This window comes from Cynara cardunculus, assembly GCF_001531365.2.
Source record: "Cynara cardunculus var. scolymus isolate 2C chromosome LG 15, CcrdV1, whole genome shotgun sequence".
Taxonomy (NCBI): Eukaryota; Viridiplantae; Streptophyta; class Magnoliopsida; order Asterales; family Asteraceae; genus Cynara; species Cynara cardunculus.
In genome coordinates this window covers 19,761,370-19,817,225 of record NC_037542.1, presented here as the reverse complement: position 1 = coordinate 19,817,225, position 55,856 = coordinate 19,761,370, and the positions used below count along the sequence as shown (strand labels likewise).

The 55,856-nt window shown below is 37.4% G+C and overlaps 3 protein-coding genes across 7 annotated transcripts; 1 reads left to right on the top strand and 2 right to left on the bottom strand.

Moving 5' to 3' along the window:
- Positions 1-2,328: 2,328 nt before the first annotated feature.
- LOC112528167 (glycine-rich domain-containing protein 2) lies at positions 2,329-6,633 on the bottom strand. The gene is made up of 8 exons (XM_025139121.1): positions 6,461-6,633; positions 6,267-6,384; positions 5,290-5,676; positions 4,530-4,799; positions 3,553-4,073; positions 3,352-3,476; positions 3,081-3,238; positions 2,329-2,902 (listed from the first exon to the last, which is right to left on the bottom strand). The coding sequence occupies exons 1-8, from the start codon at positions 6,631-6,633 to the stop codon at positions 2,447-2,449; spliced, it is 2,208 nt and encodes a 735-aa protein (XP_024994889.1). The 3' UTR covers positions 2,329-2,446.
- Positions 6,634-21,366: 14,733 nt separating this feature from the next.
- LOC112527140 (pentatricopeptide repeat-containing protein At5g14770, mitochondrial) lies at positions 21,367-26,199 on the top strand. Of its 4 annotated transcripts, none has more exons than XM_025137585.1 (3): positions 21,367-24,932; positions 25,399-25,564; positions 25,898-26,199. In XM_025137585.1, the coding sequence occupies exon 1, from the start codon at positions 21,752-21,754 to the stop codon at positions 24,785-24,787; it is 3,036 nt and encodes a 1,011-aa protein (XP_024993353.1). In that variant the 5' UTR covers positions 21,367-21,751; the 3' UTR covers positions 24,788-24,932; positions 25,399-25,564; positions 25,898-26,199. The 4 variants fall into 4 exon arrangements, with proteins under 4 accessions (XP_024993353.1, XP_024993352.1, XP_024993350.1 ...); XM_025137584.1 differs by having other exon boundaries at positions 25,946-26,131; XM_025137582.1 differs by having other exon boundaries at positions 25,399-26,131.
- A 472-nt stretch (positions 26,200-26,671) lies between these two features.
- LOC112527266 (transmembrane protein 184B-like) lies at positions 26,672-45,284 on the bottom strand. Of its 2 annotated transcripts, XM_025137795.1 has the most exons (8): positions 45,001-45,284; positions 44,530-44,708; positions 40,613-40,686; positions 32,616-32,765; positions 31,841-32,126; positions 28,144-28,377; positions 26,927-27,302; positions 26,672-26,767 (listed from the first exon to the last, which is right to left on the bottom strand). In XM_025137795.1, exons 2-7 carry the CDS (start codon positions 44,674-44,676, stop codon positions 26,937-26,939), a joined length of 1,257 nt encoding a protein of 418 aa, XP_024993563.1. In that variant the 5' UTR covers positions 44,677-44,708; positions 45,001-45,284; the 3' UTR covers positions 26,672-26,767; positions 26,927-26,936. The 2 variants fall into 2 exon arrangements, with proteins under 2 accessions (XP_024993563.1, XP_024993562.1); XM_025137794.1 differs by having other exon boundaries at positions 26,672-27,302.
- Between the last annotated feature and the right edge of the window lie 10,572 nt (positions 45,285-55,856).

Genomic DNA, 55,856 nt, shown 5'->3' with positions numbered 1-55,856 from the left:
CACCCCCCCCGGGAAGCACTCTCTGCTTTGAGATAGATATTCTATATCGCTTTAAGAAAGGAGATGCACAAGTACAAGAACACAAGGACAAGAACACAAGGCTACATTGAGAGAGTGCTCCTCACCCAAGGCTCCCATTTGCAAACATATCTGGGCGGGATTAAATATATGACAGGTTACCTGATATTGTAATTATCGTTGATCAATACGAAGAATATACGGCCCTTCAACGGAATATAAAGATATGTAACTTTGTAACAGTAATCGAGAATAAAAATCATTATATTGATTAGAAACCAAGATCAAGAAATAACTGTCAGCGAAGAAAGATGCTCATATCCCTCTCTTCTTATTGGTTCTCCTTAATTAGATTGCCAAATTGCATGGAAATGTAATCTACTTTATTCTGATTCTATTTTAGATAACAAACTTTTAAAACTTCATATTTTGGCATTTAAAAATGTGATATCTTAAACATTTAAGTATTTAGATGGCCGATTTAAACATTAACAGGTTACTTTATTAACATGATAAATGAGGTGACATATAACTCATTATTATTTGGTGTCATGGCCCAATAACATGAATATTTTAATGTAATAATTTTATAAATATATATTTACTTTTCATTTTTTAAAAAAATAGTATTTTTATCATCATCACCCCAACAGTACTTTTAGGGGGTGTTTGGTTCACATAATGGAACTTGATGGAATTGGAATCCATCAAAGGAATTTGACTTCGAATGAGTTGGAATGGAATTTGACCACGCGTTTGATTGGTAGGAATTAAAATGAAATCTCTCAATAGAATTAGAATAATCGTCTTTGTTTGGATTATCTCACCCATCGCCCCGCCCACACCCTACCAACCACCATGTCACTATTGTTGTCGTCACAGCTATCACCCCGCCCCAACCCTCCCTAAACCCTGCCCCACCACCCCAACCTCGCCCCACCCCTACTCCATAGGTGGGGCTTGTTGGGGGTAGGCAGTGTGGGGTAGGGAGTGTTGGTGATTTTAGTGTCATCTAGCCATTTGGTGTAGTCAAGATTAATGTGAGACAAAATGAGTTTAGTATCGGCTACAATTCAAGTTCGGAGGTGTGGAGCGCACACTCGGATAAGCTAATATGAACTCGGGAATACGGGGTCAAGGGAATGTTGAACCATTGCATCATTTATTTCCAAGTGAAATGAATGTCACATCTTTTCCCAACGTCTACAACTTTTCCCTCCTTAATTAACTAACACCTTTTTAGTTAATTAACCGAATTAACTACCACTTTTGGTTAGTTAACCGAATTAACTACCACCTTTTGGTTAGTTAACCGAATTAACTAAAACCTTCCTGGAAATGTGTCTTTTGATATTCTATATATACCATGTTCCATATTTGCTAAAGACATACGAAAAACATACATTGGTTTTTTTCTGTCGAATTTGTCTTTACAAACATAATCTATAACAAGATATTATGTGTTTTACTAATCTTGGATTTGCCTGAAATCCGGATTGAATTATTGAATTATCCTAAATCTAAATTTATGTAACCCCAGGTTACAGGGTTGAATTACATATTCTGGAAAATGTTCCATATATGATCCAATTAATCTGAATCCCTAGAAATCTAATAGGGAAGTGGGGGTGGAGTTAGAGTGGGGCAATGGGTGGCAGGGTGGTAGCTGTGACGAGTACAATGGTAGGATGGTGGCTAGTGGTTGGAGTAGGGTAAGGTGGAGCGGGCGAGGGCAGGGCGAGACGGTGGGGTGGGTAGGGTAGTTGTGATGATGATAGTAGTGGGATAGTGGTCGGGTGGCTGGGGCCTGGGAGTGGGTGGGTATGACGACAACAATAGTGGCATGGTGTTCAGTGGTGGGTTGGGGTAGGGTGGGGTGCGGGTGAGTGGTGGTGTGAGGGCGGGGGTTAGGTTAGGGGCGGTTTGGCCGGTGGTGCGGGGCGGTGGGGATGGGTGGCAACTGTGACGACAACAATGGTAGGATGTTGGTCACATCTTCTTCATGATTTACCCCTGCTTCTATCTGTGAATTTATGTCTTGAATTTGTTTCTGCATCTAGATTCAGGTAAAAAGAACATCAAGTGTTTACTTTATCTTTAAATGCAAATGCAAATACCAAAATCGAAAAACTAATATTGTGTATACATAAAAAAAAAACAATGTTAGCGGTCTCATTTGCTACGTCATCATAGTAACTTATTAATGTTTAAACCGGTCACCTAGTTATTCAATAATGAGTCCTTACCGGTCTCGGGTCGGGCCGGGCCGGGCCGGTTTGGCCATCACTAAAATTAACATTACCTAAAACAAGATCTAAAACAAACTTAACTGCATTTTGACATATATTTCTTTCGGAATCAAAATGAATAATTTAAAGTAATTATTACAAAATGATACACAAGAAACCATGTAACAAAATGTAATGAATCAACCAAACAACGCTTGCATATATAACTCATCACTACATTCCTCCGCCGAATAGTTCTTGGTGACATAATCCACCCCTTCTCGTGCCATCACGGCCTTAACATTCCGATACCATGGCCGAACGTGAGCCGAATTCACCGAACCATCGAGCACGATGACCGAACCCCAGTCCTGAGCTCCGTGTTTGGCTTCTTTCAACCTCCTCCGAATCAACAAACTTCCCACATCTTCCCGTCTCATTTCGGTGACGCTCCTGAGGATCGATGTGCTAAGAAGCAGCACGAATGCTGCATCTTCTTCCGGCAAGAATTCCACCGCCGATAGCTTCCAGTTCAAAAGTCCCGTAGCTCTGCCACTCGGGTTTTCCTCTGTGAAGCGTATGAGTGTCACGAACCCTTGTTCATCATCGTTTTCTTCATGTTGGTACTGCATTTTTCGCCCTCCGACCAACCTAACCTGCCACAGCCGTTTCCTTGATCGATAAGTGAATTCAAGCAACGATTTTTTGGGATCGAATTTGTTAGAATGTGTGGAACTTCATTAGATGAATTTCCAAAAGAGTCCTTGAGAATCCAACTTTCAACATATATCTTGGAGAAATGATTCAAGGGTAGCTGATAATTGGCTTTCTTACCTGTGATTCAGTGGAGGTACTGGTTTTGAGATCGAAACTCATTCCTGTTGTTGTTGATGATCCCGACCGTATAAAGAGTTCATGTCCGGTTGAAAAGCTCCACGAAGCATGCCACCCTTGGGACGGTGTCTTTGGTGTTGCGGTTGCTATCACTTTCTCTGTACTAGATCACATATTACAATTGAATTGATACCGTTAACGATTAGATCGAATGAAAAAGCAAGAAAACAGAAATTGTAACAAATATGGATTCGAGTTTCTAGCAACATACCCGGGGCTTTCCCGATGGAACCAGCAATGTAAGACCAGGATCCTTCGCGTACCTCTACACATCGATCCTCCCATTTTACGGCCGTAGGTTTGTTAGCGCCTCTTCTCCAAAACCCTCCTCCCACTCTGCCATTAGAGTCGGAAAGAACTGAGTTATGGAACCCCATTACGTTACTGTTCAAAAGAGTTTTAACAAGTGTACCTCATCCGAATAACGAAACACTCTCTTCCGGCATGATCAAGAACTGTACGAGACAACCACCGGCCTTCCTGAGGCCGATACTGGTTCATTTTCAGAACCACCTCCGACACCATGGCTCCCGAATCATCTGTCACCCGGTCCGGCACACATTTCAACAAGTACGGTGCTTGTGCAGGCGGTGTGATCGACGCTAGTATCCTCGCTCTTCCGCCAATGACTCCGTCCAAAGTGATCGATGGTGCTCGAAGCAACTCATTCCACATAAAAGTTTTGTATTCGATCCGTTTACTTCCTTTGATACAAACTCCTCCTTTTCGTCGTAATTCAACCACGATTCCTTTCGTTCCAAATTCGCAATAAAGATGCACTGTTTTTTGCCAAGAATTCGAAGGAATACTCGATACGGGGCTGTTTATTTTAAAGTCTCGATGGCATCTAAGCAACTGGAAACGCAGAAACTCTTTCGATTTGTTCGTTTGCAGGGTTTTCATCATCGGGGTTGGTTTCACCAATATGTTAACCTGTTCTCAAACCAAAAGTTAGCATCCACTACAATGAAGTCGGGTTTATAGGATACCAAAAATGTTTAGGTGTCCTAATAGACTGTTTCATAAGATTTAAGTTTATAGTACCAAACAATTATGCATCATATATAGAAATGTTTCAATAACTTTATCAGACGTTTGTAGGCGTCTTAACGTGTTTTTAGTGCGTTCTTCGAATAAAATGGCCTAATACGGCACTTTCAAAAGTGTCGTGTAGAAAGCTCATACGGCACTTCTTTTTAAGTGTCCCAAACAACTTGTTGAAATTTCCGAAAGCGGCCTATAAACTTACTGCAATGCTTTTACGCAACATACAATTGTTTTGTAATTGGTCCTACAAAACAGTCTATTAAGACACTCCAAAGATATTTTTGACGGTTTTATTGTAGTGATAAAACAAACGATACAAGATCAAGATTCCGGCTAACTGACCTCAAGCAAGAATCTTGGCAGCAACGTCCGGTACTTTATATTGGCATCAATCTCTGTGATCTCCCAGTGAATCGGTGGCGGCTTTAGACCATCATCGCCTCCGCCAATTGCTGGGCAGCCCGATTTTTCGTATGGCTGATCAAAGGCTCTCTCCCAAAGCTGCTCCATGGCCTCCAAAGCTTTCTCATTTACGGATTCTTCTGATTCAATTACCTTCTCCATGCTCCCCTCCATTTCATTCACATCCATCCTATACGTTGTCGGGTAGCTCTGGTTCATTAAACCAAGAAAACCACTATAACTGGATCGATTTTACAGTTTACGCTGAAATGCAGTACAACAATGTCTAAATGTCTTAATAAACTGTTTTATAGTACCTAAACAATTATGTAAACATATTATAATAAAACTGATAGAACGCTTCTGGGCATCCTAACAAGTTTTGTAGGGTCACTGGAAATAAAACTTCCTATTAGTTTTCTAAAATGACACTTTAAATTGTCCAACGAACACGTCGTTTTATAAGCCACCTTTCCAAATAATGCCATATAAAAAGACTGATAAGACGCTTCATTCAAATATGTCCTAAAAACTTGTTGGTATGTTGAAGAAACGTTCTATCAACTTATTGTACCACCTTTACTGAAGATGCACAACTGTTCGGTCTTGTAAATGTAAGTCCTATAAAGCAATTCATTAAGCATATTTGGCGTTCTATAAAGCCGATTTTGTTGTAGTATTGGGATAAGTTTTCCAATACCTTATGAGTAATCCACATTAGGAGAATATCCGAAGTGGGTACGAAAGCTGAGCAGCTATCGGCATGTCTTTGCAAGATAAACAGGAAGTCTTTATATCGCTTTTTGGCAGCGATTAAATACACAAGTTCTAGCATATAAGGCTTGGAAAACTTGGTCAAGAGATGTCTTTGCTTTGATACTTCTCCCAAAAGATGATCAGTCTGAAGAATCTTGGCGTTGCGAAGATCACCCGAATCAGACTCATTTTCGAACGGTTCCGATGGATATTTAGCAACCCAAATCTCTCTACACCTTTCCAGAGCATAATCTCTGTTTTCTTGGTTAAAAATTGCGGATTTTCCGATGAGTTTCAAGAATCTTGACTCACAGTATTGCCTATAAACCACCTGAAACAGAGGTTTTGATTTGAATAAAAGCTTCACAATCATAAAAGCCTACAAGAATCTTTGGTGCGTTTGGTACACAGACAGACAGTATAAAAACTAAAAACTTATGGGACAAGGTAGGGCTTGAGTTCCAAAGAATACATTTTCTTCTGCTTAGATATATGTGGTAAAATTACTAAATTACCCATGTCACAATTATTTCACCCGTCTATCAAACTCACCGTCTAGTCTTGGCCAGGTTCACTAACCAAACGGACCCTAAAAGTTCCGAAAAGAAAAGAAGAGCTACGGTTTCTAGGGATAAGATCCATTTTAGGTAGCCGTGGTTTCCGGATCCACTCATGCACACCAACTAATCCCTAGACGACCATGAATGGTCTAATGAATCTCCATGACCAAAACAGCTTTGATTCGGACCATAGAAAATGAGTTTCCACTCCAGCCCCTTAACCAGTGAATGGCAACCCAAGTGGTTTTAACCTTCTAGTTTGACTTCTGAGTCAAACCACATGTTTTCAACTTTCTAACGAAGGGAAACCATTTTGTTAAGTACCAAAAACAAAGAAGATGATGTTACAAGTCAGACATACCGGATTTAGAGTGTGGCAGAACCAAACCCACTCAATATCAAGAGGAGGAAGAATCATCGGCGGTTTGCCGGATTCCGCCGTAAGATCAGAAATCATCGGCATCCATAGTTCATCATACCTACAGTTTTAACCAAATTACAGACAAAAATAAAAATAAACCCCCCACAGATGTATGTATTTGATGAACGACCTACCTACGAACTGCTTCATTAAGAACGGGTGTATGGTGGAGCGAATGCGATTCTGCAACATCTCTCAAGAACCCAATGTTTTGACCGGCGGCCGCCACCAGATCTAAGCTCAGCCGCATCACCTCCTCCTCCGACGCCTCACTTAGGGTTCTCGTCGCCGGCGATGAAACAGACATATCGGCCAAGATTTTGTTAGACAATGGTCGTGTTCATAAGAATCAAACAAAGAGTAATCGAGTATAGTATTGAAAAAGCTGGGATGTTTGGTAAGTGGGCATGTGGGGTGTTTGTTTGATTGATGGTGAGTGGTTGATTGAAGGAGAAGAAGATGGGAGACACGTGGCATAGGTTTGATCGAGAAGCTACAATAATTCTTACATAACTTTACATACCCATTTGCGATTGCAAGGTTTCACTACAAGTCCACGACAATGGTGATGCCGATGGATAACGAAAGGCATCAAAACGACACTTCCCCGCAGCCTTCAAACTTTTACTCATGTTTTTCTTTAAAAAAGTCCTTTTCTTTTCTTTTGGTTTAAGGTATTCCATGACAAAAATAAGCTACATGTTTGGATATACATAAGCTAGTTTATTGAAACGTTATTTAAAATAACGTTTTGGCAGCTTATTATTACTTTTTTCAATTATAACCATCATTAATATTCAAATGTGGTGACTCCAGACTACCTGCAAAACAAATGATCGTCCTAAAATTAATCGGCTCACTGTAAATTTCCCCAAAAAAACAAGAGTATCTCCCCTTCAAAGAAAAGATATCATCTCCTCAATTAAACACAATCTCTTTTGTTTTTATTTTCCAACCAATATATTTTCCTTTTCTTCCTATTTTACTGTTGTAACAACTTGTTTTCGTCCAGATGCACACTGAATCCGCATAAACTCAAAATTTTAAAGTTGTAGAGTCATTTGTTGTCTTTCTAGATCATTTTGTATCACCTTAAATGGGGCTCGGACGAGTCAGATGTGCTTGAAACGTCATAGTGTCGCAAATATGTCGAAATTCACTGTTTTGTTCTTTTTCGCTCTAAATTGTTCTGAACCTATCAAAATATAAAAACACATGAATGTCGTTTGGTTTTACCATTGTAACGCATTAAAGAGGGGTGATTGACGAGAACGTAATATTAAAATTAATGTCCGATCAATACTTATTATTAAAGTTTTATCTTATCAATTAGTTTTATCGATTTCTAATATGAAATGTTAAGAAGTTCTACGTATGGGATAATACGTTGTACACTAAAAAAACTAAGAGAATGCATTAATAAGTAATCTATGATGTTTAATAAATTTTTAAGAGTTTCTACTAAATGTTTATACTGCAAATAAAGATAATTAAATATTAAATTTATCATCCACTGCAATAAAATTTCTAACTCGATTTCCTAAGTGTGACATCAGCTTTAGAAATTATGGGGCTGTTTGGCAATTTCGGAATTATTTTGTGCGGAATGATTAAGAGACTTTGGTGGCGTTTGTTTTTTAAGAGGTGCTTAAGTCTGAAGTCTGAATTCACTTYTGAATTTTAAGAGGTGGTGCTGAAGTCTGAAATCTGAATCAGTTAGACTGTTTGTTTTTACGTCTGAAATCTGAATCATTGAAATCTAGGCTTTCTTTGCAAGCATTGRAAGCTCTAAAAGCAATTAAGAGGTTTTAAGTGAAAATGTTACCTCTAAATAATTCAGACATAATCAGAGCTTTTAAGCTCTTAATTGAAAAAAAAAAACAAACACACTTAATACCCTAAGGTCTRACYGRTTCAGACATAAGAGGGTATTAAGTGCTTTTTAGGTAAAAACAAACAAGGCCTTTGTATGGTTTAATGGCGGTTAGAAAATGAGTGTTTGGAAACTGTTCTGAATCCACAGTTTGAATGACGTAAAATTACCATTTTACCCTCAATCTTGTGTTGAATGAAAATTAATGTATCACAAAAGTTCTGAATGAAAAATAGAAAATAATTAATGATCCAAGACAATACATGTTATCATATCAGCCAAATACCACACAAGTTTTGCTTGTTAACTGCATTTTCAAGTAGATATGCACATTTGAAATTGCTTATGTATAACATAACTTACACATGAGTGTTAGTTGAAGATTTTGACTCCTTTCAATGGATATTTGATCATTCTCCGATTTATTAATATGGGCATTGTGGTTCATCTCAAATTCTCAATTAGCTATTATAACAACCCACAGAAGTTCATAAATGAAGTCACAAAAGGTTTCAACTTCTTAATGAAAAGAGGAAATAAAGTTTCGCTAAGACATTCACTCAAATGAGGTTCTTAAAGTTATAACAGATCCACTAAGAGAATGATTACAATTCTTAAGCAATCAAGACACATACTTCTGAAGGAGAATCTTGAATATTCGTAACCAAGCAAGCTAACAGCTCACACTTGCATCTTACCTTACCCTTGCCGGAACCTCCTATCCAAGAAAATCCTGAAATGCATTTATATTTGAAAACGAGAATTGGACCGTAAGGCGTAGTGAATGCTTTAGTTTCAATAAAAACATTCAGACAATAACAAAAGATTCCAAATTACAAGCAAGCCACTTAAATGTAATCTTGCAAGAATACATTCCCTATGGTTAATTAGCCGACAGTCGCATAATCAAAACACCTCGTTGAATGGTCATTCCGTCAATATCGCAATCAACATCACAATGGAACTATGTGAAATAGATTTACGAAACATCCACTAACATTTATGTGAATCACTACAGTTCCCCATACATCACTCATGTCGTGTAAGTTATATATCTCACTTACAAAGAGTAATACACCAATCGATGTTGATATCCATTTAACATCAAAGGCATGTATAAAATGACAATATCAAATACATACATCACATGCGTGTAACACCCATGTTTTTATGGTTAATCGTTTTAGAGTGTAGATTTGTTTAAGCAAACCAGTCAGTGTCAAGCTATTATTGAATGTTTGTGGCTTTTGAATCAAGAGTCATGGTAGATTTTGGATGAAGAAAAGTTATGTTGGAGGTCATCCGGGGCATTAGGACCTCTGATGCAAGTTCAGTCACAAAGTCGAAAATCAGCTTAAAAACACAATAAAGTGTCAAGCAAGTTGTCAAGTGAATTAAATTCACTTCAAAACTAACATCAGGCTCTGGAAGCCTGATGGCTTGGGCTAGTTTCAGCGCTAGTTTAGACTTACGGTGAAACTAGAGCCAGACAGTGAAATTCTTGGGCTCATTTTCACGCTAGTTTAAACTAGCATGGAGGCCTGACTTGCACAAAAAGACCAAAATCGGGGTTTTCTCATTTTAGCCATAACTTCTTCATTTCTACTCTGATTTGAGTGATTCTTGATGCTATGATTTCGTATTTGGAAGAGCTTTAAGATGGTAAGAAGTATGATTAAAGTTTACTTGATGATTTTGGGGTTCATAGAGGTTGAAGGTAAGATCACATCTTTGCATTTTGAATCTAGGATCTGGTTACTTTGCACCAACAACTCTCATTTCTTATATTGGGTTTATTTGTGTAAGTTTTGGAAGTAAAGTAAGTGTTATTTAAAAGGTTTACACCATAGATCTGAATTCTAGCCGATAGATCTCAAATCTCCAACTTTGGAAGCTCAAGATTGGGGTAAAACCTAGATTTAGCCTAAATCTAGCTTTCAAGTTGCTTTGTGAAAATTATGTACATGCCAAAAATGTCTATTTTGATGTATCAAAATGTTTTTCTTGATATTTAACAAATGTGGTTATTATTTGATGAGGTTTACATTATAATATATTGAGTTCATAAATATTGAGAAATGCTCGTATTTGGGGGTTTTGGACATTTTGATAAATAAGACACATTAATGTGTCCTTTCGATTATTTATTGTACAAATAGAGTTTATTTGATATTAATGCATTTTGGTGTATTTGAATTTATAATTTGTTTGGAAAATGCATGGTATCGCGTTATGAGACATTTTGGAAATAATATGATATGTTTTCATTTGAAAATGGTTTGTCTCAACCAATGATGGATTTTTTAGTTAATCACGTTTTGGAGCATGTATTTGCATAAACGTTGGTTAAGCATGTTTCATCCCTTTTGATGACTTCTATTTTTAGTCAAGGAAATTTTTGAGCATTTGACTCGGTTTTGACTTAAATGAGTTTTGGGGACAAGTGTCCGGTTTAATTTGCTCTATGCCGAGCTTTTGGAGTTATATGCAGTTATCGCATGATTATTTGATATATTACATGTTTTGGGTGCATTAGTTATTCAACTAGTGTCGTGTAATTTTAGACTATAATGCGATGGATCTATAGGGATAGAAATCGATTTTATGGAGTACGTGAGGGATGAGATTCTCAAATTGTAACTTGGAAATAGGCATTGTGATTATTATGTATCAAAGTGAATGAGTTTAACTTAAGATTCCTTTTGTTTTATTGGAAATAAGCATTGTGATTATTATGTAATTTCCAATTCATCTCTTACTGTAGCATGGAAATAAATATTGTGATTATTATATAATTTCCAAGTGAACGAGCTTATTACCTCATTGGATTATATACTAGATTTGGTTGATGTCAATGTGTATCTATCTGACTATAGATTGGATTTGGTTGATGTCATCATTTTGCACTTATCTATATGCCTATTACCTTATTTGACTATAGACTGTATTTGGTTGATGTCATGGTACCTTATCAATGAGTAATGCTTCTATAACATTGGTTTGTGGCTTACTTATATGTTCTGTCATAACAAATAGTAAATCAGGTCTCTCCCATCATCTTCGAGTGTTTTTATGCCCTTTCAAGGGTAAACGTGAGTTGATTGTTTATGAGACCTGATTAAAGCTTTGTTTCCCATTTTAATGTTTTACAACTTTATTCTTGGTCGTGTGTATTGGGTTTTGCTTGCATATAACTAGGTATTCTGATTAACTATTTTTCAACAAGAAAATTGTGGGTTTTCGGAAAGATGTTGCTTTTATGATAAATATATTTCATTAGCAAAATTTTGATTTAAATCAACAGTCTTTCAGTTTTACTGTTTTATGATTATGATGAAAACTATTTGAACACACTACTCTTCAAGTCTAACCTTTTTATTTGTCGGCATGTGCATCACTTCCTTGTTGGATTATGGTACTAGTGACACCGTGATGAGATAAGTAATAAATAGTTGCACGAGAAGGTTTTAGCCTTTCGTTGATGTCTTTCGCATTTGGAGATAGCGACAGTTATTGGGATATAGTAGCGCCCGACCTTAACTTAGTCTTCATGTAAGGCTTTGTCTATCTTATGTTGATAATGATTTTAGACTTGATAACCCGATGTAATTCAAGTTTTGATTTATAGAAAAGAAATTTACCCCTTTATTTATTGTATTAATGAAAATTTTAAATTAGTTTCTCTCTCCATATTTGAGGGTGTTACAATGAGTCTGGTCAATGCTAAAGCAAACGCAGAGCAGTAGACAGAATAATCAACGTGGATAAATCAATAATAAAGGACACACGCTCATACTATAGCAACACGAATTCTATTCCAAATGTGGAGAAGTCAGCTTCCAAAATTAGCAGACAAGGCTATGACTTTCTGCGTAAATTCGGGTAGAGGTTTTGGCTCTTAACCTGTATCCTGCTCCTGCCATTGGGCAGCGATTTGGGGTGGTTGAACAGCTTATTCCCCTCTTCTTACACCTCGACAAATAGCAGCCATAGTCGCGTTGTCTAGCGAACAACGATCGTATTAGCCCCAAATTGGACAACCCCTGCCCCTCCATTTTGTCTACAATATGAATGAAATAGCAGCCCCGAAAAGGGGCAATAAACTGTCCTTAATGGACAACTTCTAAATCAATCCTAACGAGATTTTCGATTAAAACCAACGATTAAAAGAAAGCTTAATGGCATTTACAAATCCTCTAAAACCATATGGCTAAACTCATATCCTAAATTCCACATCTAATTACAAATCACAACCCATTTTGAACTGTGAAAGTCAGCAAAGGTGCTTCTTATGGATTTCTCATTAGACACAACCAAGCCAACCTGTTTGATTAATTGAAAAGGATAAGAGGAGTTTGAATTATTTCAAGTGGTTGAAAACAGAATGAAGACGTATTAGTGATTATAGGTTAGGTTCAACTCAACACATAGATTTAATGCAAAGAAGGTAAAAGAAACTGTAGGAATGATTAAAACAGAGGATGAAATACAAGGTGAAAACAATACATTTTGAATCGATGATGTGTTTTCAACAATTACTTCCGCAGCTGGTTCCTTAATAGGTGCGGTTGTGTGCTTCAACTAGGGTTGCAACGATAAGAATGGTAACTGGAAGGAGATAATCGAGAGGAAGGAGATAATCCAGCGGAAATAGCAAATCAAGAGGAATGAAGAGACGAGAGCAATGTGGGAAAAATAGGGATCTGGATGATATGGGGGTTAGATGGGTTAAGGAGTGTTTCAAAAATATGAAATCATTCAGAGCGTTCTTGAAAACACTGCCAAACAAGATTATGTCTAAACGAACCAGACTTTTACCTCTTAATAGTTAATTAAGAGGGAAACAAAAACACCCATTCTAGAGGTTCTTGATCAAAATAGCTATTTGAAAAAAAAAACTACAAAAATAGCCCTAAAATAGATTTTTTTACAAATATGACCATGCATTCGCCTTCCTCATCACCCGATGCGAAATGGCCCATGATCACCAAAACCGTTAAAGCGAATGTATTTCTGACTTGATTTGGCTAAAGCCTACAAGATGCGACAAGAGGGCAAAAAATCCGACAAAAGCTGACCGCATCAACCCGACGTCAGTCGCTTACGCACCGTGAAGAGAGGAGCACACGACGGCATGCGTGTTGACCCACTCAGCCTCTCTCCACGTGACCACTTTCCCCCTTTGTTCCTTCCCATCACATTGACCACTATTTTGTCTTCTTTTACATCGATTTTTTCCTTCAGATTTTGCATCTTTATATAAACTTAACAAATTTTAACCCTTCAAATATCAACCAAAAACTTCAAACATCAGCCAAAAAAATTATCTTCTCCAAACTCTCAGTAATTAATGTTAACGCCCATTGAGAAAGTTTGGATACATGTTTTTTTGTGGAGGTTCGTGGCAGTTAGTTAACGAGGTGGTAGATTATATTCAAGAAACTCAAAAGACGGTCGTGTTGTTGCCGATACACTTAGCATATTTAGGTTTGATCAGTTATTTAGCGAGAAAATTTAACCTACCAAATTTACAAAATCGTTTTAAGTTAAGATATAAATCTCCGTCATCTGGTGTGGTTGTCAAGTTATTTGACACCGAGGATGTGAGATATTTTATAGCTATTAGTGTGAAAATTTCACCACACGCCCTTAGATTGTATATTTGCGATCATGGTGATGAAAGCAATCAACCGAACCCAAGCCAAGAAATTGTTCCAGTCACTCTGGGATCTGGCCATCCCCAATATATAGTTGAACCAAAGGCAAGAGACAGTTCCAACTACTCCATATAAGTCGGATCACTGCTGATACATACTTCCACTCATTCCTTACCAGTTGTTTCCAAGTGATGAGGTAGCTCCGAGTACTCCATATCGTTCGTACTAAACTCAGTATCAATCATTTCAAAGTCCATATTGTAACACCGCCGTTACATAACAAACACTTACCAAACCATCATTAAATTAATTTAGTTTCAAAACCCTCAAAATACAGGATAATGATTTACAACCCAAAGTACATAATTTAAGGCTTAATAATTACATAACAAACCATAACATAATCATTGGAACATGTTTACCCGGAACATACAAACTATATACAACCCAAAAGTATAACATATACCTATACCAAAAAGTAGGCTTCACCCATCAATCCTTAATTGATCAATCGACCTTGTTCTTACCTTTGTCAACTTGTCCTGAAAAGTTACAATCACTAAAAGGTAATCTATAAAGCTTAGTAAATTAATGTAGAAATATGTGGTTACAATGTATTATATAAACATACATACTAGGAAATGAAGAAGGACTCGAAATAAAGTTTGCATAATGACACAACAACAACTTAGTCATACCACATGATGTCTTTTACAACAACGTACTTTCAACGTGGGAACCACAAAGGAATTTTCAACATAGAAAGACATCAATACAATCAACATCATACTCAAGATCATGCAAGGTCAAATACCAATTAACTTCACACACAAACATAAGACTTGTCACCAAATCCACCCTTCATCTCCTGGATTATTCCAAAGTCCTATACTCATCGCCTGACTCCCATTGGCCAGTGAGTACGGTAGCCCGTCCGATTTTCTCACTGGAATCCATGGGATGTCGACAATCGGCACCCAAAATGCACCACAAGAGAATACAAACAATAAGACAATTTGAGGTGATACTCAAGAACTAACATGAATCATGGATGAACAAAAAAACAAATAATCATCCATAATTATAAGGTTTACCCATATGTCCACATAAACTCACAGTGTTGCTTAATCTATTCGGTTGATCAAACCGAAAGCCTCGATGCAACTCTGAGTTTCCATAGTGCAAACACTTGTCACAAGCTTCCAATGTGATTTATATAACCCTTGGAGTACACATACGAAGTATCATAAGCAAACATTGCATTTACACCATCTAAACTCTTTTCATTTTGACAATTACACTTCAAAATCCCCTATACAGCTCTGTTTTCAATCCCTGTTTTACTCTACAAAACCTCAGAATCATAGAATAGCAAAAAGGCAATTTGTATTACTCTTTCCTAACTTTCCAATGCCTCTGATCTCATATTTTTGTGATTTTTATATTATTTTATACGATTTTTCTAAAACAGAGCTGTATCATGACTTTTAAACTTGAAAATTGCTATTTTCACAATTTCATGTTAAATCACAAACCATTTTGTACCATATTCATATATTAGTCTTATATTACCATAACTTATATGAAATCATCATGAATCCACCATTATTTTACCAARCATCCACCTATTTCATCATCATACAATATTGACTATCAAAAGTCAAACTTTTTCAAACTATATCATGTATAAATAACTATTTCTTGGAATTAAATCATTATTTCAACAAGATAATAAGTTATCTATTATCTATCCTACATAATATGAAGATTTAAACTTAATATCCTTAATAGGGGTGCTCATGGGTTGAGTTGATCGGGTTAAAGACATTTGAACAACCCAACCCAATGCTTATGGTTTGAAAAATCTTAACCCAATCCAACTCAAACAAAAGTGCAACCCAACCCAACCCAAACCGTACGGGTTTGTCGGGTTGATACTTTGGTACATCAAAATATTCTTCTAACCTTGAATATGTTATTTCTCTACTCATAATTTCTTTTTATCATCAACCATTTGATACAACTTACCCATACTTTCTACATATATCGCATTCAGTTAATTTTCTCAATTTACATATGTATGTTTACAGTTACTGAACATATATACGAATGAGTTATATTAATAGCGTACGTGATAGTGTAATTATCTAGTGTATATATTAATAGAAATTCAACAATCATATTAAATCCAAGAAATAAATGTATATCGGGTTCATCGGGTTGGGTTGGGGGGTTCAAATAATAGCAACTCAATATCAACTCAATACCTACGGTTTGAAAATTTTGCAACTCGATTAGACATTGGGTTGCTTCAGGTTGAGTTATTTCGCGTTGGGTTGGGTTGGGTTGGGTTGATCGGGTTGGTCGGGTTTTTGAGCACCCCTTAATCCTCAACATGTAACCCTAATTTCATGGTTTCTTGAACTCAAATTGAACACATCAAGAATGGAATTATACCTTTGAAATCTTCAATAATCTTGCAAAATTTTACTAATTTCTTGTCAAAACACCCAAGTTTGGTGCCCTTGAAGTCTCCAGAAGTTTAGAGACGAAATGGGGAAGAAAATAGGGCCAAATTCGATTTTTTTACTTAGGGTCGCTAAAACCCAAGTTGGGTCAGGTTTGACCCGGTTGGGTACCCACGTTGACCACCAAAGAATTAAACATTAATAACTTTTCGATCGGGCCTCCGTTTTCGATGAAGTTTTCGTCTACGCATTCCTTATTGAGTCTAATTTCACCTCAAACTCTAAAATTTCCAAAATTCATTCCACAAAAACATTTGTGCAAATTATTTCCTATATAGCCACTATATTTTGCACATCTATGCCCATAAAGTACTACACTTTGTTTTCTTGACATCTACCAACTCTAACACCTTACGTTAAATTATTCTAAGGTGTTCCAACCTTTACTTCACTATTCCGACCATTTAAACAACACTAAGCATGTAACATATCATCTGTATGTTATTTAAGTTGATATATAAAGGTGTATATGTTTGTAACATCCCCATTCCGAAGGAAGGGAGGTCGCTTCAAAACGTAACGGAGCCAATTTATAAAACCTCCAAAATATAGTCCCCAATACAAAAATAAAAGGATAAAGTGTTTTTATCTTTGAATAAAATATAATTTTGAAGATAGCTTAAAAATTTGACAAAAATATATTAATATTAATATCAAATTAACTATTTAAAATTCATATTTTTTATGTAATTTTTTAATTCAATTTTTTTTTTATAATTAATTTAGGTTCAATAACGAAGTAATTTATATTTAGTTTAATAATATAATTTTCTTATAAAGATAATATTTTGTTAAAATTCGATAATTATCTTAATTATGTTTTAAATTTTCTATATTTTAAAAAGAGATGTTTATCCCCTATTTGATTATGTTTATCCGCARTTAGTTATACGAATTCAAACATGAAGGTGTAATAAGTTGTACTTATGCATAATTTATTTGTAATCTTGAATTTTAAGTAATATGCATCAATATACAGTACTTCATGCATAAAAAAGGTTTTTAAGAGTTTTTATCAAATGTTTTATAATGTAGTATAGATACACACACACAATATTATAAATTTTGTATTTGTATAACAAAATACGAACTTTATAAGATATCTACATTAAATAATGAATCACACTGCCACGGTTAGTGTCACGCCATCGGTGCCACAATGATGTGCCTATGGTACCCCCATAGGTGGTTAGTAGCTCGAGTTACCCAGTGTAGAGTTGTCACAACGAATGTGACGTTATACGTCTTACATATGGTCAATAAATAACGAAATCAAACGAAAAGTCAAACATAAGTCAAGTAAGAAATTATGTTGAATAAACAAGTAGTCGTAATAATAAAAAGGCTCAATTCAAAGAATACATAATCGATCAAAAGTACCAACATATATACTTTTAGAGGTAAAAATCATACCAAAATGTTACCGAACAAATAAACGTATTATTTTGGAGAAAACACATACTTGTACCAACATTGACCCACTTAAATAATATGATCAGAAAGTGGCTTTTTTTACGATATGTACGACATAGAACAATTGCAAGTGAATGAAAATGCGATACAAAAAGAATATCAATAATCGTGAGTCAATTAATCCGAGTTGAAAGAAAGCTTAAGGGCTCGTAAACATATGTAAACGAATCAAATGAACGAATAGAATTAAGAATTCGTACCTTAAACTTCACAAAACTTATCGATTCCCCAAGTTTATTCCTTTATATCTGCCCTAAACAAACACTCAAACTTACTATTAATTCTAATTGATAACTTGATGGCATAACGAAACTAAATCACTTTAACGACTAATAATGTAACTAAACTCAACTAAATCCTATCAATTAATATACTACTATGGGAACATAAACAAATATCAAGGAAGGAAAGTTGTCTAAAACTCCATCTATGGAGTGAACCATGGCAACAACTTACCAAACAATGGAAAAAAAGAAACACATAAACTAGCTTTATATATCTATCAATATATATATATATATATATATATATATATATATATAGACTTGGGATCACGTGAGACCAACATGTTTTCGTGAGACCCGTAAGACCAGCTTTTTACACTTGAAACTTCACAGCAAATAACCTTCACAGTGTTTTTGCTGTGAAGTTTCAAGTGTAAAAATGTGGTCTCACGGGTCTCAAGAAAACAGTCTGGTCTCACGTGAACCCAACCCTATATATATATATATATATATATATATACACTATGCAAACCACATAAGAAGTTTACGCAACCGAGACTCGACTCCCTTTCGGACAGCCCCCTCTCAAGTAGATAAGCAGTCTAAACGAAAAGGTCACGTCTTTCGGACGGCTAAAAAAAACAGCAACAAACTCGACTGAAAATTGAGTGTTTTGACCCGGGTTTTTTTTTGGCAATTCACATAATTCTTTTGGCGATAAAATAACGACAATTATATGCACCAACATTAAGCATATACAAGATTAAATTCGAGAGGAAAACGAGAAGAATTTTGGGTTCTAAAGACGATTTTGACAAACCCCTAGTTGCTGCCATTATTGTTTAACCGAATCAGTGACCTTCGAGTCACCGGAACAACTCAAATCTTCCTTAAACAATTCCGAAATTTATAACCCAACTACTAAATGTACAGATTCGAGACTGGGATAGAAACTTACCTTGAACCGTCAAGAAATTGATGGAACCTTGCTTGCTTTTGGCCGTCGAGTTCCCTCCTAGGTTCTCGATGGACTCTTCCAAGCTCTTACCATTTCTCTCTAGCGATTATCACAATTAGGGGAGTTAGGGTTGAGTTAAACAAAATAAAAACCTAATCTATGTATATAGCCCAAACCCATCATTCAAATTGCAAAGTTAAAGTGGGTTATGCAAAACTAACCCCTCAAGATTGGTCAACTTCCTAAACTAACCCAAACTTCAAATATTTTTTTATAGACTCAGTATCATCTGTTTCAAAGTCAAGAGATATACGAATCTCTATATTAGTCGTACCAAACTCCATATAAGTCATATGAAAATCGTCCGATGACCAACGTACCAATACCATGATCAACCATCTGATTATGGTATTTGTATTTTTGAAATTCCTGCCAAAGAATATGAGGGATGAGGCCAATTTAGATCACAATGAAAATGCATCTGAGAAATATAAGATTGATCTAGATCCTTATTATGGGACTGTTTCTGGAGATTGTTTATATAATCCCAATAAAGATGAATATATGAGGATACAATCAGATGAATATATGTATGGCTTGATAGAATAATATATTTTTATAGAATATGCATTTTACAAGTTCTGTTATCATCTTTCTGGTTCATCATTTATGTTCTGTGAAATCAATCTGTATTTCTGTTTTGGTGCATCGGTTATGTGGTCTGTGATATGTGTAAGAGAACAAACGATTGGTGTTAAAGAGTGTTGTGTTGTGTGAACTGTGCATTTGGGCTCTGTGTCAAGTGATATGTGTTGTGGGTCTTTTGCTATATGTGATATGTGCTTTTGGTACCTATAATGAAATACAGACTGGTGTGGCATTGATCAACATGCCATTGAACTAATGATCCACTGTCAATTGCATTGTCTATTTATGGAATTTCTCTGTGAACTACTTATCCACTGTGAACTAGACTATCTCTTTATAAAAATGATCTATTGTGAACTACAAAGTGATCCATTGTGAACTACATTTTGATCCATTGTGAACTAATTAGCCATGTTAGTCTGTTTATAATAGAACAGTCTTCCACTGTGAACTACAAAGGGATTTAATGTGAACTAACAAATGATCCACTATGAACTAATGCATCATCGTAGTATTTTGCAACAAAACGAATAATCCACTATGAACTACAAAATGAACCATTGTGAACTACCATTTGAGGGTGTCGTCTAATGCTTACAGTTAAGCGCTTATCAGTCATATTCACGACTCTTACGTACCTTACTGTGTAAGATTTTTGGTAAGCATCTCTAACAAAATGTCATAGTAAGATTCCTAGTAAGCGTCTCTAACCTAGTAAGCATTAACCGGTAAGAGTCACCACCCTCATTTACTGGATAAGATTGCTGGTCTTTGTCTAGCCACTTATCGTATAAGACCGTTGTACTTGCCACACTACCCGGTAAGGTAATTAAGTGACCGAATAAGACTTACATGAGTAAGTGTTTGGTAAACGACCCCTTGATGGCACTTATGCTTTCTGTTGATCATCAAGGGTTTGCTTACTTCACTAAATGAGGTAGGATTATGCAACACGATGCATTAATGAAACTACTACACTTTGTATTTCGAAGTTTCTCTTGAATCATCAACAAATTCTCAACAAGATCCACAAGTATGGTGGTGATTGTTGATAGGATTTGTTTGTAATATGGATTTGTAATAGATTTTGTATAATATTTTGGTATTTAGTTCAGAGTTGGTGGTCACATGGGCGGACCTAGTTAAGTGCCATGGGTGGCACGTGCCATCGTATCGTTTCTCCGCCGAAGGGTAAAAAATTTAGGTTTCATGAACGGTGCAACCATATTAATTTGTTGTGTGCCACCGTATGTATTTTGAAACTACAATGAGAACAAGTTTTATTTGGTAAAGTTGGTTTGCAAGACTTTTATTCCACCCCACACCCAAGTCTGAATCATGTTAATGTCATTTTCTTAGTCAAATGGTATCAATGTTTGAAAAAATTCCGTATATTTGTTTTTTATAATCAAACGATGTCACCGTTTGAAAAAAAATTTCTATATTTTTTTTCTTATGGTTAACTGATGCCACCGTTTAAAAAAAATTCTAGGCCGGTACCTGGTGGTCATTTATGTCTATGATTTCATGTTATTATTTGAAGGTATTTGAAGTTGGGGGAGTCGTATATTGTACTTGAAGGATAAAAAGTGTAATTTATATAATCCCTCCACAAAAGCCAGGGGTTTTTCGACGAACCCAGCTGCTCCGGTGACTAATACGGAAAACCCAGCTGGTCTTGCCGTCTTCGCTCTCGTTTCGGGGATGGTGAGTTTGCTGGGCGTCGATGGGATATTATCTGTATGAGGTGATCACATTTGCTTCATAATCTTCAAGAAAATCTTGAAAAAGAAGACACCTGACTCTTATTTCCCCTGATTTTCAAAGCTTATTTTCTTCGATTACATACTTTTCGTTCCTAAGTCGATTTCAAACATTTATTAGTTGTTTCTCAGCTCTTTGAGCCATTTAAGTTGCACTAATTCGAGCTAGAAGTGGGGTTGACACATCAAAACCTCCATGTGATCGAATCCATGAGGGGTCAAATTGTTGTGGGTTCAATTTTATGATGCTTTCAAATGTACACTCCTGACCGCAAGTAATCGTGTTGAAGCAGAAAAAGATATGATGGGGTCTTCGTTGCGGCATTTCATCAAACAACGGCAGTGCGACAAGACCCTCCTTCATTCGCTTCTCATTTCTCCCTTGTCCATTAGACCTCTCTCATCGTCGTCAGAAACAGCGAAACCTGATGGATTATATGCTTCGTTTTTCTGCACATTAATCCACCTTTTCCTCTCCCATAACCGGCTCTCTAAAGCTGCAAACGCCTTCAGTGCCATGCGAAATTACAATTTTGTTCCTGAAAGTGTACCTTCTTGGAACCGCCTGCTTCGAGAATTCAACAACTCCGGGATGGTTTCTGAGGTATGGTTTGTTTATACGGAGATGATCTCTTGTGGTGTTAGTCCCAATGTTACAACTCGTAATATAGTACTTCATTCTTTATGTAAAGTGGGTAGAGTCGGATTAGCCTTAGATTTACTACGGGATACAAGTTTTGGTGAAAGTGATGTTGTTAGTTATAATACTGTGATATGGGGATTTTGTAAATATGGGTTTGTTGAACAGGGATTTGGAGTATGTTCTGAGATGATAAAAAAGGGGTTTACTTTTGATGATTATACTTGTAATATCTTGGTTAAGGGTTTTATCGATACAGGTTTGTTAGGATATCTGGAGTCGATTCTTGATCAGTTTGGTTATAAAGGAGTGGGTTATGTGGATGTAGTTGGTTTTAATACTTTGATTCATGGGTATTTTGAAGCTGGCAATGCTAATGCTGCACTTGAGTTGTTCAATAGGATGAGGAAAGAAGAATCCTTTCCAGATATTATTACTTATAATACTTTGATCAACATGTTCTGCAAGATGATGAACTTTGCTCAGGCAAAGAGTATTTTTGACGAGCTTATGCTGCCACAAAAAAATGGTGGGTCTGATCTTGAAGTTTCCATTGATTCTAATGATGATATTGGAAAAGATGATTATGTTGATATGAAGCCAAATGTTATCACATATACTGCACTTATTAGTGGGTGCTGTAAGCAGCAAGGACTTGAGGAAGCACTTACTATGTATGAGAAAATGCTGATGGATGGGATCGCACCTGATGTAGTCACTTACAATTCCCTTATATATGGCCTTTGCAAGCATGGCAGAATTGATGATGCTCAAGCACTTTTCAAGGAAATGAAGAGGGTTGGTGTAGACCCTAATCATATAACATACTCATTGTTTCTAGATTTGTTCTTTAAAACAAAGAATGCAGAAGTTGCCCATGGTCTCCAGAGTCAAATGGTAGTACGTGGAATTTCATTTGATGTGGTTGTATTCACCACTTTGATGGATGGGTTATTTAAGAGTGGAAGGTCTAGTGAAGCTGAGATGATGTTTAGGAGTCTACTAGCTTCTGGTCAGGTTCCAAACTGTATCACTTATTCTGCATTGATTGATGGACGTTGCAAGTCAGGATATTTGGATGACGTGGAATCTGCACTTCAAGAAATGGAGTGTAAAAATGTCTCTCCAAATGTCATTACGTACACTTCTCTGATCAACGGTTTTCTTAAATTTGGAATGCTTGATGCAGCTCTTGGTATCTTCAAAAAGATGGTGGGTCAGAGAGTCATGCCAAATATTTTCACTTACAGTAGCTTAATTGATGGCTATTTTAAGGCTAGGAAACACGAAGTGGCTATTAGCTTTTATGAGGAAATGAAGTTGAGTGGGTTGGAGGAAAACAAATTTGTACTTGATGCTTTTCTCAATGATTATAAAAGGAAAGGGAGGATGGACGAGGCTGGTTCCTTTTTCGAAAAGATGATATCCCAGGGAGTGTTGCCTGACTCTGCTAATTATACATCGCTAATGGATGGGTATTTTAAAGCAGGCGAGGAATCAGCTGCTCTTAGAATGGCCCAAGAGATGACTCAGAAAAATTTGCAGTTCGATGCTGTTGCTTATAATGTCCTAGTAAATGGACTTTTGGGGCTGGGGAAATATGAAGTGCAGTCTGTTTATACCGGAATAAAAGAACTTGGTTTGGCACCAAACCTTGAGACATATAACACAATCATTGCTGCTTATTGCAGAGAGGGTAAACTGGAAAATGCTCTAAACTTATGGAAAGAGATTAAGAGCCTTGGGTTAGTGCCTAATGAAATCACCTCCAATGCCATTGTTGGTGGACTCTGTACAAAAGGGAATATTGATGAAGCCATGGATCTGTTGAATGAAATGGCAAGTTTAGGGTTTCACCCCAGCTCCACTATGCACAAACTAGTGGTTGATGCAGCTTCAAAAAGTAAAAGGGGGGAGAACATTTTGTTAGTGCACGAGCGTCTTGTAGCTATGGGTCTTAAATTGACCCAGAAAGTCTATAATACTCTTATCGCCACCTTATGCAGGCTTGGTATGACTAGGAAAGCAACATCAGCATTACAGGATATGAAAAATAGCGGCCTTTCTGCTGATACTGTTACTTACAATGCCTTAATTCATGGATATTGCACGAGCTCCCATTTAAAAAGGGCTCTTCATACATTTTCACAGATGTTGGTTGAAGGAGTTTCTCCTACTATTTCAACTTATCATACTCTTCTTAGGGGTCTTTCCAAGGCTGGTCTGATGCATGAGGCAGTAAAATTATTAAATGATATGTTGGAAAGAGGTTTTGACATTGATTCCGATGTATATAACATTTTTGTTTCTGGGCATGGCAGGATTGGGAATAAGAAGGAAGCAATCAGGCTTTATTGTGAAATGATATCCAAAGGCTTTGTTCCTCAAACTAGTACTTATAATGTGCTTATTAGTGAGTTTGCCAAGGTAGGAATGATGAGTCAAGCAAGAGAACTTATGAATGAGATGCAAGTCAGAGGGGTTCCTCCTACTTCTTCGACCTATGATATACTGATAACTGGGTGGTGCAAACTATCGATGCGAGCAGAGCTGGAGAGGGCATTGAGAACATCGTATGAGTCAAAAGCAAAAATATTGCTCAATGAGATGAACGAAAAAGGTTTTGAGCCATGTGAAACTACCATTAGATATGTTACCCTGGTTCTTAGGCGACAAAGAAAGAAGAAAAAGAGTTGACAGTTGTGAGAACCAGATGTGAAGGATGAGTATCATTTCAGTTGAAGAGAAGCTCCTCAAGTTGCATGGAAACGTTGTCAAGGACACGGGGTCTTATTTGTTGATCAAATTGTGGGACCAAAGCTCCAAAACATCAAAATATCAGGTTAGTGGCGGCACAAGTCTTGAGTATTTCTCTCTTGTTCTTTTGGGTCTGATATATCAGAGAATTCTTAAAAACAGCTACTCAATTAATGTTTTCTCTCTTAAAATTGACATTGAAATTGGAAAAATGCTATTTTACCCGTATCAAGTATCAACGTATTTGCCTTTGTTCTCAAGAAGTTAAATATATAGTCTGCCATCTATTTCTATGCTCTTTATATGTAGTGATGGTTTGATATTTGTACTGTCACAAGAAGATCCATCTTAGGTGCTATCTGTTAAGTCAGCTACTGCTTTAGACACTTGAAACTTTTGCACACCTATATTGCATTTAACCAATTTTGGCTTCATTCATTTAATTCTTAAGTAAATCTTCTGATCAATGCTATTTTATGCTCAATATGCTAAGGTTTAATTTGTCCCATGGACATCATATAATAACGACTTCACTTGCCACATGATGTCAGGGGCGCAGATGCTAATGGACTGCATACAATGCGGTATCTCTTCATCCAATTGTAATATGCTGTAAAGAAAGGTAATCTCCTTGATCGTGATGGGGAAGATGAACCAAATGGCAAAGGAGCTCCTGAACTGATGTTATCAGCTTCTATGCGGTCTGCCATTGAGCAGGTAGGTACTTTCCAGAATAGACAGGTTGAGTGTATATGCGAGATCATTGGTGCATATATTTTTGAAAAACGTCAAAGTCAGAGTCTCCCATGGTGAAAGAAAGTAACAAAGATGCTGCTTGGGAATCTCATATCCTGATGTTTTTCTGAGCAATGGATAAATAGTATGTTTGTGATGCACATTGCCTTATGAAATCTTATTTGTATAAAGTGCTCAATCATTCATCAATCAAGTATTCATATCAGTTGCCTTGTTTCTGTTGATTTTGGTGTCTGCTGCTGAAGCTGAAAGCCCACATATGATTTCTTAAATCTTGTGTCCTCATCTCACCAGGTGCATCAATCAATATGTTATCTTCTTGTTACTAAAACAAAGTGGCAGTTTTTTCAAATACTAGATTGATGATGTCTGCTGTGGATATTGAAGTTGTATAAAGAAAGACAATGACAGCGATGATGACGATTTCTTAGGTATTGAAGAAGTAGCACGAAGCAATCAGCTAGATGTTAGAAGGCAATTGGGAGATGATTCAAATGGATGATGAAGTTATGTTCAGGATTGGATTCTTATTGAAAATCGGCTTTTGCTGATGTTCTCTTGTTGCTTGAAATTTATCTTCATGAGAACCAAGGCTTTTTTTTACTACCATCTGTATTTCTCAAATGATATACAATTGTTATAACGATACAAGATCACATTGTGTGGGTTTCGAAAGAAGAGAATTAATGTTTAAATTCATATGGTTGCTTAAACCATCACATTTACATTGTTGAAATTCGTTGCCATTCCAGTCAATGATGCATCTTCCTTCATTAAATTACTGTCACGATTATATTTAAATGACACGAGTACAATCATGCCATACTTTATCCAGCATCAATGCTTGGAGCCAGAGTTTGTGTAGCAGTTGGTGGCCCTAATAAGTTTTTGTTCAGTCATGTCTCGCGTACGAAACAGGAACTACCAGACTCTGCAACTGATCTACGCCCTCCAGGCAGTCTTCAACAATTGTTGAAGCTTTATTAAGATGAAGACATCCCATAAGCTCTTGAACATTCTCTTTGTTGGCATCTTCGCAAGTATGCACATAATTATAATACAGATGACAGAATCAAAGAAACCTTATTTCATAGGTATATGTAATCATTCGAGCAAGCACCGTCGTGTAAGGTCGCTGCATATACAACTTGCCACAGATCACATCTACAAACAAAAAAATTGACAAAAAAGGTTTTCTTTTTGATTAAATGTACAAAGCCTAACATTTAGGAAGACAGAGATGACCAGAAGCCTCATTCACATGGTATCTCTAACAAATCAAGATTCGCAAATCACTAAACAAAAACTATGAGTTAATAATACCTTTGCCAGATCATCTGGTCTCTGATTCTTGCACTGCGGGTACCTCTTCTGGGTAACTAGACATGTTGATATCTACTAGTGTAAGCTCATAGGGTTCTATCTCTGCTGAATCTGAGACGTCCACTAGCAGTGATGATTCAATTGCCTCTGTTTTTGTTGTTGGGTTAACGTTTTCAGGTGTGCTGTCCCCAGATGATGACATACTAGATAGTTGTATGTCATCTAACTTGTTTCCGGAAAATTGCTTGCTTTTCCTAACAGTGTCCATTTCCGAACCAGTTGGGACAAACGTGCGTGCCCTGTATTTCCTACCACTTTCTTCACCTGAATCACTGCTATGGTTGTAAAGTACGTAATCATGATATGTTGGTGCAAACTGCAAGGATAGTGAAATAACCAAAATACCCATTAACAACAACCACAACATGAAAGGATGGTGTAAATACAAAACGATTATCCATTCTATGCACTTCATTACAAACATTTGCAAAAATGCAGGAAAAAACGTTATTGCAGTTCTCGTAGAATTGCAAACAACTTCTAAAAGAAGTGTCCCCCCCCCCCCGGGTCATTTTCTAAAATCTTGGTTAGGACCAAGACTTGATATAGTAGTTATCACATTGGTAAAATGGTAACTATAATGAGGTTCATATAAAATTTACAAATATTTATATATAAAGAAGTAAAGAACTTAATATCTTGTATATGTAAATATGTCTTGTACATATAAAGTAAAGTAAAACATATCAAGTCCTGCAAATGCAACATGGTAATGGAGTTTCTAGAGGTCATTAAAGAGCTAACTACACTAGCTGTACACAGTAAATCATGATCAAAGAGTGATAAACAATAGCGCTAGTCATGGGACCCCTATTATAGACGCTATTTCCTCGACCACCGGTATAGCGCCACGATTGACCGCCTAGCCGGGGGTCTTCATGGTAACAGCCTCTCTACCCTTTGGGGTAGAGAAACTGTGTTCTCACATCCTAACCCCCCAAGAGACCAGACCCTACCTCTGCGAGAGTTTATTTGGTTTGGTTTATTCTAGATGACGTGTTCTTTTTTTTTCGGGCCAACTATAATGCTTCTTTTGCCATATTCTACCCAACTTGGGTGTAATTTCTACATCGTTAGAACTATCTGTGGGTGTTTAAAACTGAAATATAAACTACAATGGCTCAATATCATCAATTTATAAAAGAAGGCAGAACAACCTGGTGAACAGTGTCATGATAGAAGTCATTCAATTTCAAGGCATGTGCAAGACTTGCTGTAAACCCACGGGTTGCACCAACATTTGCACCAGCATACTCTCTGTATGGAAAAGCATAAAGATGACCCGCAGCAGCAATAAGCATCTCAACACAAATTATGAAGTTTTGGAACTCCGCAGCTTGCTCTGCGTTTTCTATGAAGTCATACTTTGCAGCAAGAAAAACCAAAACACCCTGAAAGCAAAAGAAGAACAATGAATAACATGCATTACATATTCGATAGTTGCGAGAAGAAAAATACAAACAATATCATGGAATGTAATACTGTTCTCATCAACGTTTATATCTACATAGATCATAGAAAATAAAGCATGATTCTGTGAAGCAGCCTCTTAAGAAGAGCAATGACAGAAAAGCTTCAAAAAGCAAGAAGTGCCTTTGTTGACAATAACTACAAAACAAAAAATGCACTTGTTCTTGAATTGCTAAATTAGAATGTATGTAAGATGGCAATGTTTTTATATGCTGATAACCAAGCAAACACAATTTTCACGAGGGTTTTGCTCTTACTATAACTAAAAGACTCTTGTAACTAAATCAGACTCTTACACATTAATAATCTCCACGAAGTCCTGGTCATCCAAAACCTCCAGATCCTGCATCCATGGGTTGCCGAAAGTATGACTGACCATTAATCAATGTTTATTGTAGGAACGACTCCATTTTTTTCTATAAACGGCAGAAGTCAGGACTGTATCAGATATAACCTGACAACAGATCTTGATACCCAAGTCTGACTGTTTATACTACGCTGGACCATAATATCCCAAAATCAAAAAGTCAATCAATTAGCTCCTCCATATGCATTAAAACAGCATAACCAAAATCTTGGAAAATCAGTCACAATCAAGATCACAAAAGCCATCAATGCCATGCATGAAATCATGGCTTGAAGGGTCACAATGTGGGAAACATCATAATTAGATGTAAGCTATACATCTGTTTTAAGCAGCCACAACCAAATGAAACATGATTTCAATTAATCAAACCTCCATCCCTCATGTAGCATATACCCCAAAGAATACTACAATGCAGGACCACCATCTCGAGTTAGCCCCATCATGCATTAGTAGATCAATGTGAAATCCCATATAAAAACAAAAAGAAAAAGCTTGTGATTCTGATATATAGTATATGGCTGTTTCTACAGAGGGGGTTTCCTTGGCTTGTATGCGCTAAATATGTTCATTATGTTCCTTAATGCATTCAACAACTAAATCCTCCAAAACAATGCTGAATGAATCTCTTTGACATCAACAACCCTTGCTCCCTATTCTGCATCACCACCTTCAACTCTTAAAACACACAAAGCCATACCGTGCTGCCAGCCAATGATCGAGCTAAAACGCATAAATTAAATTTCTGGATACATTGTTACTTTTGTTGATTACCACTCAAGAAAAACCTGAAACTCTCGACTTTTGTGTTTATGTGTGTAAGTTGAAAACCAGTTTGCGAATAATCAGTTTCAACTGCCATTTTAAGCACAATTTCTTCATTTTTTAACTTTGACCCCAAATTTCTTCTAATGATTGCTATGTGCATGATTTTCATCCTGGTTTGTAGACAAGATCACTGAATCTCTCTTGGTGGATACTCTGCAATTAAATTGTAGTCCTAATGTAATTTCTCTCTATTCATGCAACTAGACTAGAGTTGATGATTCCATTCTTGAGTATTCCAAGGTCATGGTTGTGATTTCTGCTGTGCTACTCCTGACCCTGAAAACATTGCAACCCAACCTAGTTCTCCACTAAAGTTTGAATCTAAAATAAATGTGAACTAATGTCCAACTCTTAAGACTATTGTTCCAGTGAGCCACTCTTTAACTCTCATATATTACAATCTACGGCTAGTACCATCTAATAATGATACTAGCTCTGATACATCCAATATTCTTATTATCTAATGCAAGGAAAAATTTGGTAGCATACGTAAGTCTATTGCATGACATGCCAATCTCATTACACCAGGTCCTATGACGTGTATCATCACATGTGATAAGGGCGTTCTCACATTTTCGTAAAATGAATGTGTTCTCGTTTGATAAGGGTGTCACATGTGATAAGGGTTCCCTTACTAGAAGATAGACCGACAAAAGAATCATCTTTGGAAATGAGATTGGCAAGTCATGCAATAGACTTACTTATGCTACCAAGTTTTTCCTTGCATTAGATAATAAGAATAATGGAGGTATCAAAGCTAGTATCATAATTAGATGGTAAAACGGAGTTATACCATAGATTGTAATATATGAGGGTTTAAGAGAGGCTCATTGGGACGATGGTGTTAGAGTTGGATAGTAGTTCACATTTGTTTTAGATTCAACCTTTAGTGGAGGACTAGGTTGGGTTGCAACGTCTTTAGGGCTAGGAGTAGCAGTAGAAATCACAACCATGATCTTGGTGTACTACTTGTATTTGGTTCCAATATTTCCATTTTCTATGTGTGGCATCCCCTTGATCATTATGACTTCATACACTAAAGCTAGGGAAGCTTTTGTTTTGAGTTTCGATGGCAAGTCTTGCAGGGGTTCATGCAAAACAGGTTCGAGACTTACCAGGAACGAGCATTGCTATTGTTGCATGCTTGGTAATATGAAGATGAGTAGATGATATGAATTAAATTATAACGTCCTTATTTGGATTCAACTAACAGACTGTAGACTACTTCCATTCCATATCTTCCACTTGGTAAAAGCTCAACTTGATTTAAACATTCGACACTTCCCTGTACCCCTTTGATCATGTGTCTCAGTTTACCTTCTTCCACTTGGATTATAGATTATCACATAACAGGAAAATTCCTATTGTGGTTTTCACCCTAGACCCATACTCTTGTTAGAATAGCCCAATGGTCAAAGAAGTATTATAGGAAGGTTTGGTTCCGTGAAGGTGAACTCTCGATTCAATTTCTCTAGTGTTCTTTACATGCCTGCATTTGCTATTACCAGGTCCTTGATGAGTAAAACTATCACATGTATGAATTGCTCCTGTCATTATTCCTATATCACGTTAAGAACTTGAAACTTCTCGAACGAGTCAAATGGCCCCAAGCGAGGAAGCATGGGTGCTTCTAAACCTTAAGTGCACTTTTTGGGGGGTGCCACGTTGATTGTATCCCCAGATTCTTGAACATGAATAAGGAGATGCAGAATTACAAAAATGCAAGGCACAACTTTGGTTGTCGGTTTCTATAAAATGACTTGAAGGCTAAAAACCCAAGCAAAACTTCATTCTCATGGCTACAAGAGAAAGAGGGCAAGAAACAAAACAAACTGTTCCTCAACAGTTTTGACTAATATAGGCATGCAAAGCAGAAGTAGTTTAAACAATAAGGCATGCACTTGTTTATTTTATATGATCAATGTAAAAATTATGGAAAAATCTCTTTCTTTTATTGGTTCAGTTATAGACTCGTATACCCAGACACACACACACACACAAATATATCCACCATCATATCATAAATGTATTAGAATTTCGAAATAGTGAAATCTTTGTATTACACACTTGTACCCTCCCAAAGTATGTATATATTTGTTTGTGTCTATTGCTGCATTAGGTGAAAAAATCACTTCTAGAGAGCCACTGTTTACCAAATACGTACAAGATAACAAACTGGTAAGAAGTGCTACCTGCCAATAGGTCAGAAAAACAACACTCTTGATAATGATGAATTTTGGAACTGGATTAAATGGCTGGAGCAAATCCCTGCATGCCACGTAAAACAAGGCCAAAGCATACAACGCCATAGTGTAAGAAATCGTGTATATAATGGTGAGATATAAGTATGATTGATCCACGCTGAAATTGCCATCATGATATTTCCCCCTTGCATAAAGTATGAAAGTAACTGCCACCAATATAGGTTTAAGAATGACAAATTGCAAACAGCCTTGTTTACATCTCCTTATAAATCGCCTGCACAAGAACTTTCAGAAATGTTACTAAAACAAAGGCATATGAAGGTAAGACAGCAACACACATCTTATGTCTCCAATACTGATAATTTCACCCAAAGAAGGTAGCCAGTCACTTCCCAGATGTATTTACAGTCAATAAGTCACCCTACATCAGAACACTAATATTATAGTTACATTGCCCTTATCTACATCAAACAGTAAAATAGGATGAGATAAAAAAAGGGTGGAGGCTTTATTTCAAACAATAATAATGAAGATAGGTTAGGATCCTAATACTGGTAGACTTGGCAAAAGAGAAGTCTCTTATGCTTGTTCAGTTACTTAATTGTCATTTAAATGGAATGAATTTAAGACAGAAAGTAGCAGTACACAAAATCCAACATGTCAAAATGAAATGTTCACAGAAAGAATTGGTTCCCTAGTGTCACAAACTTGTCAACATGCATGAACCACCAGAACATAAACAGGATAGTCTCATAGAGCTCACCCATCTAGCGGAATGGGAGGGAAGCAACATGTCATCAAACACCAATTTGGCTGAAGGACGCGTCCAGTGAGATTTATAACAACAGCACCCGGACCACCTACCCATGCCAGGCACAGTGATAGGAAATTGTATATAACCCAAGCTTCATAGCTGAAATAAGATATACAAAGATAAACATGAATAGAGTAGTATCATATCAACGCATCTCATATCACTTGTTCTAAAGTCAACAGACAAAAGTATTTACTAAAAAAGGTCCAACATTTACACGTTCACTCATATCAAGCAAAACCTAGCCTTGCTAGCAAAGTTCATATATGATAAAATGAGAATTTAGGCAATCATATTCAAAGAATCCATTTTAGAAAAAATAAAAAGAATGTAATCAGTAATAATGACAAATGCAGGTCTTTGCTTTACTGCTTCTGATACTGCTTTCCCACCAATCCTGGGGCCTGCAGGGAGGGGAAGGATGGTTGTATGCTGCAGTATCCATGGTTTATCAAGGTGGTTTAAAAGAGACTAGAACGGTACTCGTACAATGCAGCGAGATATATCTCGATTTAATGTTTCATTTTATTTATTTTTGTCTCAGTCGGTGTTATAATACGGTTTTATGTGGTTTTGAGAAAGCGATAATGTTTTTATTTTTGAATAAATATAAATATGAAGATATCATAAAAGTTTAAAAAAATTGATATTAGTATCAAACTAACTATTTAAAATTTCTCTTTTTTCGTATATTTCTTTAATTCATTTTTTTATTTTTGGTTTAATAATATAAATTTTTATAAATATAATAATTAAGTATTCTGTTAGAACTTAATGATTATCTTAATTATATTTTAGATTTTTTTATATTTAAAATGAGATGTTTATCCTTTATTTGATTATGTTTATCTGCAGTTAGTTAGACGAATTCAAACATGAAGCTTTAGTAAGTTGTACTTAGGCATAATTTACTTGTAATATTGAATTTTAAGTAATATGCATTAATAAACAGTACTTCATGCATAATAAACGGTTTTTAAGAGTTTTTGTCAAATGTTTTATATCAAGGTGGTTTAAAAGACATAAGTACGTGAAGGTGTCCTCTCCAGTTAAGAAAGTAAAATCACTTAATAGTTAAGCTCCAATCTCATTTCTTTGTGCATTAATAGATAAATAATTAACTATTCTACAATCTCAAATTTGCCATAATCCATCAGCTACTATTTATCTTATTATCCATGGTGAGACGAACCCAATTTTAATGAAAGGCCACCAGCAATTAATAGGCCTGGCAGCAAAAGTGTAGTGCAGAAAGATATGTTTGCAATTGAAAGCAAGCAAAAATAAAGTTCTCCGTAGGAAAAACTGATTCCACTCTTGATCATCTCTCCCACCTATCTGATAGACCCAAACGATTGCAATCGTATTAATGGCAAAACCGGACTGATTACAATGAAGACTCGAAGAAAAACTAGATGGAAATTCGAGAGCCCATTTCTCTCCTACACGATCAAAAGATCACACAAAAACTGAATGAAATCCCCTGCCAAAACCACGCACCTGCCATATACCATTCTCCTTGCCTTCTTTATTATATTTCCAAAATTACCCCCTCGACTTTACTCTTTATTTATCTTTGGACCCCTCCTTGAATATACTTTCGTAGTTGGAGGCTTATCAATACTATCCCCCCCCTCAATTACTCACCTTGTCCTCGAGGTGGAATGTTGGAAACTGCTTACACATATCCGTGTACGACTCCCACATGTCTTCAAACTTTGCCAATCCCCGCCAACCAAGGACTTCAATGTCATTATTGTTAAGAAATCATTTACCTCTCAGAGTTTCTGGTTCCATTGGCAGCTCCCAATTATCTTGAAGTGCGGCGAGGAGATGTGTATGTGTTCCATGATTGCCAACAGCTTCTTTCAGTCGAGACACATGAAAAACAGGGTGGATGCTACTCCCCTCGGGCAACTGTAAACGGTAAGCCACCTTACCAATACGTTCAGTGACAAGAAAAGGCCCATAAAAACGAAGGGATAACTTAACATTTCGGTGAGTGGCCAAAGGCGTTTGTCAATATGGTCGTGTCTTTAAAAATACCCATTTTCCAACCGACAGCTCCACATTCCTTCGATGTTTATCCGTCGATGCTCGCATTCTTTGTTGAGCACGGAGTAAATGGGTACGTAGCTCCGACAACATTCTATCTCTTTCTAACAGCATATGATCCACATTAGAATTAGAGACCTTCATATCCGCATACTAGGTTATTTTGGGAGGATCTCAACCATACAATATCTTGAACAGGGTGGTGTGGGATGACGTATGGGACGAGGTATTGTAAGAGTATTCAGCCCATGGTAGCCAAGTAACCCACTTTTGTGGTTGTGCTCTGGCGAAACAACGTAACTAAGCCTCAATTCCACAGTTTACTACTTCAGTTTGCCCATCACTTTGAGGGTGGTAAACCATCCTAAACCTGAGTTTAGTTCCCTATAATTGCCAAAGTTCCTGCAAAAAATGGCTAAGGAAGACTTTATCTCAGTCCTAGACTATAAACCTTGGCACCCCATGAAGACGCATGATCTCCTTCACAAAAATGTTGTTACATATATAGATAGTAGGGATAATAGGGGGCTGGTGAATTAGTCAATTGAGGGGGCTGGTCAATTAGTCAAGTAAGTTGGGTTATTAGAAGTATAAATAGAAGGGGGTAGAAGTGATTAGGCATCAGTTTGTATTGTGTAATTGGAGGAAAAAACCTTTGTGGAGAGATTCGGCTCTCTCGAAAAGCTGGAAATCAATTTGTAAACATTTGATCGTTGAATAAAAATGAACAGTTTGCATCACCATTCCTCCATAACCCTTCACAAATCGTCGGTAGTATCCCGTAAATCCTAAAAACCGACGTTCTTTAATGGTTCATGGAGAGGGCCACTCCTTAATTGCTTGCACCTTACCGAATTCTGCCTCCACTCCTCTATGAGAGATCACGTGCACCAAGTATTCGACCCGATGTTGCCCAAAAACGCACTTCTTACAATTTGCCACCAAGTGATTGTCGCGAAGAATTTGAAGTGCTAATGACAAGTGATAGGCATGGTCTTCCGCACTATGGCTGTAAATGAGTATATCATAAAAAAAGATGAGAATTAATTTACGAAGATGAACTCGAACAACTCGTTCATAAGAGCTTGAAACGTGGCCGGCGCATTGGTGAGGCCAAAGGGCATTACAACGAACTCATAATGTCCTTCATGTGTTCAGAATGCCGTCTTCTCAATGTCTCCCTCCTTCATTCTAATCTAATCTGGTGATAACCAAATTTGAGATCAAGCTTTGAAAAAATTTGTGCACGGTTTAATTCATCAATCAATTCCTCTACAAGTGGGATAGGGAATTTATTAGCAACCGTAGCGTGATTTAGTGCGCAATAATCCACACAGAATCTCCAACTCCCATCCTTCTTCTTAAACAACAGCACCGGACTCGCGTATGGACTCTCACTAGGCCAAATGATTTGAGCAGCAAGCATTTCTTGTACTAACTTTTCGATCTCATTTTTTTGTTCATGGGAATAACAATAGGGTCTGGTACTTATAGGAACGGTATTTGGAACGAGGGGAGTGGAGTGATCATGGCGTCGTGGTAGGGGTAACCTCTTGAGTGACTTGAACACGTCGTAGTATTGCTCAATAACCTCCTGGAACATCGAGTTTGATTCTGATTCTTGAAGGACAACCTCTTCTTGTAATGAACAAAGATCCACCAGCAGGGCCTCTTCTGTGGAATGCCACATTGTATAGAGATTTTAAAGAAATTGCAGCCTTTTGTAAACCAGGTTCCCCTTCAATGACAATTTCAGACCCCTCAATTTTGAACTTCATTTGCAATGCCTTCCAGTTGACTTTCATTTCACCTAAAGTTTCAAGCCACTGCATTTCAAGTATGACATCAGTGCTACCCAATTCTAGAGGCAAGAATCTGTATTAATTCTTAAATTTGGTAGTCTCAATTCCACCCTTTTACAACAGCCGCTGCCTTTTACGACTTGACCGGTACCCACCTTTACCCCGAAACTATGATCCTCTTCTATTGGTAATTGTAATCGAGTAACCAAATCCGTAGAGATAAAGTTATGGGATGCCCCACAATCAATAAGAGCGATCACGGCTTCTCCATTGATGTGACCCTGAAATTTCATAGTCCTCGGTGATGATAAACCCACCACACAGTTTAGTAAAGACTCGATTGGTGGAATCTTGACAGCCCTCAATTTCATTTAGATTAAGTTCGCAATCCTGTTCACTAGTTCCTGTAGGATCATCTTGGAGCTAGAGAATCTGTAATTCCTTGTTTTTACACTTGTGACCCACTCGATATTTCTCATCGCATCGAAAGCAAAGTCCCTTCGCTCGTTTGTCTTGAAGCTCTGTCTCCGTTAACTTCCTGGTCACTCCAGATTCGGCCCGTAATACGGATGTTGTACTAGTACCCATACTCTTCCTCAACAAGGATGGAGCAGTAGTGACCGTGGTAATGTAAGTTGGAGTTGGACGGAGACTTGAACTTGTGAAATTAGGGGAGGGTTTGTACAATACATTATTCCCTTTAATGCTTCCAGTCAAACGAGAATTTTGATCCTCAACCAATTGAGCCGTTTCCATGATTTGGGCTAATCCTTGAGGCCTCAACAGTGTAACCTTAGCCTGTATGTTGGGCTTGAGTTCATTCATGAAATTACACTCTTAACACTCGATGTGGAAGATCTGATAGGAAGACGCTAAAATTTCGAAGGAATGACGAAATTTGCGAAGATTACCTGTTTGTTGAAGCGCTAAAAGTTATTCAAGGGCGAAACCACCGTCAGTGAGCCTAAACCGATTGATAATCTGCAATTTCAAATCATCCTATAGCAAAATTGGACGGCAACCATCAACCCAATGGAACTATGCGAGAGCCTCACCCTCCATACGTATACCCGTCGTGGCTACCTTCTCTTTATCATCGAAACGTTGAAGTGCGAAATAGCGTTCGGCTCTGAAAATCCACCCATCCGGATCAGTCCCATTGAACATTGGTAACTGTACACGTTGTAATCTCCAATCGGATGGAATAAATCCTTGAGTTGTTGGTTTCGGGGAACTAATTGTCTCTGGAGAAGAAACGGAAGTAAAATTATCATCACCTATTGGTTTCGTAACCGGACTACCACCAGATCTAGGTGACTTAAACGAAGCACCAGATGTGCACGCTGGAGATGAGACCTTCGGCCCTTGTTGTATCAATGTATCCAATTTCCCCACAATGGCTTAAATCCCTCGATCTAAACCATCGATTCTTTTGGTGTTCCCTGTCAAATCGATGCGAATTGCCTGAACACTTTCTTCTAACTCGTCCAATTGATCGGCTTGAGATTTGGGAGGCATGGTCGATGAGAATCGGTCGCTCTGATACCAATATGATAGACCCAAATGGTTGCAATCATATTAATGGCAAAACCGGACTTATTACAATGAAAAAATCGAAGAAAAACTAGATGGGAATTCGAGAGCTCATTTCTCTCCTACACGATCAAGAGATCACACAAAAACTGAATGAAATCCCCTGCCAAAACCACACACCTGCCATATACCATTCTCCTTGCCTTATTTATTATATTTCCAAAATTACCCCCTCGACTTTACTCTTTATTTATCTTTGGACCCCTACTTGAATATACTTTCATAATTGGAGGCTTATCACTATCACACACAAACGATTAAAAAAGGTAGGGTATCTCTAAGATAGTTATCAAGGAGCCTACTAAATGGTTTAGAAAGCCAACACATCACCTGATGCAATGACACAACTTTAGTGTTTTGACCTATCTTGATGTACCTAAAACCTATAACTATATGGCCTTTCAATTCATTGTTTATCGATCCCTAAGTCCTTTTATGGAACTAATACAATCACAAACACAATTAACAAGAATTATTTGTTAGCTCTTCAGAGGATTTCTCTTCTCAACATGCAATTCTTCAACATCTATTTCCTTCTGAATATTACATGTTTTGCATGAATCATGATCTCTACTTCTCTATTAAAAATGGCTTGGTCAATGTACATATCTCTTTTTCACAAATTTTATTTGCAGTCTATTTAATATGATATTTTCCACAACGGGAACATTTTATCCAATCACAAGTAATTCTCCACTTATTAACTTATCTAGGCATTATCTTTCATTTTGGTATGCTTTAACACCATATTAGTAAAACAAAATCTATTCCTAAATATATATGGTCACATTTTCTTCTTAACTATAGTTCACTTGTTTGTCCTAGGTCTTGTGGAAGACTACACCTCTTATTTATTAACTTGGTCATCATTTTGTGGTCATGATGTCAAAACACTAATTAAAGATTTTCTAATTTGATTATGTCACTTTAATATAGATATGTCAACACATATTTCCAGGAATATCAAAAAGCTACGTGAGAATAAGAACCTACCATGAGCTTTGGTTGTTTTATTCCTTAAAAGAGAAAGAAAGAGAAGCAATATATGATGTGTGATAAGACTAGCATGCAAAATGAAAAAATGTGTAAACATATAGACAGGGTCTAGCAGAAAAGTGAGCAAAGATAATCACAAAACAGCATAGTTTAGTATATACCTTCCCTAACAACAGATTTAATGTATATGTAAGATTGGGTTCCGGTGAGAACAACCCCTTTCTGTGAGAAAGTGAGAAAATGTCAAGGCACCTTTATTTTTGTGAATGTTACGTTTTACTGTGTGAAGGTTGTAACCTTCACATGACCTTCAACTATGTAGTGGAAAGTTAAATTATGAGGGTACCTTCACAGTTCTCACCACAAACCCTTACACAAGATAAAGGTACATTAACCTTTTCTAACCTTCTCACGGAAATGAAAATTTCTCACATGATCCTAACTCTCTCTGTACCTATATAAATAATGTGAGCACGTGAGCAGCAGAGGTGGAAATGAAAACTTCTCACATGATCGTAACTCTCTCTCTACCTATATAAATAATGTGAGCACGTGAGCAGCAGAGGTGGTAATGGTACTGCCAGCAACGATGTGAATGTGGGAATGAATCGCGAAGGTTTGGGTGATGGACACACAGAGAGAGAACAATAACCGAAGTTGGAGAGTAGCTTTTACCAAATTCACATACGAACCAGAGTACAAATGGATCTTATATGCTTGCATCGCATTCTCTTGAGGTTAATTCTCTCCTCTCTCTATCTCTAGATTTTCTTCTCTCTTCATTCCTCTTATCATGAAATTTTCTAATCAAGTCTGGCAGCTCCTCATGATTAGCCTTTCCATCAGTTCCTTCATGGTCACAACATCCTTCCTTAACAACCTGGCCTCCTCCAATAGCATACCCTTCCTCCTTTTGATTTCATCAACTCCGGATTCCAATCTTCCTAACATGGGGTAAATTGTACTTGCTCAGATACTAATTGATACACAGTTGGTGACCAAAAGTTATTTTAATCAATCAAATGGTCACCATAGGTTCCAACTTTCAAGAGGTTGGGGTCTTCCAAGACTCTCGCCAAACCAACTCAAAACTAATCGATTCCATTCCCTCCTTTCAAATTCAGCGCCTTAATTATATTGAAGTAGCACTACTATTCGCCTTTCTATCTCTGCATTACCTACTTGCACATTCCAACCACGGCCCACCCTTCTTGATTTATTGACTTCCACACCCAGCCACCTATCTTCGACCAACACTACCCAGGGTATAGCCGTTTCCTTTACTCTTTATCCTTATATCAAATTGATTGAGAACTGAATGACCCATAGCTTCACACTTACAAAATGAAGTGATCAATTTCCATTTAATTTTTCATATATGCAATGCTTAATGACCATTCCTAGAATATAAATCCAAGTAACAAAAATTTATCGAGATATATTTTACAAAAGAAATACCACAAACATTCGGCCTCATACAATTAGGAATTGCATACTCACACTTCTCGAATAGAATTGAAGTAGATTGAGCTCTTATTGAATACAAGTGAGAAGAAAGACATCAATGCATAAACCTGTGAATAAGAACAGATCACTAGTCATTGCAACATATGAAAAAAACTATATGACAAAAACAAGATAAAATATTCAACATCAATTAATAAAGATACAGAAAAATTAAATTTTAACACTTCGAACTAAAAGTAAGATGATTAATACACACACAAATTCAAGAGGACAGAATTTTAGGAGACCATTTGTCAACATCCCCAATTTCGGAAGAAAAGCAAAAGATGAAAGAGATATCCAAAACATTTCTATTGATATCAAGAGATTACTCTCCTAAAATAGTCTAAAAAACAAACTTAAAAGTAGACAGCAGAATCAACCCACTGAAAATGTTTTATAATACTGCAAGCTTGAACATGGGAAACACTGTATTTTCTCAAGAATGGGCCTCATTACGAGTATGCTTTTAAGGTTAGGGAGTACATTCGTTGAACAAGATTTAACTGGATGTCATGAAAGTTCCCACATTGTGTTAAAATATGGCTGCCTCTATTATGCAACTAATGACAACTTTACAAGAGATTTTACCTCAACATAAAAATGAGAAAGTGTCAAATCTGTAATAAATAGATTAAAATGGCACACTGGCAACTAGAGTCCATTAAATGCAAACACAAAATCACAAGTCACCAATCACACTTACATGCATCCTTAATCCTAGCAAGGTATTGAAGATGGAATCTGGTTCTAGATTAAGGTATCTATGGCCCACGTGATAAAGAAATGCTTCTTAGACAAAGAGATCATAATTGTTGGCATCATAAATACTAGAGATGCGGGAAGCTCCTAAATGTAGTCGGCAACACTCTTCAATCCAAGCATTGATCATTCAATAGAGATCATCGTGAAGGCAGGCATCAAATGCATACCCAAAAATACATACATGCAACATAACATAAAACTTCATATTAGAAATGTGAGCATATATACACACAAGCTTAAATAATGCAAAGCCCTTGGCACCAGCCAATCATACGTAACAACATTGAGGCCTTTGTACAACACAACAATATTTGATTAATCCGAGTAGCGGCCTATATGAGGAGTGTGTGAAGGAGCTAAGATGCATGGGTGTTTATTTAAGTGTGCATTATTATTGTACATTCTTAGCCAAATAGAAGATATGGCATCATAAGACTTATAATGCAATTATAACCAACTGCTTTTGTTGCCACTGTTGTATAATATTTATATATTTATATTGAAATTTGTAATAGCTTTCAACAATCAAGCTATAATAATACACGAGGGAAGGTTTGAAGCCTGATAGATTCAAAAGCCTGAGGGACCAGCTTACAATGCCCTTCCATCATCTCCTTTCCTTCTGATGGGATGACTAAGGCCTCTAATGGTATGAGAAAGAACATATGCTCATTATAGAAAGATAAATTCTACTTAATGTAATAGGAGCTATGTTGTTATAGCAGTCAAAATATGAAATCGTGGTCAGGTTCATGATTTGAAATAGCGGTTATCGCGATGGTAAAGCGGTGGTGAGCAGTCCAAAAATAGCGGTTCATATAATAATCAGAAATTTATATATTTATACATAACTCAACATATTATATGTATTCAATAAAAAATGTATAAGAATAATGGATGTCCAAGTCCAAATAAAAATAGTTGAACAACGTGAAAACTTTTATTCAGAGCAAGAGGTCAAAGTGATCGTGTCCAAATCCAAAAAAAGTAAGAAATTATGGTATCCAAGTCCAAAAAAAGTAAGAATTGTGGTGTCCAAGTCCCAAAAATTAAAGAATAATGAAGCCTTAATATTGTTGAGCTAAAATAAAACCCAATGAAGGTCCAAAATAAAAACCTACAAAATTACTTTTTAACACCAAAATAGCCTATCTACAAATAGCAGTTATGCGGCCGCTTTTTTGCATTCAAAATGACCAAGTGCGCCGCTAATCGCGGACCGCTATTTGTCCCATGACCAAACCGCAATACCACCGCTATAGTGGCGCGATTAAAAGCATAGAATAGGGGATAAGTGAGTTTTAAGACTTAAGTAGGAAATCTAAATTACATCTACTAGAGATTTATGCATAGTAAGAAGGAATATACTCCCTTCATCCCTAAAAGAATGCAATGTTCAACTTAGCACATAGTTCAATAAAAATGTTTTGACTATTGAATAAATAGACGGCTAACATGCCCTTTAACAAGGACAAAACAAAGAAAAATGTGGAACAAAATTCAAGCTACGAATTTCAGTAACTAATGGGCAAAAAAGTAAAATAGGATCAAGAACTTACCAAAAAAGGTGCTGCGAATTTGGGAGATGGGCCACATCCCAAAAATGGAAAGTGATGCATTTTTTTGATATGATGGGGCAAGGGAGTATTCTGTGTATAGTAGGATCATCTAATTCATAGTACTAGTAACTAAGTGTATAACTCATAGGGGATCTCTTACATCTATTACAAAAAAATATGTAATTCCTTCTTTTTAGCTCCACTGTCCACTAAATTTAACATTTCCCTTCTAAAGATGAGATCGGGAGAGAACCCTGAAAAAAGAAAAGAACCGAGAAAACCCATCCAAACCGTTGGATTGAGATGATCCAACGAATATGATTAAAAGGGCTGTTACAACCACCTTTTTAGAAAAATACAAATATTTCCCTTAATTTTTAAATAGAAAAAAGCAAAATACAAAATAAAAGCAAAACAAATTACACCAAAAAGCGGTCACTTTATTATCTTTAATTTGGCATCCATTTTGATATTTTTTTCATCCGTTTTTGTGGTTCTCTAGTTCTTTCTTATCTTAAGGTTCTCTCTGGATCTTTTCTCTTGTCTTCTAATACTAGCAACATAATCTTCAACAGCTAAAACGGGTAATTATAATATATTTCTATACTGGCCTATGAGCTTTGCGTCTCTAAGCAACTTCTTGCAAGGATAGAACCCTCCTCTCTATTATTCAGTTAAAAAAAATGTTAGGTAACCCTCAATTCTTATGGAGGTATATTGTAATCATCATATATTTGATGTTCTTCAAGTCAATTATCTGACTCTTTCAGTAGCAAAAATATGCAATCCCAAAATTTTCCTACAGAATTAAATCCGTCCTAAAAAGGGGTTTGAATTTGTTAGAACTCCCAAACACGATCAAACCATCTCCAGTTTTCTAGGAAGTCAAATGGCCTAACAAATACCTCAAATGTCATGAAGCGATAGACTATTACAGTCAAAATCATATACATCATGCTGTAACCTGCTTCTGTACAAAGCCAGAAGTTGCTGAAATGAAATTAATTCGTACATCTACAAGGATCACTTTCAACAGCCAATATCAAATCTCATAACCCAGATGCTTCTTGGCTTGCCAGATTTAACCACACTATCATTGTTCACCTACAAACTCAATGTAAGGTGTTGGTTGAATCATACTTTATCTTTTTGTAAGCTCCTATCTTCTGTGGGGATGAGGATTGCCCTAACAGATAGAGGCTGGGTAAGAAAATGGAGTTCAAATGCTGATGACCATGCCCCCTGCCAATAACCTCAGATGTTTTCTTATCAATTAAGATGTACACTGATAAAAGACTAAGAAACAAGCGCACCATAGATTGTTGGGACAAGTAGCCATAAATATGCAATTAGAATCACCAATGTCACTAGAGAACGAAGTAATTATCTCAATTGTTCACAAACTTAAATGACAAGAAGGTCCCAGCCTATACAAAATTTAGCACAAACATAGTCATCATCGAGGACTAAGAGATTACTAGTGACAGAGCCTAGGTGGTACTAATTTTCATGCAAAAATATAATAATTTCTTACCATAAGGATATCTTCCATCTAAAGGATGCGAAAAGAAAGGATTAAAAACTCACAGGAACCATAAAAATGATGCGGACAATGTATCGCTGATACGTGGGTTCAGTGTAATTCAAAAGGTGTCGGTAAATGTGAAGAAGCGCCAATCCAATTGCCCCAATCGTGCAAGGAAGCGCCACTAATATATAGTATAGTGGCCCCATTTTGCTCGTCCCAATTCACGCCCCTTTTCCCCCTGAAATCCAAACGGAATAATGAACAATGATGGACAAGAAACCAACAACAAATTCCAATGTCCGAACTTGATGCAGGCAATGTAATAATACACCGTATATAAAGTTATAGGGTTTTGTATACAATCAAGTCTTTTTCAAGTAAACTTTCGAAATTACTTGCTCAAATTTTGTTGTAATTAAACCCTAACCCCCAAAAAAATAATATAAACACAAAAACCAATACGATAACGTGGCTAGTAGCAAATAATAAATAAAAGGCATAAAGATCCAAAAGATGAAATGGTTGATGACCTTTCTGTTGATTGAATCAGGGGGATTCGGGTCGACGAACACGATATACAGATGGATCTGCTATTGTTCTTTCCGAATGGGGATCTGCTATTGTTCTTTCTGAATGGGGATCTGTAATTGCTTGCAAAATACGAGAGATGGAACGATAACAACTGCGTCCAGCGATGCTGCGGTGATCAAATTCAAGGCAGAGCTTCCTTGCGCGAGCACTTATTTTGCAGGTAAATCACTTTCCAGGTCTCATACAAATTGTCGCCAAATGTTACAGGAAAAGTCACAAATACCCAACTAACTATGAACTATTTTTTAATCAAGACTTTGAATTTTTTCATTGGTCATTGTCTGAACTTTTTTTGAAAGATGGAATCAATCACATCATTTATTTATAGCTTCTTTCTAAAAACCAACATTTTTGAACGAAAGTTCATATGGGTTAATCTTTTTTTTTATCGGGAACTCGATTCAGTAAGACGTTAACATGGCTTCACCCCATGTAACGTATGTAGGAGTTTTAGGCATGTGCAACCTTCGTGGCTGCGACCCTAACCTCGCACAACCATGGTCACTTATGGCATAATGTAAGCTCAAATCTAGGACAGGACGAGCAGTGTGCTGCGACCTTGCATGCCAGGGTATCAGACGTCCATCTGCATGTTAAAAGACCGATTGTGTTAGGTTAAGCTCATTGAATCCTCACAATCCCTCTCCTCAACTCTCTCTTCATTTATTTCGAACCTAGGGTTTATTGAATCTCCTTTTTCTAGTTGTTGGGGCATTTAAAGGCAATAAAGAGCAAAGATTCAAGTCTAGGAATGCTAAGGCTTTAAGATCTCATATTTCTCACCATTTTAGCTGGTTTCTAGGTATTCTCCAAAACCTACGAATGATTGTATAGCCGTAGAGCTCCTAATGCTTAAGTGGAGCACTATGTGTCTATAGAGGCACTTTTGGATTATTACTATTCTTTTGGAGGATATTGTGGAGTTACTAATGACACGTTTATTTTTTTGAGGATTGTAGTGACATCCAATTGTAATCTAGATCTAGATTTGATTTAGATTAGTAGGTTGTTAGTTACAGTTCATTCTTGATGTAAACTCTCTTACTATTTTCCCTTTTTTTAGGTGATTATAATTGATCCAGCCTTGAACTCAAGCTTAACCAGGTGACTTCCAATTTTCTATCGAAGTCAAGGGAATTGGAACTCGAGCAATTATTTGAAGACTTCTTTGGTGATGAAGACATCTCTGTGCGTGCAACCAGAGGTGCCTATGCATGCGTTCAAGGAGAGCCACAATCTTCAGGTACATCAATCTCTAACTCTTCTAAGGCCTCTACTCCCTCTTGTGATTGCGCAGATCCAGACCCAGAGCTTCCCAGCTCTGAACCAAAGCCCAGTCTAGAGCCAGAGATAACCATCTTTGTATCTGAACGTGGTCCCTTTGTACCACTATGCGAGGGGGAGCAAGCAAAGTCATCATCACCCACAACGAGCGTAATGCCAAACATTCCAATGGAGCAAGATTTCACAACTCCACCATCTGTGGACCCTCCTATGACAAAATGGACCAAAGACCATCCCTCACACCAAATCATTGGTGAACCTACAAGTGGAGTAAAAACAAGAGTTGTCTCGGCAAATGAATATTTGTTTGTAAACTTTCTAAGTGTGGTAAAGCCTAAGAAAGTTCATGAAGCCCTACAAGACCCAAGTTGGGTTGATTCCATGCAAGAAGAGCTTCAACAATTTGAAAGAAACGAGGTATGGATTCTTGTTCCTTTACCAAAAGATAAACTTGCAATTGGTACTAAATGGGTTTTCAGGAACAAGAAGGATGAGGATGACATTGTAATTAGAAACACAACCAGGTTAGTTACAAGAGACTACTGCCAAGAAGAAGGCATAAACTATGACGAGACCTTCGCACCAGTAGCAAGGCTAGAAGCTATACGCCTATTTCTAGCCTTCTCTGCATATAATGGATTCCGAGTCTATCAAATGAACGTTAAGTCAGCCTTTTATAAATGGTAAGCTAAAGGAGGAAGTCTATTGCTGCAACCTCCTAGCTTTGAGAGGTCAATACACCCAAAGTATGTCTGTTTCCTAGACAAATCTCTGTATGGGCTCAAGCAAGCACCAAGAGCCTGGTATGAATGACTCTCATCCTTTTTAACTTCCAATGGTTTTGGAAAAGGTAAAATTGACACTACTTTGTTTATTAAGAGGTATAAAGGTGAGATGCTTCTAGTCCAGATCTATGTGGACGATATTATCAATGGTTCAACAAACTAGAGGCACTGTGACAAGTTCTCTGCATTGATGAAGAGTGATTTTGAAATGAGCATGTTGGGAGAATTAACTTTTTTCCTCAATCTCCAAGTAAAACAAAGAAAATATGGTATCTTCATTAATCAAGCCAAATATGTCTCTGACATCTTGAAGAAGTACCAACTTCATAACTCTTCCTCAATAAGGACACTAATTGCCACATGCACTAAGCTTGACACAGATCCATCTGAAAAAACCGGCGGATGTTAAGACTTATCATGGAATGATTGGGTCACTATTGTATCTCAAGGCCAGTAGACCAGACATAATGTTTGCCACTTGTCTGTGTGCTAGATATCAAGCAAATACTAAGGAATCTCACCTCTCTGTTGTGAAAAGAATCTTTCGATACCTCAAAGGGACTCAATTCTTGGGTCTTTGGTATCCTAAGCATTCAGATTTAATTTACTTGCCTATACAGATTTTGATCATGCAGGGTGTAAGCTCAATAGGAAGAGCACATCTGGGAGCTGTCAACTACTTGGCAACAAGTTGGTGAGTTGGACATTCAAGAAACATAACTGTGTGTCAACATCCACTATAGAAGTAGAGTATGTAGCCGCAACAAGCTGTTTCTCTCAAGTAATATGGATGAAGACTCAACTCAAAGGTTATGGAATTGAGTTTGACAAGATTCCTATTCTGTGTGATTCAGAAAACACAATAGCCATCACAGCTAACCCTGTGCAACACTCCAAAACAAAGAATATTGATGTTCGACACCACTTCATCAATGACCCATGTGGAGAAAGGTACGATTGAAATGTTATTTGTTACCACAGGTCACCAACTTGCAGACATATTCACTAAGGCTCTTGATGAAAAGAGATTCAATTTCTTGGTCAGCAAGTTGGGTATGCTCAATCTACAATGATAAGTCAAAGCCTCTATATGTACTATACAGAGCTTCTGCACTTATATTGAGCATAGATCTGTTTATTTTTCTAAGTCCATGAGACAGAGGCTCTGCATAGCCTCTGCATGTACTATGCAGAGCCTCTTAGTCCAATTCTGTCAATATTTTCTAAGTCCATGAGACAAAGCCTCTACATGTACTATGCAGAGCCTCTTGGTCTAATTCTGTCAATATTTTCCAAGTTCATGAGATAGAGCCTCCGCATGTACTATGCAGAGCCTTTTGGTCAAATCCTGTCATATTTTTAGTCTGTCATACAGAGTCTATGTATCTACTATACAGAGCCTCTGTATTTTGAACTATAGCTCGAGCATATCTTATCATTTTTGATCCAAGCATAGTTTAAGGGGGAGAAACACATATCGCTTCAATCAACGGGGAGTTTTGGATTGCCAAGAAAACAAAGCCTCTGTATGTACTATATCGAGCTTTTGCTTCATCAAATCACTTTATGAAGGCGTAGACTCTGTATAGTCCAACCATGAGCCTCTGTATTTGCCCTAAAGGGATGTTTCTATCTCATATCTTTCGAAACCCTACTCTGGTCTCATCCTTTGATTTTCTAGAAAACACATAAGTTTCTTGTGTAGAGCCTCTATATGTACTATGCAGAGCTTTTGTCCCAAGAAACTTGGTTTAATGTACTTTGGTCTTCTTAAAAACTTAAGTTTCTCGTACAAAGCCTCTGTATGTACTATACAAAGCTTCTGTCCCAAGAAACTTGGTTCCAATATCCTTTGGTTTTCTTGAAAACTCAAGTTTCTAATACAGAGCCTCTGTATGTACTATACAAAGCTTATGTCTCATGAAACTTGGTGTCTCGTTATCTCTCTAAAGCAGAGTGTAGGAATTCTTTTTCTTTCACAGTGATAGTTCAACTCAAAGAATTCTCCACTTTTATATAGAGCTTTGGTTGAAGAACTCTTGTCATTTTATTTCTCAATAAAATGCTCTTATTAAAAGAAAGAATATAAATGGAGGGTCACCTTTGGAAAGTAACAGACATGTATTCCTAATTTTTCAAATAAGGGAGGCGGATACACACAATAACCTACAACTATCGGGCCACGCGTCCTCACCCCATAGGATCTGGCAAAAACTCTTCCATATCCAACTCATAGGGTGAAAGAAACACTCGAGTGCCCTTGGTAATTTCCATATTAAAATAAGGAATTATCTCCATTATATTCTTTACGCTTTCAAAATTCTCTAAAATCCTGGACGAACTTGAATCTGCAAGAACATTCAAAGAATTTGAAGAACACCCAAACCATTCCAGATCTTGAATCCTTCAAAATCTTCAATCGATTTCAAGTAAGTTCCAAATCTGCAAGTCTCCTTCTTCAAAAACCTAAAACCATTCTCGATTAAACTCTAAAATCCTTCCCAAACCCTATTCTATATAGAAAACCCTAATCCTTTTAAACCCTGACAAAAACCTGCAACTATGTCTTCTTCTACCTCAGAATCCAACAACTTACAAACACAAACCTCAACCCTAAAATCCATTGAGGGTAGTAATCAAATCCATTGAGGGTGTTAGCCACAATGTGATTCCTTACCCTTCAAACAAACAACCACGCCCTTCACCTTATCCTCGATAACTTCGATTCGAAGTACCATCCAGTAGTTGATGTTCTTCATCACCACTTCTTGAACCCTACCATGATAACGTGGATGACGCAGTCCCTGAGCGTTTCATCCAAGAATATTGGCAGTCCCGTGAAGTAATAACAAATGAATGGGGGATTCTAGGATAATACTATATCCCTGAATGAAAAGAGTACTGCAACGTTAGGATCTCCAGGTTACTATTCTCCTTGGTCCTCCAAATACCAACCAAGACTGACCTTGGATTGCCCGAGTATGCTCCTTTCCCAACAGGGGAAGAGATCGTCCGATTCTTGAAACTGCTTGGGTATAATCAACAAATAAAGTAGCCATCCCAGTTCAGGCGCCAGTTCCTGCCGCTAATATGGAACGTTTTGTTCACATTGGTGAACCAGGCCCTAACCAGCAAGATTGGGAGCATGGACATGTGCTTTACCAACATCTTGCAGTTGTTATATGGGATCTACTTCAACCTGCCCCTGTACTACTCTCTCATCCTCTACTCAGAATTCAAGGCGGTCGTGACCAAGAAGAACCTTGATGTTTCAAAGGGCAAGGATCTGTTTGCTCTACTCTTTCCACGTTTTATGGGCCTTGTCCTAAGGCCTAGTATAGAAGAGCAAAACATTCCATGCTCTGCACACCCCATGGCCAAAGTGAATGTTTTCTCCACATACAGACCTACTCTGCACAGAGATGGCTATCCTGCAGAGAGGCCACTCCTGAAGAAGCTGATGGCCTACATCAAGACGAGGGAGGTGAGGAGAGCATACTGTCATGTATGCGGGTCACTAGAACCAGTGACTTGAACCCCGACACACATAGGCTAAGCCATAGAGGGAGGAGAGGCAGAGCGAGATATGAAGGGAGAAAATGAGAGGGAAGGACAGAGGGAAGTAGAGAGGTCGGAGAGAGAGAAGAGGGAACAAGAAAAGAAACAGAGGGAGAAGATGTTGAAAAAGAGAAAGAGGTAAGAGAAGAAGAGGAAAGAATAATTAACCAAAAAGGCTAAGTTAGAGAGTATACAGATGAATAAGGAAGAGGAAGAGAGGATAGCTAAAGAATATATGGCAAGAAAAGAAAGGGAACATGTTCTGCATCTTCAAGAAGAAAGCTCTAAAGACGAGGGAGAACAACAAGAAGAGAGCTCTGACTCAGAGAGCTTTGAAGATGAGGGAGGCGATGCTCTGGTTGAGGGGGACCCAGAGCAAGAGGGTGTTAAGAATAGGCACATATACTTTCCTAGACCAACTCTTAGTGTTAACTCATCATCTGACTTAGTCAGTCGAGCGACACAAGTCATTGAAACAGAGGTGCACGCCTCGATCCCAAACCAACAAGAGGTCGCATCTGCCTCCGGCTATAATAGCCAAACGAAACCCACATCTGAGGGTTCATCCTCTCAAAAGGCTGAATCCTTTAGAACAAAAAGTTAGCATGTCTCCCTATGCCATGCTACCTTCCCAAACAGAGGAATTTATTTCCTCTGCACGAGTGATTTTTCCACCTTGTTCAGAGCAAAGGTTAGGTTCACATGGCTTTGATACTCTCGACAGGTCTCAAAGTCCACTCATTGAGGAACTTCCATAAAACTCTAAATCTAGTGGAAGAGTTCTTCATGACAGAACAGTCGTAGTATCCTCTCCACGTGCAAAGATACAAGGATCGGGTAGAAATCCTTCCTTGTCCAACATCCAACAAGACATTAATGAAGGTGTCATAGGACCGGGGACCCACTATGGCCCATCTATTGAGCCACAGGTTACCGCAACAACATACGTCACGAGGGATGAGTTTCAAACCTCCGCCACCTCTATGTTGTGCTCCTTGGAAAAACTAAAACTCAACATGGCCCGTGTAGAGCCATCAACCTCTACATCTGCTTTGGATGAAGTTTGATCATCCATTGCAATATTGAGAGCTGAATCATTGACGAATGCTTCTCGACTCGAACATGCTTTAGATTTGATGGCTAGGACAAATGTCACCCTGCAAAGGGTTATGAATTATATACATTGGGAGGAAGCCAAGCCCAAGACGACACCAGTCTTTGTGGACCAATTCAAAAGGTTCACAGATAGCATGGTCCGAATGAATGAGCAGACTCTTATTCCCATAAGCGCCCCTGCGGATTACATCACTAGATCAGAGATGGTGGCTCTCGGTGATAGACTACTACAAAAGGTGGCCAATTTCACGTCTGACTTCAACAACACAGCCAAGACAGCTGTTGTGGTGATGCGACGCTCATTGGTCGCATTCAAATTCATAGCAGATGTGGAAATTAGAAAGACCACCCAGGCGGCTATTGATATCATGGAGCTCTTCGACGAGAAGGTCAAGGTCATGCGTCCAACTGAGCTGAAGTAGAAGAAGAAGAAGAAGAAGAAGAAGAAGAAGAAGAGGAAGCTCCAAAAGTTTGCCTCTATATGTGGAGAGAGCTCAAAGAAGAGGAGACTTGATGATGATGATGATGACCTAGATCACTCTGTCCCATAAAATCATCAAGAGGGGGAGAAGCAGCAAGAGCAACAACCAAAAGTTGCCCCCTCTTCCTTTGTACCTGCCAAAACTCCTCCAACTCGAGCGCCTGCATCTACATCACAAGCAAATCAATCAATGGTGCAGCCAGAGCCAGAGCCAGAGCAAGTCTTGAAGGAGTCTGCTCTTCAACCTCAATCATTGGAAGAAGCACAGCTAGAGCCGGCCTCAACTTCACTTGGTGGAGAGAGCTCTGTACTAAAGCACTCATGCACCTATGCCTCTTCACCAAGTAAATCCCCCTCACCCTCCTCATTTGAATGTTTCATGGAGACGAGTCCACAAAGAGGAGTGGATATAGAGGAGGTCATCGTCAATGTGCTTGAACCAGAAGATGAGCCTCCCAGAGCAGCAAGGCCTCCTCCTCCAATTGTAATTCCTATACCCACTCGAGTAACATTTGTTGTCCCGCTTCTACATGCTCAAAATTACCGATCCAGAGTTCTTGTACAAGGAACAAAATTTGTCCACCTTTCATCTGTCAAATCAAGTCAATGCAGAGCTAGCATAGAGAGAGCTAGCAGAAGTAGGCCTCAGAACTCCAAGCCAATCTACGATCGTGTAAAAGAGATCAAGGACCAAATGGACGCAATGATGAGGCCAGTCCCCAAAGATAAACCCATCGAAGACTCTGAGGCGAATGAGAAGATATACCAATTCCTGTACAGCTAGAGGGAAGAAGTGCCCAGACAGAAGATAAATTTACATCCCATGGCATAAGAGTACATAAGACAACGTTTTCTTCGTCAGTACACGCAGTCCGTCAGCCAAGTTTACTTCGTGGATGCGATCAAGCAAGTAATAAACATCAAGAAGAGAACATTTGTGCACAAAAATATTATCTTTCATGAGTATATGGTAGAACGATCCCTGGGTCAGATCAATGTCCTTACAGACTATGATCTTATCAATCTCAACCCCTGGGGTCTTCTTACTCTATACTTCCACACATATCATAAGAAGGACAAGGGGATAAAGTTTGCTCTAACCAACTCTGCAATCCACCAAACCATGACAGATTTGCTAGACTTCAGATGCAAAGTGGACTTCCAGATTTCTCTGGATATGGGGGTCGATCAACTTTGTGTCACTACGCCAAACAATAAACTTGAAGGCATAAAGTACATCCCCTCTTGGACGGTGATCGTGAAACCAGAACTAGGGGTGGTCTATTGTGATGAACATGGAGAGAAGGTGTTCTTCAAAGACGATTAGCGCTTCAAATACTCTAACGCTACTCTATGGTTTATAAAGAACCACGTATACAGATGCAGAGATCAGACCCCTGGCACAAGAGAGAGAACCTCTGCTCTTATACGATCAATTGACAATGTAGTTGAATTTCATGAGCTTCTTAAAAGGTTCATGAAACTTCAAAACCTCTAGGTCTCTCTCTTGTAACCTTTTTGAAACTTCTCTCACTATGTAATTTCATTTCAGTACTTGTAACTCCATTTCAATAAAGAAATTTACATACAGAGGACCATGTTGTCCTCTTGCTTTCCTATACTAGATTTCAATTCAAGCAGAGTCTTCCTTATTTACACTTAGGGGGAGATTGTTAGATATTTATTTCATGAAGTGTAAGAAAGAAGCCTCTTGCTCTAGTCAAGAGGACTTAGTCTAGAAAGCAGCCTGGAATAAGAGCTCAGATGCAGAGGTCGCCAAGACACAAAGGTCTCTCTTCCAAACAGAGCCCGTGCCAAACAAGGAAGATCAAATCTTAGCGTCTAAAAGCTTAAGAACTTGATGCAAAGCAACAACTCCAGACATAGAGCCTCTGCACTATGCATACAAAGCCTCTGGGTCTCTTTCTTCCTTAGTTTGCGCACAGAGTTCCAATGCATATCACAAGTGTTCCAATCAGAGACCGATACGTGTGCAAAAACGGTTCCAACTTTCAAGGAACGTGAAGGCTAATGATTCTGGATGCGTTGATATAGTTTCAAGCTTGAATTATCGAAGATTTTGTTTTGATGGCATATATAAAGATGTTTCCTCTAAGAAAACATATCGACTCCGAATTGCCATATTTTTTAAGACGCTCCTGCTAGGGAGAATTAGCATACACTTGTGAGAATCAAATAATTGTTGAGAGTTTTCATTACACACACTCAAGAGTGTCCTTGGTGTTCTTGTAACTTTCTCCAATCATTCAATACAACTGACTTTTTCAACGCATCAATCTTATTATGTTTTTGTTCATTTATGTTAACCATCTAATATCATAATTACTGCTTCCGCTCATTTATTGACTTAAGATGTGATTATTAGATCATTAGAGGATCTTGGGTTCCTGCAGTAGTGACATCCAATTGTAATCTAAATCTGGATTTGATTTATATTAATAGGTTGTTAGTTACAGTCCATTCTTGATGTAAACTCTCTTACTATTTTCCCTCTTTTAGGTGATTATAATTGATCCAACTTTTATTCGCTTATTTCGACACTTTAAATTTTCTTTTATTTTAGGGGTGTTACATATTTGGACTCAAGAGTTTTTAATACACTACAAAATATAAGACTTTTACGCACAAAAATCACCCAGGAAAATTTTTGTTGGTGATTACCGAAGGATCACCTAGAGAATACCAATGGTTTGGTAAAATCCATTGTTTTTCAAGAAAATACAAATGGATCACCCAAAGAATCCTAGGTAATCTGTCGTTGATTTGAATTACCCACCAACTTTTGTGACGGTTTTATGACAAATCACCCTTTAGTGAGAGATTTTCCAGGAATTTGTAGGCAAAAGTCCTTCATTTAATAGTGAAAAATGTCAAAGAGGGAGTCACGCATACCATTTAGAATATGACCACAACGGATGTAGTCATCATTATTCTATTTTCCTCGACACTGAGTCATCCCCAACATCTTGTCCTCCATCACATTCAACATTGGAGTACTCAACATATACACCACTTTTCAGAGCGGTCAACAGAAAGTGCATATTCTTCTGCCATCGTCGAAAATCCATGCCTCTTTAACTTTTCCAGTTTGGTGAACTTGGTCATCATGTCTCTTACGATTTGATCGTTTAAAATTTTCTCATAAAGAACAAAACAATCACTCAAGATTGTTGGGGGAATTCCAGAAAATTGTGAGAAAACAACGATTATAGAACTAGATAGAACTTGAGATCGCATGAGAGCTCACTTTCCTTAAGTAATATTTCAACCCTAATATGTCTGGTATCACAAATTCACTTAAGTACAATATCAAATATTCTGTCACGATTGTGGAATAAATCACCTTTGGCAAAAACTAGCTGATAAATTAGATGAAAAATGTAAAATGATTAAAAACGACATCTTAAAAAATTAGTCATTTACAACAGTTAATGATAATTAAAACAAGTTCTTAATAATATAATATGTTAATTAAAATAATTTCAAATTAGGTATTATATATGTTTATATTATAAAATTTTGGATTTGTTAAAACAAATTTTAGAAAAAA

What these genes read in the sequence shown, in the direction of transcription:
- LOC112527140 (XM_025137585.1), top strand. Translation starts at nt 21,752, where the DNA reads ATGATGGGGTCTTCGTTGCGGCATTTCATCAAACAACGGCAGTGCGAC.
- LOC112528167 (XM_025139121.1), bottom strand. Translation starts at nt 6,633, where the DNA reads ATGTCTGTTTCATCGCCGGCGACGAGAACCCTAAGTGAGGCGTCGGAG. An exon ending in CTTAATGAAGCAGTTCGTAG is followed by an intron (nt 6,385 to 6,460) that starts GTAGGTCGTTCA and finishes TTAAAACTGTAG; the next exon opens with GTATGATGAACTATGGATGC. An exon ending in GTACCTCCACTGAATCACAG is followed by an intron (nt 2,903 to 3,080) that starts GTAAGAAAGCCA and finishes CGGCTGTGGCAG; the next exon opens with GTTAGGTTGGTCGGAGGGCG.
- LOC112527266 (XM_025137794.1), bottom strand. Translation starts at nt 44,676, where the DNA reads ATGGGGCCACTATACTATATATTAGTGGCGCTTCCTTGCACGATTGGG. An exon ending in GCATCATTTTTATGGTTCCT is followed by an intron (nt 40,687 to 44,529) that starts GTGAGTTTTTAA and finishes TCTTATTCACAG; the next exon opens with GTTTATGCATTGATGTCTTT. An exon ending in ATCATGACACTGTTCACCAG is followed by an intron (nt 27,303 to 28,143) that starts GTTGTTCTGCCT and finishes CTATCCTTGCAG; the next exon opens with TTTGCACCAACATATCATGA.